We start from the raw sequence: 71,664 nt of genomic DNA, 5'->3' as shown, positions 1-71,664 counted from the left end.
CAAACCAGCCAAACCAGCCAGCAGTAAATAATCCACGATCTAGCCCAGCCAGCCGAACAGGCAAGGCCGCGCAGCGCGCAAGCGAGCGAGCGATGTGGGCAGGGGCGGCGCTGGGTAGGGTGGGGTCCGTCCCTCGCGCGGGGGCGTGCAGCGCGCAAAGTGAGCGAACGACGCGGGTGGGGTCCGTCGATGGACGTCCCGTAAGGAGCATTACTGTATTAGTAAATTTTGCTAATGAAACATTAAATTGGCCTCTCTAAACCGTGTATATTCTAGTGCCACCCCCCTTTTTCGATAAACAGCTGAATTATTCAAACATAAGTGATTTTACATGGGTGAAAGTCACCCTAGGGAAATGTTTGCAATGGTACAAGTACAGGGCATTGTACATTTATGGAATATGTTTTTACAACTTATAGATGGAGTAATTATATCAGCCTATTTCCAAGCATTCCTAACAAGAGCCGAATGAGCTATCGTGTTTGTCTCCCGTTTGATTTTTCGCACTTCAAATGGAATTCCATAATTGATCTTGAAGAAGTCTGCTAGGATGAGCCGAAGGTTCCAATGGCCTGGACTGGAGTGGTGACATGAACCGATTCGTTTCAAACTCTTATAAATTTGAAAACTCTATTTACTTAATACAACGATACACACACTCATGCGTATTCGAGAAAAAAAAAGACATGAACCGATTCGTTTCAAACGGCGTGGCCGCGTGGAGTCTCGAGTTGACTGTCAGGCACGGGTACACATGGATCTCGAGCCTGAGTCGCTGACACGAGAGCCCCACACGTGGTTGACCACTTGACTGACCCTGCTGATATGGACGTGTCACGTGTGCATGCGTAGGATCCGCGCTGCTGGTGGAAGACCGCCATGTCGGTGGCTGGTCAGCCGGTGAGATCGGTCTGCTTATGCTTGGTACGCAAGGTATTCCGTCCTAAATCCCTGGAACTAAATTAAAGTTGCATGCAGACAGGCGCACAGACTGGTCATTATGACCGAAGCGAAGAAGCTTCTTTAATAACTCAGAGAACTTGTGAAGAAGAACGATGCGTTTTAGACTTGTTTACACCGGGTTTGCAAAAGAAATGACTTGAAAAAGGGTGGAAAAACTACAGCGTTGCTGATGTGTGACAGTGTGTGAGTGGACATAGTATATTCGCCGCAAAAAAGTCAACTGGGACCGTGACGGCAAACACGGTAGTAATTTTGTTTGTATTTGTGAATTATTGTTCAAACATTGATTAATTAGGTTCAAAAGATTCGTCTCGCAAAATTGAACCAAACTGTACAATTAGTTTTTGATTTTATCTACATTTAGTACTCCATATATGTACCGTAAGTTTGATGTGACGAAGAATTTTCTTTTTGTATAGTGTCAAAGTTAAGAGTTTGGAGGACCTAAACAAGGGCCTAGCCGCGTCGATCGATCGGCCGCCCTGCGGGCGCCAGGTGCTTCGCAGCTTCGTTCTCTCGCCTCGGTACATGGATCGGAATTGAAAGGTATAGGAAGTAAGGCTGGCCCCGTACCAGGCCGTCGTTGTTCGTTCAGTTCTTTCAGGAACATGGTGGTCCGGAATTGCAATTTGCCAACGTCGGGTCGTCGGAGGTTATACTACGGCTTGAGAATCAGATTAACATGCATAGTTTTTTAAAAAAAACTTCATTTGTAATAAAGTTGTTAATGTACGTCCATCGATGGACGATGGGTGACGGTTAGCACAAGGTCGTGCGTCGCATTTTCTACTTTTCTAGCGGACTACGGATTCAGTACGCCATACGTGAATAAAAGGTTATGGTTCAAACTTTGAGCCCATGTACGCCGTCCATATGGAAAAATATGTGTAGAGGAAGCCAACCCCAAAGTAAGAGTAACCTAGCATAATCACCAATAATTTTACCGAATAAAAACTGACTTAGGTCCTCTTTAGATTCACTCGGCTTGTGTTGTAATCCAGATTTTACAACCTCTAGGTCATCCAACTTTACCAACTTAGGCCCCGTTTGTTTCCGCTTATAAGCGGCTTGTCGGCGGAAATAAGCGAGAATCCCGCCAAACGTTTTGTTTATTTTCACCGATTCTCGTTTATGTGGTAAGCCGCTTCAGAGATTTAAACTACGAGAAGCGAAAAGCGAGAAGCGAGAAAATCTTCGCTTAGATTATAATCCAAGCGTGGCTAGGAGAAGTGAAAACAAACGGGCCCTTATAGATTGGCAAAAAAGCCAAAATGCTCACCCCGCTTCACATGTTATTAAAGGTATTATACTTAGACAACTAGGGCTCAGCGTAAGCCAGCTTCGACTCCACCGACAAAAAAAAACTACAACATGATCTAAATGAACTAGGAATGGAGTCAGGTTTCAATGGCTTTAGCTCCTAGAGGTTGCATTGGAGCCAGAGCCTTTGGGAGCTCCACTAAAAAAGAAAATTATGACATCAAAAACAATAGTCAATGCAAGCCACTGTACCCAAACACAAACACACATTGACATTCTCAATAAGAACAAACCACTACTGTCCGCTCGTCTCCCACACCTAGTTTCCATAACAACGTGTAGTGTAGGATGGATCCAAAAATTTGGTACTCAGATTAACTTTCTTTACCAATACAAACATAAACCAACCTATGGCGGAGGCCGTGTTTTCTTTTAGAATTCTGGAGGGGCTTGCGCCCCCCACCCCCAATCACCCCCACCCCAGCAGTGAAATTTATGAGTTGAAGGAAACAAAACAAAAGTACAGGCTAGCAGCACAAATTCATGCATATGCAAATATCTAGAAGAAAAGAATCAAATGATCATGTCAAATTCATGCATATGCAAATATGGCGTATATGACATCACACCACTTGCCACCACCCTGTTTGTTTCATCTATCGTGTCCGTGTGCGCGCGCGCGCGCAAACTCGTCACATGCTCCTCAACAGAATATCAACAAACTCTTAAGATGTTAAGCATGCATGCATCACAATTCACAACCGCATGGCCATCATCGTCCTGGCTGGTTCGCCGACCCGACCATACGTAGCATCTTTCTTCCAAGCAACGCGCACCGGCCAAAGCAGGGAATTGCAGCAGCACGCTTTTGAAAGCCGTTGTCATATATCCGCTCTCCCAGTCCTAGGCTCTCAGCTAACCTGACTTGCTCGAGACAGACACTACTGCGTGCCACTGCCACCAAAGTACTAGTCAGCATGTTTGTTTGGTTGTGTTTGGCTTATAAACCATGGCTTATTAGCTAATAAATAGTATTTTTTTCTCACACCAAACCAGCCAACGGTACTTTCAGCCATGACTTATAAGTCAAACCAGCCCAAACAGGACGAGTGTTCCTGGCGCCACGCGCGCGACGACGTGCCGATCGATCCTGAGCTCCCGACGTTACGGAACGGTGCCGGCCCAAACCGCGGGCAGGTTCGATGAACCGGCAGGCATGGCAATGCGGACGGATTAAGCGTCTCGGTTCATCACTTTGATGGCTGATAGACCCCCGTGGCCACGCACTACACCGCTATCCATGGAGCTGGGCGCTTAGCTTGCAGTGACGATCGAGCCAGCGCTCGAAAGCTAGTTTGGCAGCCAACGACGCAGCTGTTAGTGTTATATAGACCGAGACGCAAACGGAAGCAGCAGGGTTGTTAGTGCCTGTGAGCTGGAACGCATGCGTGCGTGGATTGACGGAAATTAACAAAGCGGCCGCTTAGCTGAATTAGACGGCCGGGTCGATTTCGGCGCGTTGCAGGATGACGGTGATGAGATTGGTTGCTCTATAGCAAGCAAAGTTGATGCGTGTGTACATGTATATGCATGTAGCCCATCGATCCGCCAGGGGTCTGTCTGTCGTCGATGGTGGCTGATGAGTCAGCGGCACGGCACGCCGACCTGATGCGTGCGTGTGTGTCACCCTGGGGTTCCTTTATATACACCGGCTGGAATTTTTTCAGCTCTGTGCCACGAGACTGTGGTAGAATCGTCTAAAATAACTCATTTATAAAGGGGTTTATTTTTCATTAGACACTAAACATTCTAAGACTGAGCTAATTTAAATAGTTCTGTCGAGCACATCCTATGGAAGAACAAAAAATTCATATTTTTCAATAGGATCATAAATGTGAGAATAAAACTTACAATATTTTAGTCATTTCTTACATCACTTTCCATTCAACATGAGAGTATAATATTTATTGTTTATAACAGTGGAATATAATCATATTATCAGAGTTTCAGCGGAAATAAAATCATTTAATGACAAGTTAAATATTAACATGATGATCCGTTATATACATCATAACATGTTATAAGTTGTTCCATTGTAAAACATTTTAGGTGGAAGTTTAAAATAAACTCTATGTCTGCAACATTAAGGAAATCCTCGCTGAGCCCACCAGGAGGTTTCCACACATAAGTGTCAGCTCTAGCATCCACCTGTCACCTGCAACAGGGTAAAACAAACTCTGAGTACTTAATTATACTGCGCAAGACTTACCCATTAGAAGGAAAGATAAGACTCCAAGGATATGCACTGCTATTTGGCTTGTGGATTTATTGCATCTGCATGAGCATTACTAAACGTGCGTCCTTATGGTTAATTTTATTAGCAGTCATCATTGGTTCATTAGCTAATCATTCTATGTAAGCACCTATGCTACTTTAAAGCAGGTGGTAAGCAATCAGAACAATTTTACTATCTTTCATATTTCAGTTCTTACTACGGTGCTACATCATAGCCAAGCCTACTGTATCACACGGCGATTTGCGAACCAATGTATCCCAGCTGGATACCGCGAAACACACGTCCCGCTTGTATCCCAGGCACAAGCAGGACCAACCCACCACTCTCCTGGCAAGAGGTACAGGTCCTCGTCCAAACTTGAACTCCAAGCTCCCACACCTGAGTCCCAGACTCAGTGTGGTGCTTAGACCTCCACCATTCCCGCCTCCAATCAGTCGGTCCGAAAAGAGCCGGAACCCACGACAAGAGAGCAACGAGCCTTCCCGCTCCCATAAGCAAGTATGTGCTCAAGATACTAAGTCTGTGACCTGACTAGAATCTAATGTAACGGACAGTCCTCAATCGGTACAGGCGGAACAAGTGCAATCCAAGCCTCGCTCGAATGCCAAACCAAGTCCAGATCTAAAGTACCATTCTGCCTGGTCTCCAATTATCATTCATATATATATATATTCTAGGTGATAGTAATATAATAACAACAATAATATCTTTCATATCTCTCGCGAGTGACAGGCAATCACTCGACTTCTACCGGACTCCTGTAGCATAGCAATCTACACGATCCTGTCATACTAGTAAAACTCATAGGATAATGATATATATGCAAGTGGGTTTCATTCAACTCCTTAAACTTAATGCACAGGCATAAAATAAAGTACAGAATAATATGGATTATGCACCGGGGCTTGCCTGGGTAAGATATAACCAAAAGTTAGTATTCTATCATAATGACACGATCATCAAGGCACCATTTTTTCTGCTACTTCGGTCATCTCCACGATCCATCGTTGTTCCTATTATGATATACGTGGATGAAATGCAGAGACACAATTAATCAATGGTAACTGCAACTCTGTAATACAATTACTCTCTACGAGCTAACGAACTAGCTTAATGACTAATGTACTAGTCTATGTATCCACGTCTCCAAGTAAGGCTTGTTTTCGAAAAATGTTTTCGTTCTACAAACCCCTAATTATTTTTGACATTTGATTGATTAAATATATATTTTCGTACTAGGGCTCGTTTAGTTACCTTAACAAACTAATTTCTATGGAGCTACAAAATTACAGTGAGCACCTAATAATGTGAGAAATTTACTGTGAAAGTTTCAGAGCCAACACTATCACCAATTTATCACAACAATTCCTACAAGTTTATATTTTGATAATATTAAGTATCTCAATTTAATTATATAACTCCTAAGAATATTATAAAACTATATAAACAAAATATATTAGTAGATAGGTCATGATTTTTTGGACATCTACACAAATTTATCTTGACTTTACAAATTTACCTTTAGAAACTAAATTAGAAAATGCTTTAGAAAAAGAAAAGGGCCGGTGGCCAATGATTCGGCCCAGCAGCCTAAGCGGCTCACACAGGAGCGGCCACGCGCGTAGCAGGCCAGCCCACCAAGCGGCCCACGGCGAGGAGCCCACGCGCGCTTGCCCATTTTGCAAAAGAGGACTCGCACTCTTAGAAAATCAAACGATACAGTGCGACACTGTTTGACCAGACTAGAGCTTTGCACAAAACACCCCGCAAAATGTTGTCTTTGCAATGGGGCGGTCCCCGGCGCGCCCACTCGTGACTGCGTAGCTCACCGGAATTCATGCTGTGGTGGCGGTTGAAGCGGAGGAGTATCAAGGTGGCCTGGCCACGTGCGACCGCTCCGCGAGGCGGTGTCCCAAGCGCGTCACCAGCGCATCACCGCACCGCTGGTGAGCACCCTAGACAAAACAGCGCGAGCACCGAATGGAGGGGGTCAAGGCGAGTTCATGGTTACAAACAATCGAATTACTACCGCCCCAATCATACATTTCCCCAAAGTTCAAGTTTACGGCGGTGTCTCGACCGACGACGATCAAGACGCCAAATTGGCCGACCATAATGCCCAGTTGCGCCTTGGTGTGGGCCGGGCTACTAGATAACCTCCTAGGCTACTTGCCGGTGCGAGGAATCGAACTGCGGAGCCTTGCGCAAGGTGAATTGGGAGAGCGGTAATTGTGGTGCCCCTGCTGCTGCCATGTCCCGGAGAGACACACGGGCGAGCCAAGCGGGTTAAAACGAAGCGGTACAAGCACGTGCTCCTAGCTGACGAGGCAGGGAAGAGCTTGGCATGGTATGCATGGCTTGAAGTGGCGAGACCTGAGTGGGCTTGTAGGCGGCGTTGAGTGGGACAAGCAAGGCAGAGGAGCGTCACCTCGGCACTGTGACCGCAACCGGATGGCCATGATGCGGCGGCAATGGCACTGGCTCATGGTAGATGAACCGGAGGGCAGGTAGGTGAAATGTGCCGCTGAGACACACGCCACGTTAGTAGACGGCGGCCGCCGTGGCATTGGCCCGGACCTACGCGCAGCCTAGCGGCACGGCGTGGGTTGCCTAGCAAGAGGCAAGGAGAGGCGAGAGACACGCTGCGGTGTTAGTTGGCACGCGGCAGCTACACACGCGCTGGCCCACAGGGAGAAAGCCACGGCCGGCAACAGCCGAGCCCGGCACCCGCCACGTGTGTGCACACAGTGACCGCGAACTCCGGCCGAGCGGCTGCTATCAGTGACACGCACGAATTTTAAAGTGAACCAAAGGCTATCGATTAACTCAACTAAAGCCCATCTAACTATGCTAACCTGAGACCGGTACTACCCACTAGCTAGCGAAGCAAACCTCATGTGCCGAGAGCAACTGGAGAGGGAGATAGAAGCACGCCAAAACAAGCTCGTCGTGCCAGCGCCAGTTCACGAACAGAGCCCCGAAACATGATCCGTCATTCGTTTTAAGGGGTTTTGGGCAATTTTTACGAGTTCCACGTGACAACCAACACAACTTCGACCTACACCATGCTCATGTACTCACTTTGACGCAATCGACAATACCAAAACATGCAGCTAGTGTTTAAACATTTTTGTTAGAAATTAAATGTCAAAATAACATTGTCTTATTACTTTTCCATACTTAGAAAAGTTAAGGATTTCAATTGAGGTTAAGTAACCATTAACTCTTTTATCGCAATTTTTAATAGATCTAAACCTTGTTAACTTCAACCAACAATTACTTCATGCAATAGTTCAAACCTTATACTAATCCGTAGGAGCAAAATATTTAAGCACTATTTAACTATTTTGCTTAATATAATTCGCTAAAAATGGTACTTTAAACATAAATTCAAGTGTTTTACGACTTAACGAAAAAGGCTTATCTTAATTCATATTTGATCTTTGAGCTCCCAATAACACTAGTTAACCACATTTGTTTTCACAAATTATAGCTGCATCTTTAACTACACCACTTGCTCGTCATCTTTACTTAAGTATTTGTTGGTGTTTCGGACTGGGGGGTCCTCAACCGACTAGTGAATTTGAACTGTGTGCTCCTAATCCCGGATGGTGATGCAAAGAGACACAAGGTTTATACTGGTTCAGGCAATCGATGCCCTATGTCTAGTCTGAGAGATCGATCTTGTATTCCTTGCACCGAAGTGCTAGTAGTAGGGGGTTACAAGCACGGTGAGAGAGGGAGCTAGTCCCAGGTCTCAGCGAGGTGTCATGTGGGCTGCTTGAGACGTTGCTCTCAGGCGGCTAGGGTGTGTATGTGTGTGTGTGTGTGTGTGTGTTACCAGGTGTTCTTCTCTGGCAGTCCTCCCTCTCTAAGTGGCCCAAGTCCTCTCCTTTTATAGTTGAAGGGAGGACAAGGACAGTACATGTGGTAACTACACGGCGTCGTGCCAACAGGGGTGGCATGTCCGAGGCCAGTGGCCTGTTCCTGTGGCGGCATGGTCGTCGGAGTGGTCCGTCCTTGGAGCACTGGGGCGGCGTGCTGGTCCCATCTGATCCTATGCGTTGTGGGAGCCTTGGGACTGCCTCGGAGTGGGTGCGGCGGTGAACGTGCGAGCCACTATGGACTGACTGTGCACGAGACCAAGGCTCGGTCGGTGCCGAGGCTGCACTGCAGTGGGGGTCTCGGTGGACACGAACCCCGAGATAGCCGAGACCTTGGTGCACAGTGCCGAGGCCCCGAGAGGGCGGCTGATCTGGTGCCCTGGCTTGGAGGCGGTGATGACCCGGGCCAGTTTGTCCGTGCAATGTTGTTTTCGAGGCGGGGATCACGGGGCACAGTGTAGTGTGGGCGCTGATCGTGGGCATAGCATCAGAACATAGTGGCCGGTAATCCCCGCCGTGCCCTGTCCCAGCCGGTATGGCGCTGATGCGACCTCAGGTCCCGTCGACTATTCTGCGGTGTCGAGCCATCGTCCGGCTGAGATTATGGGAGTGGTTGACGTATTAATGGGACATGACGTGTTGTCAGGAGGGTCGGTCGAGGCAGGGGGCGTCGGGCTATGGACGAACCGGCCTCGAGCGATACGGAGAATGAGGCCTCGCGCGAGACAGAGATCGGACTACTTGCCGAGGCCTTTCGCAAGAGGCCTCGCGCGAGGCAGAGATTGCCCTCCCTGCCGAGGCCTTTCGTGAAAGGCCTCGCGTGAGGTGGACATTGTGTCAGGACGCCGAGACCTCCTGTGCGAGGCTCGAGGTGGGGCGGAGAGCCTGGTAGGCTCGGACGTGGCCGGTGAGGAGCCTATGGCTTAGCTTCTAGCTTTGCTTTCTGATGGGATTTAAGTGACCCTTTTGATGTTTGCTCAGGGTACCCGGTTCTATGGTACCCGACAGTAGCCCCCGGAGGAGTGTGTGCACTCTCCTGGGGGTTTGCCGAGGCTTGGTTTATAGCCGCTCCCGTAGGAATTGGGTTTTGTTTCTTGAGGTTTCGGTGGGTGCGCGTGAGCGCACCCGCCGGGTGTAGCCCCCGAGGCCCTGGAGGAGTGGAGTTACTCCTCCAGGGGCTTTTTTCGTTTCACGTTTGAGTGAGGAGTTTTTATCGTATTTGCCGAGCCCACAAGTGCAAATTTGGGTCGCGGGGGTCTCGGCGAGGTTGCAGGAAAAGCCCTCTAGCCTCCGCATGGAGCGAGAGGTCCGTCAGGGGTCTCCCTAGCTTTTGGTACGACCCTCACGCTTCCTTTTTGCTCGAAAGGAGGGGTGGAATGTGCCAGGCTACCCTCGATGGGCACGAGCGTGGGCACTTCCGGTGAGCTGTTATCGGGTGAGTCCGAGTGGAGGCCCGTGCCCCGTTTGCTAGGGGATGGCTAGCGGTCCAGAGACACGCTCCAAGAGTACCGGAGGGTTTCTCTAGTGGGTGTCGAGGCTGTTCGCTGGGCCTCGGTGGCTCGGTGCCTCCCTATGGTGGGATCCCATTCGGAGACTTCCCTACCGGTCTCGGACACGACTTAGGACGCCCCGAGTGATTGTTCGCTCGGGCCTCGGCCATTCGTAGGCTCGCCCCAAAGTCGTCCCTGACTCTGTTGCTCTGGGGCGGCTATCGAAACCTCTGAGGGCCCAGCCTTCGAACCCCTAGACCGTAACGGGCTCGGTGCCCTTTATCGTATCTGTAACAAAACTTCTAGCGCGAACTTAGATCGTTTGTCTTTGTCTTGGGCGTAGGAAGAGCCCTCGAGCCTCCGCCCGGAGCACGAGGGCGATCAGGGGTCCCCTGGTTTTTTATTCGACTCTCTCATGTCCTTTTCGTTTGGACGGAGGGTTTGTTTGCTGAGCCCATTCGGGTGCGAACCGGGGCCACTGGGTCTCGGCATGGTTGCAGAAAGAGCCCCTAGCCTCTACACGGAGCGAGAGGGCTGTCGGGAGCTTCCCTGGCTTTTTATACGCCCCTCGTGCTTGAGGGTTTGTTTGTCGAGGCCCCTTTGGGCGCGAGCCCAGGTCGCGGGGTCTCGGCATATCTGCAGGTAGAGCCCCCTAGCCTCTGCACAGGGCGAGAGGGCCGTCAAGAGCTTCCCTGACTTTTTGTATGACCCTCACGCTTCCTTTTCGCTCAGAAGGAGGGTTTGTTTTGCCAAGCCCCTTCGAGTGCGAGCCGGGGTCGCTGGGTCTCGGCAAGGTTGCAGGAAGAGCCCCTTAGCCTCTGCATAGGGCGAGAAGGCCATCGGGGGTTCCCCTGACTTTTTGTACGACCCTCATGCTTCCTTTTCGCTCAGAAGGAGGGGTGGAATGTGCCTCGCTACCCTCGGTGGGTACGAGCGGTGGCACTTCCGATGAGCTGTTATCGGGTAAGTCCGAGTGGAGGCCCGTGCCCCGTTCGCTAGAGGACGGCTAGCGGTCCAGAGACACACTCCAAGAGTACCAGAGGGTTTCTCCAGTGGGTGCTGAGGCCGTTCGCTGGGCCTCGGTGGCTCGGTGCCTCCCTATGGTGGGATCCCATTCAGAGACTTCCCTGCCGGTCTCGGACACGACTTTGGGCGTCCCAAGCATTTCGCTTGCTTGGGCCTCGGCCCCGTATAGGCTCGCTCGCGGTTGTCCCTAACTCTATTATCCTGGGGCGGCTGTTGAAACCTCTTGGGGCCCAGCCTTCGAACCCCTGGACCGTAATAGGCTCAGAGCCTGGTTCCTTCATATGAAAGGAATAGGCCGGGGGGAATATCTCCCCCATTGGCTCGGCAACGGGTGGCGTGCCTTTTGAGGCGGTTTCCTGGGGAGGCAAAATGACGCCTGCTGCCATAGTGGCCGAGCGTGACGTGGTGGATGGGACGTAACTGTTCTCACATTTAATGAGAAAGACGTGGGCGCGTGGACCGGCGAAATCGGCTCATGGTTAACTGCGCCGGATCGGGGGGAAACTTCCCCGATTTCGTCGCCCATTCGTTTCGCCTTCCCCCTGCATAAATACTCGAAGAGTCTCGCCCCTCCTCACCTTACCTTGCCTGCATTAGCTTTGCCTCCGTCGAGCCATCGCTAGAGCAGCGGGTGCCGGGAAGACGAGGGGAGAAGAGCGAGCCTAGGGAGAAAGCGAGAAAAAAGCGAGAGCGTGGGAGAGAGAGAAAAACTCACCGCCGCATCCGATTCCTCCATCGCACTCATGGCCGGCGACATCGTCGTTGTCGAGGCGGACCCCTGGGATCTGTCGAACGTTACCGAGGAGATGCTTCAGTCGCTTGTCAATGGTGGACTCCTTCGCTCGGTGACGGACCCCACCAGGCCAGAGTGGATTGCTCTGTATGGCGAGCCAGAGCCGAGGCCTCGCGACGGCTATGTCGTGAGCTTCATCTCCTTTCACGAGCGTGGCCTCGGCGTCGCGGCGGATCGGTTCATGCGGGTGCTCCCACACTGCTACGCCGTGGAGCTCTACAACTTTAATCCCAACTCCATCGCTCAGGCGGCTATCTTCGTTGCCATCTACGAGGGGTATTTGGGGATTGCTCCCCATTGGGAGTTGTGGCTCCACCTATTCTGGGCGGGGCACACCACCAAGCCGACGGGCACGTCGGGTACGAGGAAGGCGACAAGGGCCAGCGGCTGCACTCTCCAAGTGCGCCAGGACCGCCAGCACCTCTACATCCTGGCCCAGCTCGCGTCCTCCAACTGCCGGTGGTACACGAGCTGGTTCTACCTTCGTAACGATGACAGAGGACTTCCCCCTTACACTAGGCGAATTGTGGGGAGCTGCTCGAAGAGATGGAAGTACGGCGTCCCGAAGGACGACCAGCCCAAGCTGCAGCCGCTTCTGGAGGGGTTGGCGAGGCTGCGGGGCCATGGTCTTACCGTGGCTGTGGTCGTGGCCGCCTTCCACCACCGGAGGGTGCTGCCGCTGATGGCTCGGCGGCGGCGGCTGTTCGAGATGAAGCCGGGTGAGCCCATTAAGGGCATCCGGATGTCCTCCTCCACCCTTTCCGATGAGGAAATTCTTTGTCGGGTGGGGGAGACGGTAGAGGCGAAGCTGAGGGGCAGCAACTTGACCCCTATCGCGATGCGGCCGTCGTGGGGGTTCCTCTCGCTGGTAAGTCGTGTGCCGCTGTAGCCTCCGAGCCTCCTCAGTCTCCCCTTACCCCTTGTTCCCTTATGCGTGTCCGTCGTTCTCGTAGGGGATGAGGGACGTGCGTTCCTCTCTGCCGCCCATTCCCGAGGACGCATGGCGGCGGGCGATCAACCACGCACATGCCGACGCACAGAAAAAACGGAAAGACGCCAAGGCGGTAAAGCGCACAAAGCAAATCCTCGTGCGCGAGGAGCTGGATAAGCACCGCCATCAACAAAGGAAGGATGGTCTCCCATTGGAGGAGTCCTCGTCGCCGTCGCTGTCGATGGAGGCCTCGGATAGGGATGATGAGGGCGAGGTGGGGCGAGGTCATCTGGACCATCTCCCTGACGTAGTGGAGGTGGTGCCCGGGGCATTGGCGAGCAGGCTGGCACTCCTGGGAGGAGGAGGAGAAGCGGACCCGGGGTCGGTGATTGCCCGCTCCGGGGCTGAGGCTGACACGCCCGGGGCGCGGGCGTTGGGCAAACACACCGTTAGCCCGGTGGGCTCGACGGTGATGGTGGAACAAGTGGCGGCGGAGGCGACGCTACCGCCCCCGCAGAGGACCGACGGGGCGCCAGGGTCCTTTGAGGACCGACCGACGCCGATGGACACGGAGGCGATGCCTCTGCCGCCGCCTCCACCTTTGCGGACGAGGTTTGCCGTGGCGAAGCGGTTGCCGTCCCGTTCAAGGTAGGTGTATTTTTGGCAGGGTCATAGTGCCTTCCATTCGCCTTTTGGTCTTGCGCTGACCCTGTAGGTTATTTTTCCTTAGTCAGAAGCGGCTTGCGGACGAGCTTCCCTTGTCACCCCTTAAGGCGCTCAAGGCGAGCCCCGGCTCCTCCGCCCACTGGGTGGCGGAGGCACAAGCCGCTATTCAACGTGGCACAACGTCGGTGAGGGCTGACCCGAAGGAGCCGGCCGCCCAAGGAGGGGCCGCCGAGGCGACCCCTACACAGATGAGGGAGGGAGTGCTTCTGCCCCACGAGGGCGAGGCTCACGAGTCGGATGGGGCCGGCGTGCCCTTGGTTGCCGAGGCCCCTAGGGTCTCCGAGGCTAAGGCGACGGAGGCCAAGGCGCCCAAGACCGCCGAGACCGTAGTGGCCGCGGTCGGTGTTTCTACGTCCACCGAGGCCACGATGGCGGAGGTTGGAGCCCCCGAGACTGTTGAGGCCATAATTGTGGAGGCCGGAGCCCCCGAGGTCACCAAGGCCGTCGTGATGGCGGCGATGCCGTCTGTCCAGGAGGCGGAGGTCTATCCGATCTCCTCCGACGATACTTCCCAGGCACGGGAGGTGGTCGACACCGAGGAGACCGGTGCCGTGGAACAGCCGGCGCCGATCTTGGATGAGGGAAGCTCGGCCCTCATGCGGGCGTGACCCGAGCCTCGCGGGTGGGATCACCTGCGGGTATTGTGGCGGAGATGGGACGACCCTGAGGGGGAGCCTCTGTTCGCCCTCGAGGACGCAGCCGAGGGCGGGCGCTGGGGCACCTTCGAGCAATATCGCCAGCTGGCGGAGCGGTCGCTACGGACGGCGCTGTCCGTGGTGGCCGACGAACTGCCTAGAGTCACCCAGGTTCATGTTTTCCTTTCTCGCGTGACGTTGTCTTTTTCTGGGTTTTGTTGCAATCAATGACCCCTGTTCTGCTTCCCCAGGAGCTCGAGACCCGGTCCCTTGGGAAGTCGGTCTTTCTCCGGCGGGAGAGGGGCGTCTAGGACCAGCTTCGGCGGTAGAAGGGCCTTCTTGCCGGAGCCAACGAGCTCCTGTCGACGCGCAGCGCGGAGGTAGAGGACCTCCACCTTCGTTGTGCCGACACGAAGGTCGAGGCGGCCATGGCCCAGACGCAGCTCGCCCCTCTGGCGGCGTGGGTCAAGGAGTTGGAGGAGGAGCTCACCCGTGCGGTCAGCGATCAGGATGCCTTCAGGGGCCGAGCCGTTGAAGCTATGGCCTCGGCCACGGCTCTTGCGGGGCAGCTGGGGGCAGAACAGAATGCGCACCAGCTGACGAAAGGTGCCTTGGATGAGGCCCTTGCTGTAGCTGAGGCCTCGCGAACCGAGGCTGTGGTTTGGAGGGGGACGGTCGAGGGTGAGTTTTAGTCCCCTCATTTTGTTTTCTTTTCCTTATGTTCGCTCCCTAACTCCCTTGTGTGACATAGAGCTGGGGAGTGAAGCTTCCAGGGCGGCCGAGGCTTCTCGGGTCGAGGCCCAGTGCTTGAAGGAGGAGGCCAAGGCTTCTCGGGCCGAGGCCCTGCACTGGAAGGAGAAAGCCGAGGCCTGTTAGGTTGAGACCCGACGCTGGGAGCTGAAGGCCAAGGGTGAGTTCCATGGGCTTCCGCTCCTAATTTAGGTTGTTTTTTCCCTCGCTCAACCTTATTCTGTTCTCCGTGGTGCAGAGTCAGAGGCAGAAGTTACTCGGGCAGCCGAGGCTTCTAGCGTGGTGCAGTCAGTGCTTGAGACCGAGATCGGGGAGCACGAGGCGCTGAAATGTGCCGCCCTTTCCGCCTGCGAGGCCTTGGAGGTTGAAGGGGTTCAGTTAGGCAGCTCCCCAGGGAGTCGTTTGATCGTGCTGAGCAGCCAGATGCGCAAGCGGCTCTGAGGAGCGCTGCACACGGGTGTCAAGCGCGCGCTGGCCGTCATCTCTTCTCACTACATCGGCGTCGACCTCCCAGCCATCAGTGATGGGTATGTCCTGCCTGATGATGAGGAGGAGGCCGACGCGGCGATCACAAAGCTGATGGAGGCGGCGGAAGGCCCTGGCACGGCGCTGGCGATGTTCTTCGAAGAGGAGGTGGTTCCTCCCCTACCATCTGCCGGTGCTAAAGGCCCTGAGCCTTGACCTAGGCCCCAGGGGCCATGTAAAAATAGAGTAAGAATTATTTTTGTATCGTAACGCTTGTGGCCATCGAGGCCTTTATTTTTGAAGTATTTGTGTTTCTTAGTTGTTTTTCTCATGTTTCCGAGCCTCTGCCCTCTGTTGCTCCTGATCAGATTTCATTTGCAAAACACCTCCTTGGGGCCTAAGCCATCCCTTGGGCGAGAGGTAGTGAGGGAGTGCCATAGCTCGGAGGCGTAGGCCGTCTCGCGACTCTACCGGCCTCTTGCTTAGGAAACAGACTTTGGCCCGAGGGGTTTTTACAACTGATTCGTCAGAGCATGCTAGAGTCTTGGCGTAGGAATTTTTGCGAAAAATGGCTGAAGAATGGTGCGTGGGACTTAGGGGGAGTCCCCCATCTAGCCCTCGAGGGAGGCTTGGTTCTGCCGAGGCAGAGCCGAGTCTCCCTTGCCATGTTGTTGTATTGCCGAGACCCACGATGGGCTCGGGGGGTTTCTCGAAAAATTAGACCAACTAAAGAATGCCTTTTAATTGTATTCCGAGAAACAACATATACAATGCTTGGAAATTTAGGGATAAAAGCGACGTAGCTGTTCTATGTTCCAAGTGTTGGTGAAGATTTCGCCCTTCTCATTGGCCAACTTGTAGGTCCCGGGCTTCAGTACTTGGGCGATGATGTACGGCCCTTCCCATGGCGGGGTCAGCTTGTGGCGGCCCTTATTGCTCTGTGCTAGCCTCAATACCAGGTCGCTTACCTTCAAGTTTCGCCTTCGGACGCGTCGGGCCTGATAGCGCCGTAGGCTCTACTGGTATTTGGCCGAGTGTAGTAGCGCGACGTCTCGGGCTTCCTTCAGTTGATCGAGGGCGTCCTCTCGGGTGGTGCGGTTACTTTGTTCATTATAGGCTTGTAGCCTCGGGGAACCATATTCCAAGTCAGTGGGGAGGATGGCCTCGGCCCCATAGACCAGGAAGAAAGGCGTGAACCCTGTGGCTTGGCTTGGAGTGTTCCTCAGGCTCCAGATGACCGATGGGAGTTCGATGAGCCATTTCTTGCCAAACTTTTTCAACCGGCTGTGAATCCTTGGCTTGAGGCCTTGTAGGATCATGTCATTGGCACGCTCTACTTGGCCGTTGGTCCTTGGGTGTCCTATGGCTGACCAGGCCACACGGATGTGGTGGTCGTCACAAAACGTCAGGAACTTTTTGCCGGTGAACTGTGTCCTGTTGTCGGTGATGATGGTGTTGGGGACCCCAAATCTGTGGATAATGTCAGTGAAGAACAGCACTGCCTGCTCAGATTTGATTCGATTGATTGGACGAGCCTCGATCCATTTGGAGAACTTGTCGATTGATACCAGTAGATGGGTGTAGCCTCCGAGGGCCTTTTGCAGAGGCCCGACCATGTCAAGCCCCCATACGGCAAACGGCCACGTGATAGGGATGGTTTGGAGGGCTAGGGTTGGGAGATGTGTTTGTCGAGCATAGTACTGACATCCTTCGCATGAGCGTACTAGCTTGGTGGCGTCGACGATCGCCGTCGGCCAGTAAAACCCTTGGCGGAAAGCATTTCCTACGAGCGTCCGAGGCGCCGCATGGTGCCCGCAGGCGCCTGCGTGCAAGTCCCAAAGCAGGGCTCGGCCCGCCTCGGCAGTGATACATCGTTGGAGGACACCTGAGGGACTTTGCCTGTACAATTCGTCATTGTAGAGGACGTAGGTCTTGGCTCGATGCGCAAGCCATCGTGCTTCAGTCCTGTCGGCAGGAAGCTCCCCCCGATCAAGCCAATCGAGGAACGGGATTCGCCAATCCGCGTCCTGATCAGTCTACGGAGGCTCGGTGTTGACTTCCATGACCTCGGGCTCGGTCGAGGGGGTCTCGGCAGCAGAGGGGGCCTCGAGCTTCGCCGTGGTTTCCACAGGTGGGCCCTCCTCTGTTATCAAGGTGTAGTCAATGGAAGGTTTGTGGAGGTCTCTGGCAAAGACGTTCGGGGGGACCAGGGCCCATGCTGAGGCCATCTTTGCCAGCTCGTCGGCGGCCTCGTTGTACTTCCGTGTGATGTGGTTTAGTTCGAGGCCGTCGAACTTGTCTTCTAGGCGACGTACCAACTTACAGTAAGCCTCCATTTTGGGGTCGAGGCAATTTGACTCCTTCATCACTTGATCTACGACGAGCTGTGAGTCGCCTCGGACGTTGAGACGCCGTGCCCCAAGTTCGATGGCGACTTGTAAGCCGTTGATGAGGGCCTCGTACTCGGCCACGTTGTTGGAGGCAGCGAAGTGGAGCCGCACCATGTAGCGCATGTGTACTCCGAGGGGCGAGATGAAGAGCAGTCCCACGCCTGCCCCGGTCTTCATCAGGGATCCGTCGAAGTACATGGTCCAGCACTCCATCTAAATTTGAGCAGGTGGTAGTTAGGTGTCTGTCCACTCAGCCACGAAATTGGCCAAGACCTGAGACTTGATCGCTTTTCGAGGCGCAAAAGTCAAGGTTTCCCCCATAAGCTCGACGGCCCACATGGCTATCCTGCCTGAGGCCTCCCAGTTATGAACTATCTCCCCCAGGGGGAAAGATGATACCACAGTCACTGGGTGAGACTCAAAGTAGTGACGCAGTTTGCACCGGGCCAGGACCACGGCGTAGACCAGCTTCTGGATGTGGGGGTAGTGTGCTTTGGTCTCGGATAGCACCTCACTGATGAAATAAACATGTCGTTGGGTGGGCAGAGCATGCCCCTCTTCCTACCTCTCTACTACTATGGTAGCGCTGACCACTTGGGTCGTTGCGGTGACGTAGAGTAAGAGGGCCTTGTCCCTGGCCGGGGGTACCAGGACGGGAGGATTCGTGAGCAGCGCTTTGAGTCTGTCGAGGGCTTCTTCGGCCTCGAGGGTCCAAGAAAAACGCTCAGATTTTCTCAAGAGTCGGTACAGAGGCAGACCCTTTTCACCGAGGCGCGAGATGAAGCGGCTCAGGGCCACAAGACATCCCATAACCCTCTGTACACCCTTGAGGTCTCTGATTGGTCCCATGCTAGTTATGGCCAAGACCTTCTCCGGGTTGGCTTCGATGCCGCGTTCCAAGACTATGAATCCCAAGAGCATGCCTTGGGAGACCCCAAATACACATTTCTCGGGATTGAGCTTGATGCCCTTCTCTCTAAGGCATCTGAAGGCTATCCTCAAGTCATCGACGAGGTTCCCGGCCTTTCTGGTTTTTACCACGATGTCGTCCACATAGGCCTCGACGGTCCGTCCAATGTGGTCGCCAAAGACCTAGGTCATGCACTGCTGGTACGTGGCCCCTACATTTCTAAGGCTGAAAGGCATAGTCACATAGCAGTACATGCCGAATGGTGTGATAAAAGAAGTTGCAAGCTGGTCGGACTCCTTCATCTTGATTTGATGGTAACCAGAATACGCATCAAGGAAAGACAGGGTCTCGCACCCTACGGTGGAATCAATGATTTGATCGATTTGGGATAATGAAAAGGGGACTTTTGGACAGGCTTTGTTCAAATCGGTGTAGTCTACACACATCCTCCATTTCCCACTTTTCTTCTTGACTAACATGGGGTTAGCCAACCACTCTGGGTGGGACACTTCTCTGATGAACCCGACTGCCAAGAGTTTCTACACCTCCTCATCGATGGCCCTATGTTTTTCCTCATCGAAGCGGCGCAGGCGTTGCTTCACCGGTCTAGAGCCGGCCCGGATGTCCAAGGCGTGCTCGGTGACCTCCCTCGGTATGCCCGGCATGTCCGAGGGACTCCATGCGAATATGTCGGTATTTGCACGGAGGAAGTCGACGAGCACGGCTTCCTTTTTAATATCGAGGGTGGCGCTGATCCTCAGCGCCCGGTCGTCGGGGCAGGCGGGGTTGACCGGGACAAGCTTGATGGCCTCCACGGGCTCGAACATCCCTACGCGACGCTTGGAGTCAGGTGCCTCGCCACTGAATTGGTCGAGGTTGGCGATGAGGGTCTCGGCCTCGGCGAGGGCCATGGCGTACTCGATGCACTCGATGTCACAGTCGTATGCATGTTCATACGTGGACTCAATCATGATAATACCGCTGGGGACTGGCATCTTGAGCTTGAGGTAGGTATAATTGGGAACTGCCATGAATTTGGCGTAGCACGGCCACCCCAAGATGGCGTGGTAGGTTCCTCTGAATCCAACCACCTCGAAGGTAAGGACTTCCTTGCGGTAGTTGGAGGGGGTGCCGAAGCAGACGAGAAGGTCAATGCGCCCGAGGGGTCGCGTGCGTTTCCCTGGCACGATGCCGTGGAAGGGTGTGACGTTGCCTCGGAGCATTGACCGGTCGATCTCTAAGAGCTCTAGGGTGTTGGCATATAGGATATTAAGGCCGCTGCCTCCATCCATCAACACCTTGGAGAGTCGGGTGTTGCCGATGATGGGGTTGACAACAAGTGGGTACTGCCCGAGATTCGGAACATGGTCGGGGTGGTCGTCTCGATCAAAGGTGATTGCCTCTTGAGACCAGTTGAGGTACCGGGGAGTGGCCACCTTGACCGAGAAGACCTCTCGACGTTCCCTCTTTCGCTGCCGCGCCATAAGGCACGCCGAGGGTCCGCCGAAGATCATGAAGACGTTGTGTACCTCGGGGAACCCATCGTCCTTGTCATCGTCCCGGCCGCCGGCGCCCTTCTGCTTGGCGTCGTCGTCGGGGGGGGGCGAGCCTGGCGTAGTAACGCCACAGCATGGAGCAATCCTCGAGGGCCTGCTTGACCGGGCCTTGGTGGTAAGGGTAGGGTTTCTTAAGCATGTCATCGAAAGGCCTAGGGCCTTTGAGGCCTCAGGGATTCTTGCGTTCTGCGGCCGCGACCAGATTGGCCCCTAGGACCTCCTGCTTCCCCAGGCGCCCCTTCTTCTTTCTCTTGGGGAGGCGGGAGGCCGAGGCCTCGGGGGCCTCACCCCTCTACTTACCTTTGGCATCGCTGTCGGGGAAGGTGGCTCCAATAGCCTCCTCACCCGAGGCGAAGTTGGTGGTGATGTCGAGGAGCGCGGCAGCTGAGCACAGCACGTTTCGACCTAACTCTCGAACCAAGTCTCGGCAGGTGGTGCCAGAGAGGAAAGCCTGGACGATCTCCGAATCGCCGACGCTGGGCAACTCGGTGCACTATTTGGAGAAGCGCTGGATGAAGTCTCGGAGAGACTCATCCGATTTCTGGTGACAGTTTTTAAGATCCCAGGAGTTCCTAGGGCGCACGTATGTGCCTTGGAAGTTCCCGACAAAGATCCTAACCAAGTCGCGCCAGTCGTGGATTTGTGAGGGAGGAAGGTGCTCGAGCCAGGCTCACGCCGAGTCCAACAAGAGCAAGGGGAGGTTGCAGATGATGAGCAAGTCATCGTCCGCGCCACCTGGCTAGTAGGCCAGGCGGTAATCGGCAAGCCAGAGTTCGGGGTTGGTCTTGCCGCTATACTTTGCGAGATTGGCTGGTTGCCGAAACCGGGCCGGGAAAAGAGCAACGTGGATGGCCCTACTGAAGACCCGAGGGCCTGGCGGTTCAGGAGAAGGACTGCGGTCCTCCTCGCTGTCATAGCGGCCGCCTCGGTGCGGGTGGTAACCCTGAGCGGGCCCCTCGTTGTCGTGGCATCGTCGTCTGCTGACCACCTCATGGTCTCCCTGCACCTCGTGTCGATTACCGAGGTGGTTAAGAAGCATGGGGGCCCTATGGGCTATCGGTGCTCGAGCGGGCTTAGGACAAACCGAGGCTTCCCTATCCTGCCGAGGCGGTGCTGCGGGCAAGTTCGAGGTGCCCCCATGCTGTCGGGAGGCGGAACTTTCGGCCTGCTGTACCGCGGTGGTCTCTAGGAGATCTCGGAGCTCGCCGCGGACCCGCCGCCCCTCCATGGTAGAAGGCTCGGGCATTGCGTGGACCAGCATTGCCGTAGCCGCGATGTTCTGGCTAGCGCGATTGAAGACTGGGGATTGCTCACTCCCTTCGTCGTCGTGGATGCGGTGATGCACATCGCGGGCCCTCCGTCGGGCTCCTCCGCCTTCGCCGCAACCTCGCTGCTCCTGTTCGAGAGAGTCTCAAAGCTACTGTAGGAGAAGTCGGTCTTGTTCGACCTTGGCATGGAGCTCACGGAGTTGTTCTAGGTCTGGGCGTTGAGGTCGTGCAAGAGTGGGGTTCTCATTTCGTGCAGCCGGCAGGACAATGCGCGGAGGTGTGGCAGCGCCTATACCCGGGCGAAGCGGGGAATAGCTGCCCGCCCCCTTGTCCTCCTCACCCGCCCTCGGCATCCCGAGCCCGACGTGAAAACACTCACGGGTGGGGTCGTAGGTGCCCTCGTCGTCGGAGTCGGAGTAGCCGAAGCAGAAGTCGCTTGCGGCCAGGAAACGGCGCATAGCTCTAGGGTCGTGGAGTCTAGAGAAATCCATTCCATGCCACACCTCATCCTCCTCCGAGGAGTCGGCGTGGGCGTCCAGGTTGAGAGCGAAGCGCTGGCGGCGTCCCAAGGCACCCTCGTGAGCGGCAGCGTAAGCGTAAGCATAAGAGGCAGCGGCATTTCTTAACCCAAAGGGGTATGGGGATGGTGCCGCCGCCGAGCTTTGCTCCGCTGGAGTCGGGTTCTCAGGGGGTGGCGGAGCGGAGCTTGATGACTGGGCGTTGCCGCGTTCCACCGGCATTTTTCTCTTGTCCAAGCTCAGGCTAGATAGGTCCCTGACCAGGGACCTTGCACCAACAGCTGGTCGTAGGATATCGGCGGGGAGCGGCGTGTCGCCCTGGATTCGCGTAGCGTCGGGGTGATCTTGCTCGCGTTGTGCCTAGCGAGCGCGGCGAGAGCGGCCGCCCATGCGCTGCCTGCGCCTGGGCTGCCGGTGCGTGACTTCGTCGTTGGTTGGTGGGGCTCGAGGAGTGAGAAGTACCATGTCATACTCATGCCCTAGAGACTGAACTCTAGGCTCCCAAACCAAACCACCGTGCCGAGACGCAACGGTCGTACGGGGTCTGCCATCCGAAACTTGCTAGGATGACGAAACTGACATGCAGAGGTCCCCTACCTGGCGCGCCAACTGTCGGTGTTTCAGACCGGGGGGTCCTCAACCGACTAGTGAATTTGAACTCCGTGCTCCTAATCCCAGATGGTGATGCAAAGAGACACAAGGTTTATACTGGTTCAGGCAATCGATGCCCTATGTCCAGTCTGAGAGATCGATCTTGTATTCCTTGCACCGAAGTGCTAGTAGTAGGGGGTTACAAGCACGGTGAGAGAGGGAGCTAGTCCCAGGTCTCGGCGAGGTGTCGTGTGGGCTGCTTGAGACGTTGCTCTTAGGCGGCTGGGATGTGTATGTGTGTGTGTGTTACCAGGTGTTCTTCTCCATCAGTCCTCCCTCTCTAAGTGGCCTAAGTCCTCTCCTTTTATAGTTGAAGGGAGGACAAGGACAGTACATGTGGTAACTACATGGCATCGTGCCAACAGGGGCGGCATGTCCGAGCCCTGTGGCCTGTTCCTGTGGCGGCGTGGTCGTTGGAGTGGTCCGTCCTTGGAGCACTGGGGCGGCGTGCTGGTCCCATCCGATCCTGTGCGTCGTGGGAGCCCCGGGACTGCCTTGGAGTGGGTGCGGCGATGAACGTGCGAGCCGCTGTGGACTGACTGTGCGCGAGATCGAGGCTCGGTCGGTGCCGAGGCTGCACCGCAGTGGGGGTCTCGACGGACACAAACCCCGAGATAGCCGAGACCTTGGTGCACAGTGCTGAGGCCCTGAGAGGGCGGCTGATCTGGTGCGCTGGCTTGGAGGCGGTGATGACCCGGGCTAGTTTGTCCGTGCAATGTTGTTTTTGAGGCGGGGATCACGGATGTGTATGTGTGTGTGTGTTACCAGGTGTTCTTCTCCGTCAGTCCTCCCTCTCTAAGTGGCCCAAGTCCTCTCCTTTTATAGTTGAAGGGAGGACAAGGACAGTACATGTGGTAACTACACGGCGTCGTGCCAACAGGGGTGGCATGTCCGAGCCCTATGGCCTGTTCCTATGGCGGCGTGGTCGTCAGAGTGGTCCATCCTTGGAGCACTGGGGAGGCGTGCTGGTCCCATCCGATCCTGTGCGTTGTGGGAGCCCCGGGACTGCCTCGGAGTGGGTGCGGCGGTGAACGTGCGAGCCGCTGTGGACTAACTATGCGCGAGACCGAGGCTCGGTCGGTGCCGAGGCTGCACCGCAGTGGGGGGTCTCGATGGACACGAACCCCGAGATAGCCGAGACCTTGGTGCACAGTGCTGAGGCCCCGAGAGGGCGGCTGATCTGGTGCGCTGGCTTGGAGGCGGTGATGACCCGGGCTAGTTTGTCCGTGCAATGTTGTTTTCGAGGCGGGGATCATGGGGCACAGTGTAGTGTGGGCGCTGATCGTGGGCACAGCGTCAGAACACAGTGGTCGGTAATCCCCGCCGTGCCCTGTCCCAGCCGGTATGGCGCTGATGCGACCTCAGGTCCCGTCGGCTATTCTGCGGTGTCGAGCCATCGTCCGGCTGAGATTGCGGGAGTGGTTGACGTATTAATGGGACATGATGTGCTGTCGGGAGGGTCGGTCGAGGCGGGGGGCGTCGGGCTATGGACGAACCAGCCTCGAGCGATACGGAGAATGAGGCCTCGCGCGAGACGGAGATCGGACTACTTGCCGAGGCCTTCCACGAGAGGCCTCGCGCGAGGCGGAGATTGCCCTCCCTGCCGAGGCCTTCCGTGAAAGGCCTCGCGCGAGGCGGAGATTGTGTCAGGACGCCGAGACCTCCTGTGCGAGGCTCGAGGAGGGGCGGAGAGCCTAGTAGGCTCGGACGTGGCCGGTGAGGAGCCTATGGCTTACCTTCTAGCTTTGCTTTCTAATGGGATTTAAGTGACCCTTTTGATGTTTGCTCGGGGTACCCGGTTCTATGGTACCCGACAGTATTACACACAAGTTATATTTTACTTTTGTTTATATAAATTGTTTTTCGTGCCAAACAATTAAAACGACTTATCATTTCACGTGCGTCATAAATTTCTAAAATCCGAAAACTTGTTTGGCTAATCCCTCTTGTTCCTAAATCTCGGTGCTAAGCAAGCCCATAACACCAGAGGTGTTACAGAGACCACGACGCCTGTGGCCCCACCTTTCAGGGGGTAAATGATCTAGTGTACTCTCTCCCCTGTAATATATTGTATTCTAAGAATTTTAAAATAAATTAAGAGAGAACATAAAAGACACATGTACCCTCATTTTATTTCCTAAACAGACGCTATCATCAACGTGATTAATGATGATTGGTTGATAAATGAAAGTATTTAATGCAAAATTAATTTTTGTCCTCTAGAATACATTATATTTGAGGACAATTTTTAAATGTTAAAATGCACGGAGGGAGTAGCTGTACACTACTATAGAATGGACTTGTTGTCCCGGGCGGTAACGGCCTTTAGTCCCGGTTACCGTGCCGGGACAACGATCCCGGGACTAAAGGTGGAACCTTCAGTCCCGGGTCATCGAGCCGGGACTAAAGAGGGACCTTTAGTCCCGGTTGGTGTTACCAACTAGGACTAAAGGTCCTCCAGCCGAGCAAACCTAGCCGCACCCTTTAGTCCCGGTTGGTAACCCCAACCGGGACTAAAGGTTCCTTTTCTTTTTCTTTTTTTTGTTTAATTTGTTTTCAGTTCAGTTACACATATTTGTTTAATATATAATATGTTTTTATGTACGTATTCTACGCTGCTAATATAAATACACGCACGCATATAATTACATCTAATTCTCATCTCGAGCATTATTATATTTGAATAAAGTATGAAACTATATATATTATAGATATATATGTATATATACAACACTTTCATAATCTTGTTCTCGAAAATAACGATATCAATAAACATTTAATTTACATCATTAGTTCCTTAGATCAAAGTAGAACTCGCCGTTGGGATTTAGCACTTTTTCTAGAAGATATCCTGCTATTGACTCTTGAACTGCTTTCAGATGGCCTTTTTGCATGACCCTTCGTTTCAACCATTCAGTCTTGCATTTGAAATAAAAGGAAAAGTATTAATACATATATATATATATTCATTTAAAAATAAATAAAAATTTGATATATACGTACTCTAAGGACATCTTCAGGAGTTCTTCTTATGTATGCAGTGATAAATTCACAAACGTAGTATCCACACAAGTTATTACCTGGTTCCTGCCGCAAACACCACTGTACGAGAAGAAGATTATTCTCATCATCTCACACGTAAATTGAAGTACGATATAGTAATTAAACACGTGGGGAAGTATATATAGTACTACTTACTGGTATTTCAACTACATTAAGTGGCGCCTTGCAATCCTTGCGGTGTTTCCAAATAAACTCTTTCCAAACCCTGTGCGACCAATAATGTACGATCGTTAATAAATTATGGCAAAGTCTATTCAATAATAGTTGTGCGCGAGAGATCAAAATTACCCCTAGATAATGTCTATCATATCTTGGTATTGTGCTCGCTCTTTTCTCGATGAGTCCAAGATTACTAACTGACTTGAGTTTAACTCAATGACAATGAGTATCCAGTGAAACTTGCATTGGTTTATACACACACGTACATGCATATAAGTTGTATTGATATTACATAAAATATGTAGACTACATTATTATTAACACTTACTCAAAGTTGTACGGGAAAAGTATTGTTGTCTTGTCATGCTGCTTCACGAAGAACTTCATGATATTCGTTTGTGCTTCAGATACCCAGTGGTCCTTGACAATAATATCGGTTTTGAATACGATATAAGGATCAATGAAGCCAACACTGGTGTCTTGTATTCTTTGGAGCTCTGACATCTGGAATCTGTATATAAATATAAGTTATATGTGAGGATAATTATATACACGTACGCATAGAAGTGAGTTTATTAAATAAAAGTAAGAATCACTTACAAACAAAAGGAGCTAATGATTGATTTGTCCAGAGCGTCCAAGTGGAATAGTTGATGCAATTCTTCAAAACTAATATGTAAGATGTCATCTCCATGGAAGTAATGATGGTCTCTAAATCTGACAAAGATCCACTGCTCACCCCTGCCACACGCCTGCATGTACCACTTGTTGAGCAAGTACATTTGCATACCCAATTCATTCAGAGCCGCAGGGTTGTACAGACTTTTGCCAAATTTATAAGTCTTCCAGGTATCAACTTCCAGGTTCTGGATTGGAGCTTTGCCCGTCACTTGATCCAAGGTTAAACTAGTTTGTTCAAAAAATCATTAAGGTCTTGAACCGATACTTCTCTAGAGTTGTCTGGTCGATAGACTTCTATGTTGGAACCATATTGAATAGCAACAACAAGATTTTGCATTGGTTGCTTCTGTTGTCCGAGCTGTGGGACATCCTTCCCTGATGCTCTTTTCCTTTTCTTATGTGCATCATGTGACTTCACGAGGGAGCGGTCATAGTCTGATAGTGGTGGTGGCTTACGAACTTGAAGCATCTTTTTCTTGTGAGCTTCGACCTTCTGCCTCAGCTGATCTCGTGGTATGTAAAAGTATGACTTCTCCTTAAGCTTCGCTTGTCTCTGCTTTTGGATATCTATAAAAAAATCTTTCACTTTTTTGCCTTCTTCAGCTGCTATTTGCTCATCAGTCTTTTCATGAAGTATTTCTTGAGAAATAACTCTTTTTTTGGGTCTCCTTTGCCACCGGGACCTTAGACGTCTTTGTAGTGCGTCGCTGTGGAGGTGGTGGGGGCGGTGTTGGAGACCGGCGTGGAGGCGATGAGGCCGGTGTTGGAGTCCGACGTGGAGGCGTTGGAGATCGTTGTGGAGGCGGTGGGGCCGGTGTAGGAGTTGGAGATCGTTGTGGAGGTGATGGGGCCAGTGTAGGAGTTGGAGATCGCCGTGGGGATGAAGTCGTCTCGCCCCCCGCGATGCTGTGATGAGATGGGGAATGAATGATTGCGCTAGGCTGGGGGGAGACCCTGCTACAAAAACAAGTTGTGGTCAATTATTTTTGAAGCCAATATAATATTAATGGAAAAATAATATTTCATTCACTATCATTCGTACCTAGGGTGAGGTAGGGGAAGCGGTGGCACCCCAGGAATGATGATGAAGCGTTCACGCCATTGAATAAATGTCTTCTCTGCTTCTCCTAGTGTCTTCTCCCCATCACCGCCTTCAATGTCAAGAGGAACATTGCTGTAACCTTTGAGCACTCTATCGACCGAGACAGTAGCATATCTAGGTTGAATAACTGACCCATGGATTCTTTGTGTCTTCGTTCGGTCTATTGGAGATACAACCCCGATAGCCACCATGATTGATGCATTATTACCATCTGGAATGTGCAGCTCACATGTTGTTAGAGGCTCGGTAATGTCATCAATAGGGAAGCGCAACCCAGCATCACCTTGAATAACTGGCAGCTCCGTGGAAGCACAACTGCTTTTCATCTGACCAACGGGGCTAATGGTGACTCCCGGCGTCGACTGCATTTGACTCATTGCTAGCTGCACTTGTCTCTTGATCTCCTCCTGCATTCTTGCCTCAAGAAATTTTTCTCGTTCACGTGATTCAAGCAATGCTTGTCGTGACTCATTAACAAATTGCTCCAATACACGGATTCGGTCTGCCTCCTCATCCTTCTTTCTCTGGCGACTTCTGTAGGTATCCCTGTCTGCTGGGAATGCTTGTAGCCATGGAACCACCCCATAGCCTCTTGTTCGACCACCGTGTTCGGGATTCTCTAGGGCATATGTCAATTCATCCTTTTCTCTGTTGGGCTTGAAAACACCACTATCAGCTTCTTCCCTAGCATGAGCTAGTCTCTGTGTTGCTCTCTCAATTTTTTGGCCGAAAATTAGCTTGCTAGTGTCTGGGTCTAGGCTTCCCCCATGAGCGTAGAACCAATTCTTCGCGCGTTGAGGCCAGTTCTTCTCTATTGTTTTAGGTATGATTCCCTTGGCAGTAATCTCTGCTTCTAGGTTCTGCCACTTGGGAATAGCACTCCTATAACCACCTGATCCCATGCGATGATGGTATTGCTTCTGTCGGGCATTCTGCTGATTCCTCATCACACGTTCCTCACTCTCTTGAGATGTCTTGTAATGTACAAAGTCATCCCAATGGGACTCCAACTTGACAAACGCCTTAGCATTGAAATTCGTCGTTTCATTCTTCAAGATAAACTTTTTATACAATGTCTTCTTCCAACTCTGGAACAATGTTGCCATCTTCTTCATTGTCCAGTCCCTCACTAGCTCCTTCAAAGCATCATCTGCTTGTAATGTGAAATGCTGAGTGATATCTCTCCAAGCTAGGTTCTTGTCACGATCAGATACAAAACTAACATTAGGAGCGGATATCTTCTGCTTCCATTCATGAGCACTAATTGGGATCCTATCCCTTACAATGAACCCACATTGATTGACATATGTCTGAGCATGTGGTCCCAATGGTTTACCGGTGTCGGTGTCGAATTCTGATATTATGAAACGGCCCTCTAATGGCTTTTTTGGCCCTCGGACTTTCCTACTCTTGTCGGTGGTTGATGTAGATCCAGAGACAGGCTACATGAGTAGAAACACAATGATTAACAACAAATATACGTACGCATGCATCTATAAGAGATGATAGATAATCGAATATACCTCGCCAGTATTTTCTTACGCGACAATTTGTTGATCTTCAACCACCGACATATTCAGGATATCATCATAATCAGCAAAGTACTGACTCGTGTCATCCACATTGGTGCCGGCATTGATAATATTCGCCATTATGTCATCATTCAAGTTATCATCCGGAGCAGCCATTTGTATCTTCAAGATAACACATAGATATATAGAATTACTATGGCACATAATATAAGTACATGTGATAACACATATAGAATTACTAAATCCAATTAAATATAATAACACATAATATTTCATAAGGATAAACAATAATAAGGTATAGGCTTTGGAATCGAATAAAAAACACTTTTGATCCAAAAAACATGGAAATAAGTACATGTATATATACATATAGAATGATACAATTTTCTCTCTCTCTCAACACATAGAATAAGTGCATATGTATATATCTCTACATATGCATGTGATAACACATAGAATGTCTCTCTAGATACAATTTTCTCTCTCTCTCAACACATGGAAATAATTAAGTACATGTATATATACACATAGAAATAATTAAGTACATATATATATGTATACATATAGAATCTCTAGATAGAATTAATTACTAAATCTAATTAAACCTAACATATATACATAGATAGAATTTTACTAAATCAAAATTAAATCTAACACATATAGAGAGAGAGATAGAATAATAATTACTAAATATATCAAAAACTATAATAAAAACTATCTAAAAAACTATCTAAATAAAGTAATAATTAAATTTTAATACATTTAAATCTAATTAACATATATCAAAAACTATCTAAAAACTATGAATAAACTACTAATTAAATTTTAATACATTTAAATCTAACATATATATCAAACACTACCTAAAAAACTATCTAAAAAACTATCTAAAAAGTATCTAAAAAACTATCTAAATAAAACATGCTATGGATGCATGGCCATGCACGGCTGGGCGTGCTGGCCGGCCACGGGGCCGAGCAGAGCCACGCGAGGACGACGTACGGCGAAGAATCGACGATCGCCGGGCCGGGCTCGACGACGACGGCGGCGCGGGCGCGGCAGAGACGACGATCGAGGCCGGGCGGGGGTAGACAACAACGGCGGCGTGCGCGGGTGCTGCAGAGACAACGAGATCGATTCTAGATCGAAAAGTAGAACATCAACCGGTCGATATATATAGGCCAAGACCCTTTAGTCCCGGCTGGTAACACCAACCGGGACTAAAGATCCTTTAGTCCCGGCTGGTAAGCCAAACCGGGACTAAAGGTCCAACCCTTTAGTCCCGGCTCGGCTTACCAGCCGGGACTAAAGGATCTTTAGTCCCGGTTGGTGTTACCAGCTGGGACTAAAGGTATTTTTGGGCGGGCAATTCCGTCCACCCTTTAGTCCCGGTTCCTGGCCTGAGCCGGGACTGAAGGCCTGAAATTTTTGCAGCCCGCCAAAGTGTTGTTTTTTCATTAAGGATTGTAGATCTTGATGAGCTACTCAAATGAGACACTAAATGACCTCAGATGAAAAATCTCTGAATACCAAGTTTGATCATCTCAGCAAGATCTACAATTGTTACATAGCTCATTTTTCCATTTGAGAAAGTTTTATCAAACACTAGTCATAAATCCTTAATTCTCATATAGACTTTCTAAAACTATGTCACATACTTGTGAAATTTGAACTACATTTTGTTCAAACTTTCTCAAATGAAAAATGGCCTATATAAGGATTGTATATCTTGATGAGCTGAACAAACTTGGTATTCAAAACTTTTCAATTGGAGACAATCTAGGGTTCCGAAAACTAGTTTGTAGGCGTCGAAATTTAAAACTCACAAATTTGAACCATAAAAACTATCTCAAATGGAAAGTTGACCAAAACAATAATTGTAGATCTTGATGATTTTAACAAACTTGGTACTCAAAACTTTTCAATTTGAAGTCATTTAGAGTTCAGAATACTAGAGTCAAAGTGTTGTTTTTTCATTTGACCAAATTTGACTTGGTCAAACTTGCTCAAATGAGACACTAAATGACCTCAGATGAAAAATCTCTGAATACCAAGTTTGATCATCTCAGCAAGATCTACAATTGTTACATAGCTCATTTTTTCATTTGAGAAAGTTTTATCAAACACTAGTCACAAATCCTTGATTCTCATATAGACTTATGTCACACACTTGTGAAATTTGAACTACATTTTGTTTAAACTTTCTCAAATGAAAAAATGGCCTATATAAGGATTGTATATCTTCATGAGCTGAACAAACTTGGTATTCAAAACTTTTCAATTGGAGACAATCTAGGATTTGCATCGTTGTATCATGCGGGCACAACAGTGAATTTTTTCTTGACGTATGACCCTTGGTTATGATCTTGTCGTAACCATAGAGTATCTTCATCATTTAACATGATGCTTGGATCTTTCTTCACTATGAAGGGTGGAATTCGGACATTTCTTTCATAATTTTCTGACATGTCTGACTTGTCTTCAATTCCCACTATATTTATTTTCCCAAAAAGAATTATGTGGCGCTTTGGCTCATTGATCATTGAGTTGATGTCTTCGTTTTTTCCTCTCTTTGATTTTGTAGACATGTCTTTCACATAGAACATCTGACTCACATCGGCAGCAAGGACGAATGGTTCGTCTTTGTACCCAATATTATTGAGGTCCACTATTGTCATTCCATACTCTTTGTCGACTGTTACCCCTCCTCCGGTCAGCTTCACCCATTGGCACCGGAACAAAGGGACTTTAAAATTAGGTGCGTAGTCTAGTTCCCATATATCTTCTATGCAGTCATAATATGTTTATATATTCCCATTTGGATCTATGCCATCTATGCGAACACCACTATTTTGATTGGTGCTCCTTTTATCTTGGGCAACTGTGTAAAATGTATTCCCATTTATCTCATACCCTTGGTACGTATGGAGAGAGTGCATCTCCTTTTATAGATGAAGGAGATGGCTTTACAAGTGAGAGGGAGAGAGTACGTATGCTTCTAATCCTTGTTGCCCACGTCGGTGGGTACATGATGATGGTAGGCGCCCACAATACTGTTGAATGTCGGATGCACGTGGGAGGCTACGTCGTTTTGTTCGGGTATGGCAGATGTCGGTACCTGCTATACTGTTGTGTCCAAAGGCATGTGAGGAGTTTCACCATGTTCACTCGGTACGGTAAATGCCGACGCCCACAACACTGTCGATGCCCAGAGGCATGTGGGGGGCCTTACCGTATGGGAGTTAATGGCGCCCACAATACTGTAGGGGAAATGTCGGCGCCTACAACACTGTTTGTGTCAGGGAGGTTGTAGAGTACTGTTTCTACAGGTGTACAGGGTACGGTCTCTGGTATCATGGTTTGACTTTTGCGCCTTGCCTTGCTTTCCCCGTTCGTTCCCTGGTCCTTTCCGAGCGGGCGTCCCCAGTCGGTTGGTCCCAGTCGGCTCTGGTTGCGCCAGTCGGAGAAGAGCAGTGAGCAGGGGTTTTTGCGTACCCTGGTCGGAGACGTGGGGTCGGAGTGGGAGGTAGTGCTTTGGCCAGGTCTTCCGGTCGGAGAGGCCGTCCGAAGGCGGGCTGGAAACCGAAGTGAGCCCTCCGGTCGGAAAGATGGGCCGGAGTCGGAAAACGGGCATCGCTCCTCTCGGCTAGACCTTTCAGTCGATGATTGGATCGCCCTTCTAGCCTGTTGTTCAGATACTTGGGCCAGCCTATGAGTTGCGCGTTGTCTGCTTGGGCCGAACCTTTGTTAGGAAGCCGGTCCGCGAGGGCCCCCGAGTTTATGAACCCGACATGGCCCATCAAGAAAAGACGGTCCAAGAAGAAGGCACCCAAATTACCCTTAACAGGATGTAATGTAACCATCAAGGAACAGAATTGTAAAGTGTAGCCTTAGCAAGCAATGCCCTATAAAAGGGGAACACAAACTCTGTACAAGGGGAAAGTTGAATGCATTCATGAAACCCTAAGTTGGTCTAGACCCACTTTCCACCTGACACGTTTTAGCCCGAGGTACCTGTCCGGCCGAAGGCTTCGACAATCTTCTTTTAGTCCCATCTGCTGGAAACCACCGTTTTTCAATGTGGCTAAATGTGCATATTTAGCAGTTGATCCGAATATTCTGAGCCGGCTGATTTAATTATATCAGGTTTAGTTTGATTACCGCACATATATTTAGTGTTAGCTTTGAATGTATGGCAGTGAAAGACAAAATTAGCAGTGCCTGATTCTTGAATCTTGAACATGTATGCACGCGACAGAAAAAAAAGGAACGAGAGAGAGAGATGTGGGAAATGAGTGATTTTGCCTTCAGCTTCGTCTTGAAATTCTGGTCAAACACAAGCTTTGAACTCGTCTATACAAACGTTGAAGGAAGAAAAAAAAACATACAGCATTTTGCGGCGGTACGGACAGTATTTTTTTTTGTAAACGTTTCTGAATTTTTTTAATAAAATACGCGGGGACTGACAAATAAAGGATTTAGTTCCGCCGATTCGGCGCCGACAGACGCACTGTAGCTACAGTGTAGCTACAGTGTTGTTTGTTTTTATTTGGTAATAATGGTTCAATTGTTGACTAATTAGGCTCAAAACGTTCGTCTCGCAAAGTACAACTAAACTGTGCAATTAGTTTTTGATTTTGTCAACATTTAGTACTCCATACATGTACCGCAAATTTGATGTGATGGGGAATCTTCTTTTAGCTACAGTGTCATTTGTTTTTATTTGGTAATAATTATTCAATCGTTGACTAATTAGGCTCAAAACGTTCGTCTCGCAAAGTACAACTAAACTGTGCAATTAGTTTTTGATTTCGTCAATATTTAGTACTCCATATATATACCACAAATTTGATATGACGAAGAATCTTCTTTTTATACAGTATCAAAGTTTGGATTTTGGAGTGAACTAAACATGGCCTCTCATGCAAGCGGCCCAGCGCATGTGGTCCTCGCCTCGGTATTCCCTCGCGCGGTGTTTGCATGTGCGTGTCGCTGCACGGTCGCACGTGTACGTACGTGCCCAGCCTTGGTAACAAAATACTACTGCTACGTATATCCGTTCACTTGTTGGTTTCAGCCAGGACTTATCAGTTATGATATAATATTTTTCTCTCACAATAAATCAGCATCAACCGAACTTACCAGTCCAGAAACCAACCAACGAACAGGCTGATACTCTAGGAACATTTGAAAATTAAAAAAAATCCAATTAATTTTACATCCCTAACGTACGTGTAAGAATACCATTTCCTATAGTTTCGGGTTCAATAACATATAAAAAACAAGTGTTAGTATTGCTGTACTGTACAAATGACGTCAGATACTATATGTTATCTCCTTTTTTTTTGCAAAATTGTAGGGGAAAGGAACCTCCCCCACTCGCTTACTCTGAGCACAGAAATGGACTCTCGTGTCAATCAATTTGGTATACGCTTTTGCTCTTGTTATGTCAGTCAAATATATATACTACTATATTTGACAATGGCTAGTGTGATACGGTTCCATTTATGTAAAATTTAATTTGGAGAAACCCTCAAAGTGAAGGCAGTATTTCCAAACGCAATATATATTGAATTATGCACTTGGAGCTTTTGTGTTTCCTGTTTCAATCTTATTAGGCAGGTAGATATTTGACAAGATCGTCTAGTAGAAAAAAAAAAAACTTTTGTTTCCAAAGATGAGATTAGTGGGGCCCACATTTGTTGTCTTTTTTGTTATCCATATATCGCATGCATGAGCGAGTGACTAATAATAAAATCTAAGATTTCAAACGAGTGACTGATATATAGATAATCCTCCTATATACTTTATATATCCTATACTCGATCGAGTACGGTTTTTTTTATCGGGATCGAGTACGATTTTGAATATATTGTATTTTTTTTAGCATCGAATATATTGTATTTGAGCTCAGTACAAAAGAACGCCCAGGATATATAGACGATGATGAGGCGATATATATGTAGACAATAACAACAAGCTAAACTTGTGCATGGATGACACAGTCAGAACAAACAGATCCCTTTCATTTTACCATAACGAGAAATGCATGACACTTTTGCCTTGCCGCAAAAACATTTGTCGAACCATCATCAATTTTCACGATCACAACAAGTCAAGATTCGGCCAAATTTTCGTCAATGCGAAATTGGGCGAACGCCGAAAGCGAGGGCGGTACTACGGCCCTGTTCGCTGGTTTGAAACTTGGCTGAAATTGGCTGAAAAATACTATTTTAGCTAAATTATTGTGAGAGAAAAACATTGTTCTGGCTAACAAAATAAAGCCGAACGGGTAGGCCGAAAACTACGTCAGTGAGGTTTCTTGCTCCACCTTCAACCAACGTACGTGGTGGTTCATTGAAGCTGGACGCCTTGTTTTCCTCCCCAAAACCGTGTCCAGGTCCATTCCAAAAGGCCGGTAAAATGCCTTTGCACGGCCGTGGCGTGAGGTTTTTCCGGCCCCCAAGGTAACCTTGCCAACCAATAGTTGGGCGCTTCGGACAACCTCGGATCTCGTGTGGATGCCGCGTGGTTTTCCTATTGGCTCACCGTCCACTGGCCAGCAGAGGACAGGAGTGAAAGTGGGAGTCGCCGCAGCTGGTTCCGTGAGCATGTTAGTTTGGGCGTGGATGGTCGTAAATGATCGTAAATTTTCAGTTATAATAGTACTTTTTTTTCACATAAATCTGTCAGCAACGATACGAATCAACTAATCAAATATGCTGCCGTGACAACCAAGACTGCAGTGGATTCGATGATGCAATTTGCATGACTTGTACAGAGGCGTATTTTGCGAGCCATGGCAATGTTGATCTGGTCTGGTCACACTCAACACACATTTTTCCATGCCTATTTCTGAAAGCAAGACTACAACGAAGACCTCTGTTTTCTCCGATGTAACTGCTGACGATTCACACAAAGTTGTAACGGAGATTTCAAACCGTTGCCGGTCGCTGGCCCTGTTGGTCAGTTAGGGGTGTGTGTGTTTTTTTACGAAGGAAGAATTATATTATCGATCAGTTAGGGCATTAGGCTAACGCATTTGCACAGGCACAAATCATCAATGTGTTACAACAAAATCCTAAGAGGGCATTTGGATCTTTTTATTGGGAGGAATTGAAATCTACTTAATAAATAGACTATTTGACTTAAAATTTGACATTCCACCACTTTTCAAAGTTCACATATAAGTCTATCTCAAATTCATAAGGTGAGAGGTGGAAATTAATTCTATAGATCACCATGCTATATTTCTACTTTGTAATTTATAACACGCTCTTCAACTTGCTCCCCTACGGTAGAAATGCAATCCACAAGTATTTCTCTCGTATAGCCAATAATAATATACAAATATAATCGATATACAATCGTATTGACTTAATTAATATGTGTCTAAATTATGATTATTAAATTAAATTAAATTCAAAGGATCTAAATGGGGTCTAAAAGATAATCCTACATACCATACGAATAATATTTGCACCACAAATTTGGTGGAAAGAAATTTGTAGCCAAAGATAGGAAACACAAGTGGAAAGGGATCGGAGTCGGAGGAAAGCGGCGGCACCCTGAGAAAGAGCCGGGAAGTGAAGGTGACGCGCGCAGTCCAAAACAAGTAAACAACCCGCGCACTCACCGCTCGCCGGTAGCCCCGCCCCCGTGCTCGTTGGCCAGCCTTGCCATACCATGGCCACGTTTAGTTCCCGGATTTGGGAGTGACCAAATAATTAATGCGTTATTATAGTGTTTTGTTTATATTTGTAAATTATTGTTCAAACATTGACTAATTAGACTTAAAAGATTCGACTCGTAAAGTACAACCAAACTGTGCAATTAGTTTTTGATTTCGTCTACATTTAGTACTCTATGTATGTACTGCAAGTTTGATGTGACTGAAAATCTTCTTTTTGCATAGTGTATTTTTCAGGAGTTGGGTGGGAACTAAGCCTGGCCCATATGCTAAGCGGCTAGCCCCAGTAATAAAAAAAAATAGAAATACTCCTAGTAATAGCAAAAGGAAAAAATCAGGGGCGAAAAAACAATTAATTTTCCGAGGGAGAACCGCTCGGGCTTGCTTTAAATATCGCCCTGGCCTCGACAGATCTCCCCCATTCCTCTCCGCCCCCTCTCCCACCCTCAAGCGAGGGCCACCCTCGATCCCCGCCTGCCCGCTCCGCCGCCAGCCATGGGAATGGGGCCGCTCAATGACGCCGCGTCAGCCGTGGAGTCCGCGGCCGCGCTGGAGGCCGCCGCCGGAGCCGGCGCCGTCGTCTCGGCTGCCGCCGTGGCCGTGGTACCCTCGGCGGGGGGCTCGTACGCGGTGCTGCAGTGCGGCGAGGACTCGGAGTACGTGCGCCAGAAGTACAGCGGCTACTTCACCGTCTTCCGCGCGCTGCTGGAGGAGGACGGCGAGAGCTGGCGGGTGTACCGCGCCGTCCGCGGGGAGCTCCCCACCGACGCCGAGGCGGCGGGCTTCGACGGGTTCGTCATCTCCGGGAGCTGCGCCGACGCGCACGGCGACGAGCCCTGGATCCTCGATCTCGTCGACCTCACCCGCCGCCTCCACGCCGCCGGCAAGCGCTTCCTCGGCGTCTGCTTCGGACACCAGGTGCCAATCATCCCATCATCCGTCCATGCGCGCGTCTCCCATTCCTGCGGACTCGCTGTTTGGTTGCGGTTGGTTCTCTTCTCGCGGTTTGGTTTTGCCTTGTTTGGGCCGGTCGTCTAGTTCCTTCCGCCCGCGCGTAGCTGGGGTCTCCGTGGTTGGTGTTCACGGGACAGCAGGACGCAGCGGCACCAGCTGGTGGAGCTGCCGCTCTTCTGGGTCTAGCGCCTTCCCCTCCACCCGGCGCTCGGTTAAAAATTGGACCTTTTTTTCTTTTTTTACGGTGGGTCATGAAATTTATACGGAGTTCGTACGAAAAAGTGAAATGTGGTCATTCTTGATGCGTTTTGACAAGTAAACTGTACTGGTTGCTTAATTGGGGAGCAGCAGCAATGGGACCGAAAGATGCCTGATTTTTTCAGCAAAAATATGAACCCTTTTTTTTTTCCAAACAGCAAACATCAAGCTATGTTAACAGAATCCTTTTTAAATATTTGTTTTGAGCAACGTCCAATGCTGGTCATTGCCTTAGCGTTCATACAATGCGCCATCATTCTTTTTAAAAAGATCTTTTCTTAAAAAAAAGTTTAGGCTTGTAGTACCGCCACCCATTGGGACGGATGCCTGCTGTGATTGTGGCTAGAAACCTCCTGCGGGGTGGCCCCTCCCTGTCTGTGACGTAGATGTAGACACCAGCCCCGTCCCACTCCCACCGCTCTCGCTTCTGCCACCACGTTGTTTTCTACTCGTATTCCAGTTCATAGATGCAGAGGCCCCTGTTTGATTCTGGTCGAAGCAAACAGACGGACACGGGACTGATTAGAGTTAGAGTGGCTGTAAACTCCACGCTAATTCTAGTTTAAGACGGCAGCATCTCTTCTCCAACAAAACAAAAGGGGTTAAGACGCCAGGCTGGCCTCGCTGATTCACGTGGTGTGACGTGGCCGTGGTGGCTAGCTCGGTTGTAGTTGGAGGTACACAAACAAAACAAGTGCTTGTGTGTCTTTGTTCTGCAGGATCTCCTACGACCCCGCTACTGCTGTGGCCGGGCGCGTGGTTCCCAGTAGCCCAGAGGAGCGTTAGGCGTTACAGCACTTAGCAGTTTCCACCGAGTCCGATAGAGATTTGGCGCGTAAACCGCGCCCGCAATTTAAAATCATCAACTTGTTCCTTTCGTCGTAAACGATCGTAGATTATTTACTGCTGGCTGGTTTAGTGTGAGAGAAAAGTACTATTCCAGCTTATAATCCACGATATACGAGCAAACGAACATGCTGCAAATCCCGGGGGAGGAAGACCGCAAATGGCGTGACGCGTCTCTCCTAGCGGTTGCTTTTGAGATGAGATGACGATGCTACTACTACTAGCGTACCAGCTCGGGAGATCATCCAAAGGGCGTGCGTGTGCCGTCGTCCGAGTCCAACCGCACGCAATCTCGCCACTTTTGTCTGAAATCAGAGCATGCCTCGACCGCGTGATGACTCTCCTCCTGACTAGGTAGTATATTATCTAGCAATAATATAATTACTTCAATTCAAAGACCTCTTACGTGGAAGAAGGAAAGGTAAACTTTGATGTCGAGATCTAGGTAAAACTAAAATATATATTCACGTCTTAGACGACGGTCTCGCTTAGCCTACGGTCAGGCAGGACGAGGTCTTACGGAAGTCGCAACTTCGAAGGTCATGTGTGGCCACAAGCTACAACACTGTCGTTGTCCCTAGTTTGATCGAAGAGCCGGGAGCTTTTTCTTGCGCTGGAAAACATGAATTTGGATTGCTCTTGTAGCCGGTCTCTGAACTCTGTCGTCGTCCTACACAGGAGACCAATTGTTTACCAATGGAAATGGAATCCTAGGCCAACTGATTATCATAGTAGAGATTAGGCCGCAGTCGTGCCATGCAGAAAGCCAGACGCCTCCACGACTGTACAAGCACCGCTGTTTAACAACGACAGTGCAGTGTAAGGGCGTGAATGACTTTGATCAAATAATCAGGAAAGGGCTGGGGGTTGAAGACTAAGGGCAAACAAGACATTTCCTTAACCTTCCTTCTCCTGAAATCTAAGAAATAAATAAAATAATCGACGCGGTGTGTCTTAGCAAAGAACCTCGAATTTGTAATGGTACCTAGCAAATTCCGCCGTTTGTGGTGTGAACTGGCCAATTATACTTTTTTCCAGTGTGCGATGGCAAAATTTGCCATGAACGAACGATTCGCGTGTTCCTGAAGAAAACGGTGTGCGTTCGAGTTTAGATCCCGCGCCCGGCGGCACTGTCTGTCTGTCTGAAAGGTGGCGCCGATGCCAGACTTGCCCGCGTCCTCTGCCCCGTCCGGCCGTCCCACATGGTGATGGCGCTGCCGTGTTCGTTCCGGTTGACGCACGGATCCGAGGAAGGAGGTGGTGGACGCCATTAGCCGCCGCGGCCCGCCGGCACCGGCGTTCTTAATGCCCCCCAGCGTCAGCGGACTCCCACCGCCCCGCCCCCCCCCCCCCCCCCCCCCCCCCCCCCCCCCCCCCGATCAAAACGCGTTTAGAGCTTTGCCAGGGCCAGCTTATTACCGCCTAATTATTATCAGTACTCCCATCGGGGCGACCGGGTCCAAGGTTTGTTGGATGCCTCTGACCCCATGACAGCTTCCATGTTGTTAGGCACGCACATCTCTGACGATCTAAATTCATATTGGGTGTTTTCTTTAACACAGATTTTATTCCATGCTTGTGCGTACTGTTATTTGTTTGTTGCTTGCAGATTAATTAGACTTGGCATCGATCTTACGAAGCTGTTTGCTGCATGCAGATCCTGTGCCGTGCGCTGGGCGGCCGCACGGGGCGCTCGACCAAGGGCTGGGACATCGGGGTGAGCTGCATCCACCCGACGGCGGCGGCGGCGCGGCTGTTCGCGCCGCTGAAGCTCCCCGTGCACATGCCGGTGATCGAGTTCCACCAGGACGAGGTGTGGGAGCTTCCCCCGACCGCCGAGGTGCTGGCGCGCTCCGACAAGACCAGCGTCGAGATGTTCCGCCTGGGCGACCGCGTCATGGGCGTCCAGGGCCACCCGGAGTACAGCAAGGACATCCTCATGAGCATCGCCGACCGCCTCCTCCGCCATAACCACATCCTGGTAAGTGATCGCTCATCAGATGGCTAGCATGCACTCATGCACCTCGATTTGCAGTGAACTGCATATGTATGTGTATTTGGTCTTAAACAAAATATATGTCTTGTTGGGTGTTGGCAGGACTGCCAGGTGGACGTGGCGAAGGCGAGTTTCGACGTGCGGCAGCCGGACAAGGAGCTGTGGAAGAAGGTGTGCAGGGGCTTCCTCAAGGGGAGGCTCCCGTCGCAGCAGCAGCAGCAGCAGCAAGCTGTGGCGCTATAGCATGCGTTCCACTAATTAAGCCACTGCAGGCAGCCTAAAGCTGACGAGGGAGGAGCAAGTTATTTACAGGAGGAAATTGGGAGGAGCATTGGATGCCCTAGGTTAATTCATCCTTTGTTTTGTGCTAGAGAGCTCAAGAGTTGTACAGAAAACTACTATTGAACGAAGCATTAATAAAAAGGAGAAGGAAAAAAAATGGTTCGTTGGTTTTATCATTCCATGGCTCCCAGAGTCCCAGTTCGTTCTCGTAGTGCTAGTGCTAGTTCTAGCTCTCTTGTGTGATGTAGTGGTGCCTGGTGTCTCTCTCTTTGCATCCACTTTTTTTAATCAATCACACGTTGCATAGGCTGCTTTTATCTTATTTGTGGACTCAAATTAAACGATTACGGCACTGGACTTGCTCTTTTTTTTGGTTTAAAAAAAAGGCCTTTATGCCCCATCGACAGCGCTGTCCGCTTGTCATTGGTGTATCTGAAGAACCGAAAGCAGATGTCGTTGTCGTTGGAACTGATTTTCACATAATGGCCCTGTTCTGCTTACCTTATAATTCATACTATTTAGTTTGTTTTTCAGCTAAAACAGTGTTTTTTCTCATAATAATTTTGCTAAAACTATGTTTAACACTATAGGACTAGGAGTACTACTAGTCTAGTACTACTACTTGCACTCCACCGACCAAGCAGTCCCGGACAGCGTGCACCAACCAAACAAGTGAAGTGACAATGTTGGCGTCAAGTCGGTGGGTTGGGGAGGTTGGTGAACGGGTGATTGAGACGAGTAAGGCTCCGTTCGGTTACGATAATTACTGGCCAGATCCATTTCTATCCTTTTCGTTTCTTCAATATTTTCTATAGCACGAGAACTATTCCTGCTCAGCAAAGACCGAGAACGGCATAACCGAAGGCCCTAAAGTGACCTGACCGGACAGCGGACTCGCCGGACTGGATGTACCAACTGGCCGGTCGCTGGAAACCGATGTCGTCTTGGGATTTCGGGTGCCCGTCAAGATCTGATCTGATCTTTTCGTGACAAAAAAAAAAAGAGTGGCTCCAAGTCCCAGTATCAGCATACTAGTAGGCCGGAACTACTTTCCAAAGGAGAGAAGAAAAAACTTCTATTGGGCCTCCAGCTGCTGAAGTGATTGTCACGACTCCTGCGGTACTGCCGCGACCAAGGATCGCCCACATTTTGCATGAGCGTACGAATGAGCCCTTGTTTATTGGATCATAAAATTCAAAAAGTTGCTACAGTACCTGTCACATCGAATATTTGCGGCCTGTGCATGGAGCATTAAATGTAGACGAAAAGAAAAACTAATTGCACAGTTTGGTGAGAAATTACGAGACGAACGTTTTAAGCCTAATTAGTCAATATTTTAATACTATTTACCAAATAAAAACGAAGGTGCTACAGTAGCCCCAAATTTCAAATTTCGTGAACTAAACAAGGGCTGAATTATGAAAGCAGCTTTGGCTGCCAAACTGTTCTGCGCGACTGCGACGATCGCCAACCACGCACAGCAGGTCAGCAGCGATCCGAGATAAGGCGGGTGTCTCGGTGCATTGAACCTCGTCGAGACAGACTGCTCCGAACGTGGATAGATGAACTTATCCATCACTCCGTCCCAATGGCCGTGGAGCTCGTACTCACAGCGACAATTCTTTTTTTTTTATAATACATATCTGTATTTCTAATTTAAAAAAAAAACATACATGGGTGCATACAAATACATAGGATACAGAGACAACTATCCTAGCCAATCTTCACGAAAAACCCTAAACAAGAAAAAAAATTACATCGATGCACCGCCGTTGAAGAAGAAGCCGAACACCACCATGAGCGGGAAAAGTCCCATCGCACGCTGGCTTTGAAAGGAGTCGAAGTAGACACCCGTCATAGGAAACGGGATCAAGCCGTCGGCTATCACTTATCGACCGGGGCCGTGCCCCAACTTCTCCAGCTCCAGGATCTGAGCATGTCACCGGCGACCACCACCGCCGAGCGAGGATTGAGCTAAATCCGGCTGGCCAGCAACCACGACATCCACAGATAGCTCCGCATCCTTGCAAAAGAAGGCTAACAACAACATCACCTGGCAAAGACGATGAAGCACCAGCCCCGGACTCCGGTGCAGAACTCCCCGACCTCGCCATAAGCGCTGGAGAAGAACACCGCCAGAACAAAGGAGATGTGGGGAGAAATTATTCTCCAGCGTCGTCGACTCCTCCGTCTCGCCAACGCCGCCCAGAAAAGCACGCCGCAGAAGAACACCCTCCCGGCGAACCCTAGCTCCGCCATCAGTAGATGGCGAGCAAACCCTAGACCTAGGTAGACTCCCACCTACTCTATATACAGCCGCACGGTGATTCCCCGGCCCATTCCCCTCTCCGAAGCCTCTCCGGCCACCGAAGAGAAAAGGGGGCGGCGAAATCGCTGCCGAAAACGCGCGTCGCCTCCTTTTCGCTCTGGACAATTCGGCACGACGAACTTGACCTTCAAGATGCGACACCAAAAGTCCAAGAGGTTACCCATATGGCCGTACAAGCTTAATACTCCATTCATCCCTGAATAAATTAATTTCTAGAATCCTTGTAAGTCAGCTATTTTAAGTTTGACTAACTTTGTAGGAAAGATTGACAACATTTACGACATAAAATGGGCACATTATAAAAATATATTCTATGGTATATCTAATGATACTAATTTGATGTCATAAATGGGTTTTCTAAAAATTTGGTCAAAGTTTAAAAAGTTTAACTTAAATAACTCTAGAAATCTATTTATTCAGGGACAGATGGAGTAATAATTTCGGTCAATGGAATTGCTCTACAAAGCCTGTTATTGGTAGCTTCTTTCTTAAAACCAACGTCTCAAAATAAGCCTGTTATTTGCTCTACGAAGCCTGGTGAAGTCAATGGAATTGCTCTACATAGCCTGTTATTGCTCTACAACGCCTGTTATTGCAATTGGTCTGGTGAAGTTTTAGGCCGGTTTCCAGCCCATTAGCAGGTTTACCGGCATCCCATCAAGAATCAACGAGTTTTAAAATGCATATAAGCCTTTTTTTTTCTTCAACCACATAGCGCGGGATGCTAACACATGTAAATGCCACATGTGAGCACCTACGTCTTCCACGAGGACAAACGGTATGCCAAAAGCTGTTGGAGCTCCTGTCAATTTACGAGGGAAACCAAAGTCATTGGCTCATCGCAGCTTGCGTACACCCGCTACATTGGCCAGACAACAGATGCGCAATGCTGTATCAACATCACAATCACATGAACCATGCGGTGCGGCACAGATGAACCCACAATGCGGGAATGACCCTGACATTGGTGCTGGCTGTTTCACAGATGCTGTGGCAAACGTAAACGGGGGCAAAAAAAAAAGAAAAACACTTCCCTGTTCTTTTTCAGCAAATTGGGCAGGTGCTCTGCCAATTCATTATATAGAAGAAAGCAGTAAAGCAGACCAACAGACAGTCTCTCTCTAGCTGATTAGAAGACAGTGGACTGCTCAGCTGCTTCATCTGCCAACGTTTGGGACACCGTAGAGACATCCTACATAACCGCATCCATAATCTGTTGCGATGGTTTTGCCTTGTTATAAAAAAAAATCCTGCAATATCGTTCTCTCCCAATATTCCAGGTTGAAGTGATGGTTCGGTCTCCCTGAGAAGTTTTTTTTTTTTTTTTGAACGTAATCTCCCTGTGCTCTGCCAATATTCCAGTAGGTCTGTTTGCCCTGAACGATTTTGAACTAGATGCCCAAACTTGTTTCCTCTAAGATCAATTGGCCATTAGGTGCAAGTGAGATTCTGGCCTAGCGAAACACAATTTGCATATGGGGTCTGCTTGTCCGCCTCGCCTGATGATCCTATCTGAAGATGGTAGTCTTCATTGTAGGAGTAGCCACAGAACGAATTTGCATTTTGGTTCAACCTTGCCCTTGTAGACTCTGTTCCACCTTATAAGTTCGGGTGTGTCCCGTTTTCTTGCAACTCATATACTGATTTTGTTGTGTAAGATCTTGATGTTGTAAACCTTCAAGCAATATCACCCGCGCCCCCCCCCCCCCCCCCCCCCCCCCCCCCCCCCCGGCTTCGGCTCAAACCGCCTTGGTTACTATAGATGGACAAATGGGAGGCGGTGGGACAGCTTCGTCATCATCGAATGGAAGAAGCTGATGACAGCGGTATGACTGCAAGGGTATGTTTCGTCTCCAATGTCCCCCGGAACGGGATGGGCTGATGACAACGGTATGACTGCTAGGGTATGTCAAAGGCCTTGTTTGGAACGCGATAAAAATGAACTGGTTCATCCTACATTGCAAACTAATGTTTTTTTTTGTGGTGAAGCGGGAAGGCGGGCGAGGCAGTTAGTGACAAGAAAGGTCCGAGGAAGAAAGAAATTCCATTGGAAATGCAGCGTGTGCGTCGGTTAAAAGAAATTCCAGGAGTTGCGGAAATGCAGCGTGTGCGTCGGTTAAATGAAATTCCAGGAGTTGCCATTGGAAATGCAGCGTGTGCGTCGGTTAAAGACCCCCGTCGAATTGCAGAGCAGCGGCGCAGCCTAGGTATCAGGTGCAAAAAAAAAAATCCCACATCCCACCCCATCTCATCAGCATTTAGTTATCCTAATTGGTAGTTTCAAATTTGCACAGGTTGATTAGTTTGCACCTGATATGTTGCCATTAAGGTATGAAATTTGAGATCTTTTATAGTATAGAATTATAGATAGATATATAGATAAAAAACATATGCCAACATAACTGGTTCATTTAAATATTTATGATCACCGGAGATCCAGAGACAAGTCTGTTCCAACAATATGAGATAACATAATGTACTACTCCCACGAAAGACAAGATAACCATAGCTTCAACAAGATGGACCAGTGATGTCACGGTACATACGTTTCAAGCTATGGAGATGGTTCAAAGTTTCACGGTGTCTTATTAATGAGATACCATGAGTGAAAAGAGAAGAGATTCCATGAATAATCCCAATAGAAGAGGTAGCTTAGGCAGACACACCACCACGGCGGCACTCGTTCAGCATGTCAAGGTAGAACTGGCACTTGCTGATCTCGCTGCCATAGTTGTTGAGACACTGCATCAACCAAAAGAAACATTGAGGACACATCATCAAATTCGTATACAAAATGCAGGCCGACAATTCTTCATGATTTCAACAGAGCCAACAGTGTAAAACGATGATACCATTGCTATTTAATCTTGATTGAGAGCCTAGCTTTGATGACAAGTAATTAGCAGGCAGTAAAAGAAAAAAAAAATAGGCACCACTCGCTACTGAAAGCTTGTCTCGGGGAAATTGACAGTCACTAAGCAATGTCACACTCACATTAGACCAAACATCAGCTAAAAATAAAGACACCTAACAGTAACAAAAATATTTAACTGAATAACTGAACTTGTTTCAGACAAGGGCCATATATCAGTCACTTCACACTTAAACCAATTTAGACCCTTTATTTAAAATGGAGGTTTTCACGATGGTAGAAGGAATATCAAACAAAATGTGAATGACAATATGCAGCTCTTCAACAACTAAACAAGTCACCATAACCTTCACTACCACATCACAGAAGTGATAACCAGATGTTTGATGCACCAAACTGAGGAAAAACTAAGCGGCATAAGGTGGCAAGTGAACATACATCTTGGAAGGCCTTAGAATGGATGCCGCAAGCGTCAGTGTTCATAGCTGGAGCAGCAGGGGCAGCAGCGGCCGCCTCTGAGACAACAGTCTCATGCTGAATGGTCCGGGGACCCATTACAGCATCAACAGCCCTGTGTGCCATGGCACTACCAGTACCAAATGCCATACCTAAAACAAAGTGTTCGTTCAAATTAATTCGAGGATTACAATAATGTTTATAGCTGAAGCTATTCTGAAATGAACAAGCTTTGAATCCTACCTTGAGCAATGGTAGACCCGATTCCTCCAAGAATGGAGCCACCACCATCCCGAACAGGAGCTGGAGGAGGAGCCTGGCGTGCTGCCAAAAAGAAAGAAGTACGATGACACATTAGGAACAGATATAAAACAAAGTATAATTCCAATATGAACACAATGAACAGTAATCCTAATATAAACTGAAACAATTAATTCTAATTCCAAAGCAAGCAACAATTATGCTTTTACCACAAAAATTGATGTGTCAGCATTAAGAACAGAAATGAAACAAATTCTAGTTCCAATAAAAACACAATGAACTGTAATTCCTATATAAACTGAAACACAATTAACTCTGATTCCACTGCAATCAACAATTTTTAATATAAACTTATGGTAGATTTATGTCATGACCATTGTTATAGTAATAAACTGAACTTTAAACAATTGAACAAAAACAGTTATACAAAAACATAACTAAGGTTACATACTTGTACCACATTCACAACATAATACTGCAGAGTTAAACGACACATGTGGACCATGGGAATGTCAGTTCCATAGATATTTATCGTCTACGTGAATCACTTAAGTACCTGGCTGTGGTGGGTTCCTCACTGGAGCAGCACGTGGAGCCGGGCGTGGGGCGGACCTTCCTGCCAATACAATGGGAAAAAATAAGCATAAAGAATACAAAAACAAAGCTGCATGGTTTATCGTAAACAAAGCTAGCACAACCACAACCTCTACCTCCACTAGCAAAATAATAATGATGATGAAAATAGCAGTAACTGTAGGAATCAATCTAAGAAGGGATGAACAAAGAGAAGATCCCTTCCCTCAAATGATCCCATTTGTTATGTGTCCCTGTCTGAACCAAATGCAAACATACTAATCAAAGCAACTGGTTATTCGAGAGGCACATCATATGCTACTTAGTCCAGTTTGAAAATGAGATCGCAGTCCTACAACAAATACATTCAGAAAGCCTTTGCTCCCTAAAACCTTGATACTAATCAACTACACAAGCAATCTTACGAGTGATTTGCATTACATGTCTACCATTCAATAACCTCATAAGCAGAGAATGGCCAAAAAGAAAGGAAAGATGTTGACACTACAATGTAAGTTTTTTCAAAGAACACATCCAACAAATGCTTGATGTGTTGCTCTGATCAGCCAAGGTGACTTTGCCACGAATTTCTATGTGCCTCCTAACTAAACCAAGATAGTATATACAACTATGATGGCTACTCAAAAAGGCATATAGTAGTTAGTCCCAAAAAACAACTGAACAACATTGCATTGGGAAGAATGGATCAAACAGTGATTATGTAGATAAATGTCTAGGGCTGCTTGGGGGACACTTCTTGGTAAGACAGATGAGGTGCCCCCTCAAAAGGCCTGAGTGGACATCAGATGGCCATTGCTATGCGCCACCTAACTAAACCAAGACAGTACTCACGGACTGTAATGGCTACTCAAAGAGGCACTTATCAACTGACAATACAGCTACATACATACAACATTCATAAGATTCAATCCACTACCGAGGTGAATAATTTTCAAAAAAAATACCAAAAGTACTCACGGATTGTATATGTAAATCTATTCGAAATCCGAACGAGAAACGATCAATGGAAATAACCCTTCGCTCGTGGGGATTCAGATTTGATCTATGCCCCTGTCTGAACCGCCTGCGAAGAGATAGTATCTGCAATCGGTTATTCAAGAAGCAATCACCCGCCCATTTCTTACAATTATCTAAACAAGCGGAGACCCAGCCCACTGAACGCAAGAAACAGATCCGGCTATTTCTGCAACTAAACATAGCAATCATGCGCAAATCGCAATCCTACCTCCACAGGCCCAATATAATTTGCACATACAACACAAGCAAGCAACAACATCATAGCGACTGAATCAAATCTACAAACGCCCAAACCTTGGCGCCCGAACCACAGATCCGGGAGGAGACAGCCGTCCCGTCAACGCAAGGAACAACCGAATGTCGAGATAAAACCCTAGGAGGCGCCAGAGGGGATGGTTACCTGAGCTGCGGCGAGGCATGGCGGCGGCGGTGGCGAAACCCTAGCGAGACGGCTCGGGGCGAGGTGGGGAACGAATGAACAGAGACAGAACACAAACGGGCAAGGAGATTGAACACGGAAGGGCCTGTGCACTGGGTGCTAGGGTTCGGTTTTATAGGCGGAGAGTCTTCACTTATTACGCGCTGGGGCTGTCTTGCGAGACAAGAAGATCTGACGTGTGGGCTCGCGCGATTGTGCACGTGGGGCACAATAATATGGGTCCATATGTCAGTTGCCGGTGGCGATAGGGTGCCATTCAACCTGGATGATTTTATGCTTGGAACAATCGGGATCCCGCCAGACCAGAGCATTGAGATTGACCGAGGCCTGGTTTTGTAAGTTTTTTCACTCTCTCTCCATTACATCAATTTTTAGACGCATGCATGAAGCATTAAATGTAGGTAAAAAATAACTAATTGCACAGTTTGGTTGTAAATCACAAGACGAATCTTTTGAGCCTAGTTAGTCCATGATCGGATAAAGTTTGTCAAATACAAATGAAACGTGCTACAATGTCCAGATTGCAAAAATTTGCAATCTAAACGAGGCCCTATATCAAAATACGCCTCATTGCCTAGGCCCTGGGCCAAGCAAGTTTTCCGTCTTTGAACAAGCCCTATAAGCGTTATCGAGTCGTGTCATACTGGCTTAGGGTCGGGCGCTCTCAGGGTGTGTTTGGTTGTCGGGATGGCGTGGGATGGGTGGGATGATCTCACATTCGCTGTTGTTTGGTTCGGGGACGAATTGGAGATAAGACCATCCCACCAACGAATATTCTCGCTAGATGCTGTGACTCTCGCCCCTCATTTTTCGGCGGATGGAGTCCGTCCCACCTAGGACGGCCTTCGTGGGCGGGCGCACGCAATACGAGCGCGAGATGGCGAGCGGTGGCGTAGGTCGGGCGGGCGAGCTCTGTAACACCCCGGTGTTATGCCAGCATTTAGGCACTGCAATCATGCATATTGTGCATCATCAAGTATCATAATCATACATACCTAATCATGTAAATAATAACTGAAACCATGCTTCGAAACGTATGAAACATGCTCATGAAACATGAATGGTGCATACACTCGTTTAGAGTTGTTTTTGCCCAAATTATGCTTGCTAGGTTAGTAAAACATGTTTGGCTATGATTGTAAATCATCTAGAATTATTTAGCATAATTTTTGGAGCAAAGTTTGTATCTAAATTATTGTCAAATTTTGCTTTAAAAATAATTCTCCAAAATTAGGGTTTTGAGTTAAAATTGACTTTAATTTTATAATTCAAAATCTAGCAAGAATTGGACTTTGGTCATAAAAGTAAAGTTGTAGAGGATTAAATTCTAAGCAACTTTTATTTTTGGGCCATTTTCAAAAGAAGTCATTTTCTTGCTCAAAAGGGTATTTGAAAACTGCTATTTGAAATTTTCTTGAAAATAGAAAATTGAAAAGTGTTTCTATCCTTTCACGGGCCGCCGCCTCGCTTCTCGGCCCACGGCCGAAGCCGGCTCGGCCTGCCACCGCGCCTGCCGCTCGCCTGCCCCGCGTCCGGCCCAGCCCACCTCGCACGCACAGCCTGCCTCCGCGCTGCGCCGCGCTATTCCCGCGCGCCGTGTCCCGACCAGCGCCAGAGCGCGACCGCCGCGTGGCGACCATGCGCCGGCGACGCCCGCCGCGCGGCAGCCACGGCCTGCCTCCGTTTCCACGCGCCCGCCTTCATCTACTGCCCCCACTGCGCCCCCCATTTCGCACTCCCGCTCTCTCAGACGCAGCAACAGCAGCAGCGCGCGCTGCTCTCGCCACCGAACGCCGCCGCTGCCTCGCCGGCGACATACCCCTCCTCTCACGCCTCCATTCTTCGATTCCCGCCGCCAGAAGCTCCGCCTAGCCTCCTTGCCTCGCCTGCGCTCGCTCGCGGCCACCGTCGTCGAGGTAAGGGCCAAGCTTGGCGCCTCCTTCCTCTCCGGCGAGCGCGCTGCCGTGGCCGCGTGGTCCGTCTCGCCGCCGGGCCAACGTCACCCTCCTAGCCGGTGCGGCTCGACGTGGTGTGCATGCTGGCACCGCCCGCGCCATCGGAAGGGCTCGCCGCCGGTGAGCACCGGTCGGCGGAGCTCCTCCCCTGCTCTCGGGTCGCTGACCCGTGGGGCCGCAGGGCCTAGCCGTAGTGGCGTGGCTCCTTCGCCCGGCCGAGCTGGGCCAGAATGGCTTGGGCCGAAGCCCCGAGCCAGGCCGCTGCCCTCCCCTTCGCTCGGTCTGCGCAGGCCGAATGTGGCCGTGGGCCAGTTGTTTTCCACGGGCCGGCCCAGTAGTAATAGGAAAATTTCGTTTTCAGTTTTCTTTTATTATTTAGAAAGAGAAATGCTTTGGAAAATGTTTGTATACTCAAATTTGCTTCAAATTTGTTGAAACAAATTTTGCTAGGTTCCTTGTCACCAGATCTACATGATAAAAATATTGTATGTCATTTTTGAGATACTTTTCTGTAGAGCTTTAATTAATTCTTGATATTGCTGATATCTTGTAAAATGGTTAGTAAATCCTATATGTATCAGAAAAATATGATTCCAAGTTTGTTACTCTTCTTGTGTAATGTACTTCCTAGGAAAAATATGTGTCATGCATGTACTATAGAAAAATTATGAGGTGTAGTTCAAGTGCCTTTAATGGCTGATTTTTGTTATTTTTGCTAGAGAGCAAAATTTGAATAAAATATGCATGTGATAATTTTTGCAACAGTTATTATTTGTTGTGTAGAACATTGGAAAAATATTTCATCTATTGTTTGACACTTTTCACAGTACAAAGTATTTTCATGTTCATAATCATGCCATAGCTTGTTATTTTTGTGTAGGCTAATCCACTCATTCAAATACCATAAAAATCTGAGGGTAGACTACTTAGGGTAGTACTGTGCTATGGTAATTTTTTAAGATTTTTCTAAGCAATAAAAATAGATGTTGCTATTCAAACCTATTATTAATTAGGGTTTAATCAAGTGTTGCATTATGTGTGATTAAGAAATTAATGAAGCTTTGGTGTATCTTTGAAGCATTTAATGAGATGTGTTGACTTAGCATATTAGTAGTAGAAGAGAATGCAGTAGATGACATGTGCTTGTAGTATATGTTCTTGGATGATGTTGACTACCTTGCATTCAAGCATATCCATTGTATTCATCTCATCCGATGCACCGATTGCATAAGCACTTACGCACATTGCATCATACAGGATCGCAAATCGAGAACCCATTCGTCATACCCGAGGAACTCGAGGAGCAGCTCGAGGTGCAGCCGCAGGAAGTGCCTGAAGCCGACGAGGAGGACGTTGAGGAACTTCTGGAGTGCCCCGATCACCGCCCGAGCTCCTTCAAGAGAGGCAAGCCCCGGAGCATTTTTTTCTCGGTTTGCAATTGTTAATTAACTGCTTTACTTTAATTGATGCATTACGTTCAGGAGTTGTTTGCAACCGTTGCTGCATTATACCTTGTCTACCTTTGTTATACTATATCCTTGTTACCCTAGTATCCGCCGTCGAGTCAATGCTTAGCTGGCTTAGACCGGTAGAGGTCGGGTGATTTCCTGTCACCTGCGAGCTATAGGTGGTTACCTGGATCTGCTTGGATGACTATGAAGTCATGGTATAACTAAGTGTTAAATGAAGTTGAGACCGGACGAAGACTTACAGAGTTTTGGACTGTAGTGCTTTCCGTCTGTGTCAATTAAGGACCGACCGTTGTTGGGCCTCGAGTCATGTTGAACGCATGCCTTACATTTAGCTGGCCGAATAAAGTACCTGTCGACCGCGAAGCTGGAAGATTATTCGGGCCGAGTAGATTGCCCGCAGCGCACTGTGCCGGAGCAGGTGTGGTAGGACACGGGGGCGAGACGATAAGACCAAAGTGCAGTCGGTCGGCCCCCGGGTACATGTGGTTCCTGGCAAACTCGAGATTCCTGGATAGTTGACTCGGTGACCGATACCTCACTTTAGCGGGTGAATGAGGTTTGTGTAAGGAATAAATCACCAGCTGGTTAGGAATCGATTCGAATCGCCATCGCTCCTAGATAGTGAGCACTTGACTTGAGTTACTTCATCATAGTAATGTTAATGGAACACTTGGACAGTTATAATGAATATGACAAGATAGAAGTTGCTAATGATCATGGGTTATCATTATTGGCTTAATCACATGTTTGCTCTAGTATAGGTGCAAATCTAGTCGACAGGTTAATAATAATTAACTTGACAATAATGCTTTTGGAAAGGTTCTTGAAATGCTAAAAATGCTTCCTTTGCAAATGAGTCAGCTACCCTACTATAAAGCCCTTCATAATCCTTGGTGTCACTTATTTTCGGTTATGTCGGGTAAGTCTAGCTGAGTATCTTCTCGTACTCAGGGTTTTATTCCCACTTGTTACAGATGGACAGATGTATTACGGCTATTGTATCAACTGCCTGTATCATACGATGGGTGATGCTTAGGACCATGGGTATAGTCATTCCTTACGTCTCGTCTGATGCTTTTGTTGGAGATGATCATTAGCTGGCACTGTATTTGAACTCTGTGTGAGTGTGTGTGGTTTTGAACAAATGGCTTCCGCTACTTCTATTTGAACTCATTTTGTAATAACTATGTTTAAACTCTGATGTATCTGAGATGCAAACTTTTATGTAATATGTGATGGTGATCGCTAAACTTATTACGATCTTGGCTGTGATATGAGTTGGTTTGAAATCCTTCGTGATTTCACGGACTACCGGCTTATACGGGCTTAAGTTTGCTAAATCGTCTGCTCTGGCGGATGATTTTCTTACTTAATTTCGTATAATTGGTCGGTTCTGTTACAAGCTCCGCCATCAGCTCCGGAACGCGGTCGGGCGGGTGAGCTCCGGCCCCAGCTCAAGTGCGCGACTGGGCGGAAGAGCGTGGCTGGGCGGAGAGCAGACGCGCCCGAGCAAGCAGCGCCCCTAGCTCTGCCCCTAACTCCGGCGGGCGCCGGCGAGCGAGCAGCGCTCCCAACTGCGCACCCTGCGCTGCCGAGCGAGTAGCGCCCCTAGCTTCGGGGGGCGAGCAACGCCCCTAGCCCTGGCAGGCGAGCAACGCCCCCAACTCCGCACGACGCAGGGGAGAAGGGAGAGGAGAGAGGATGGCCGGCGCGGGTTCCACCACTAGCCCCGTGTGAGCTATGCCCAGCCTCGTCGCGCACCGGGGCAACTCCGGCAGGCGACTCGTGGCTACAGGGCTGGCGGACAGGGGCGTGCAAGGTCGAGCGGGCCGACTCTGGTGAACAAAAGAACGAAGAAGAAAGGATAAGGAAGAAGAAAAAAGAAAAAAAAAGGAAAAAATCTGATGGACGTGGGCCCTATATGTCAGTGGCTCATCCTACTTTTGATGTCTCTGAACCAAACAGAAAACGAATTGGGCCTATCCTTTTCCAACCAAACATAAAATAAACCCATCCCATCCCACAAACCAGAGACAGAACTATGTCAACCAAAAGCTACCTTAAGTCGGAGCGGCCGGACAGAAACCAGCTGCCGAACGAATTATTTTCTGTTTCCCCCGTGTGGTTCACCTAATCTGAATGCCGGTTAATTAATCTGCTTTCGCGGAGTTGCGTCTGAGGCTTGAAACGCGCGCGCTCAGACTGCCCCTGGGCGGACTCTTTTTTTAATGAGCTGAACCACGGTATAGCGACGTGACATGCGTTAAATCCAAAATAGTGACGTCAGCATAGGTCCAATGCATTTTCAAGTTAAAAAAGTTATAACTACTAAACAAGTATCGAAATCAAAATCCGATTGCACCATTGTATTCCTTGCATTAAACTCTTCACAACAATATCTCTCATAGATACATTTTGATAAAAATTTATTGACGAACATTTATCTCATGAAGATAGAACAATTCTTTTTATTGAGTACAATGATGTTCTAGGTCAACGATAGAATGTTCTGTCATTATAAAACAATTATTCTAAGTTAAGGAGAATACATATTTATGATTAACACAATATATGTTTCATCCAAATGGTATTATAATACATGTGAAAATAGAGAGAAAATTAATGAGAAAATCTATGAAATATATAGAAATAGACAAATAACATAACATATTAAAAATAGGACAAAATAATAAAAGATAGAACAAGGCAAAAGGGAAAACAAAAATAATAGAAAGAAAAAGTCCACATAAAAAGAGAAAAAAATAAAGAGAACAGCATACCAATACTACTTGAACTACCTAAAATATACCATAAAACATCGCACGAGTACTATGTGAAAGTGCATTTACCCCCTATGTGAGTTTTGGTATATTGATGACATCCAAATTAGGGACTAATGTGATTTTAATGAGACATGTCGCAGCTATTAGTCACATGAAAGAATCAAAGAGTTGATAAAGATGAAATGGTATCCCTCAATTCTTGAAGTTGAAAAGGCGGATGAACTCAAAACGCTTTCCAAAGGTTTTAATTTTGTTTTTGAGTTTAGGATCCACCGCACTATAAAGAGGGATGCAAATTTAGTTGGTCTGAGGAAGATAGAGTGCTCAAGCATAATAATAAAATCAAAAGAGAGACATTCTAGCACTCCACGAGCACGTAGATTATTTTTCTATTACTGTTGATGTCGGAGGTCCCGACATAAGCCGGAACTCTCGACAGTCGGAAGTCATGACTCTTGCCGAAAGTTCTGACTCCCAGTCACTTAGCCTACGCAGTGACTGTGGACGTCAGAAGTCCCGACCCAAGCCGGGAGTCCCAGCACCTATGGTTCTGACTGACTGGCTGTCTGCGCTCGTCGGAAGTCCCAGACCTTATCGAGAGTCCCAACACCTGGAGCTTTACTGGTTTGCTTAACTGCGCACGTCGGAAGTCCCAACGTTTGCCGGGAGTTCCGACATTGACTTACTCGCGCGGACTTCTGACCCTGTGTGAATAGTGTTTTCTGTTAACGTCGGAAGTCCCGAGATCTACGTTGGAACTTCCAACGTAGATCTGAACGGTTAGATTTTCACTTGGAGTATAAATACCACTCTCTTCACTTCTGACCGTGAGGGACTCATTTACAGCTGACCCACTTCGTGCTTAACAGCTCCTAAGCAACTAAAGCACCCCTCTCCTTCCTCCTTTGCTCTAATCTTCGATTCCCTTACGGTTTTGAGTGAAAGACGGGTGGATTAAGTGAGAGCATCACTTTGGCAAGCTTGAGCACTTGATTTTTTCGTCAAGTCGGTTGATTTTGCGTCTATTACTCTTAGGGCTTTGCTCCTAGCCGGCTAGGCATTGCCTAAGAGCTTCCATCTTGTGGAAGAGCCTTGGAAAGTTTGTATCACCCTTCGATTTTTTAGTGGAAAGCTTAAGTGGCCTTTGTGGTCGCTTTGAGAGAGGTAAGGAGGTGGAAGAGACTCTGACCTTGGTGGTCACCTCAACAACGAGGACGTAGGAGCTCCTTTGTGGGGTTGTCAATCCTCGGGATAAATCCTTGTGTCCCGCATGCTTATTGTTGTTGTTGTGATTGCTAGAGATTACTTGTATTTATTTGTCTCTTTCTCTCCCAAACTTCCATTTTAGGGTTTGGACTCGATCTACGGTTTGGAGGCATTACGGCATCAAGGGAGTGACTCAACATCTTCACCAAACCACTAGGAATTGTAAGATTATTTATCCGCAAAATTAAATTTGGCACTGCTTTTGTAGTTCACGTAGGCGTCGGAACTGCTGACGTTTGCGTCGGAACTTCTAACAATGTCGGGACTTCCGACATTGACTGACAGATTTGAACTTAGTATTTGCAGTAATTTTTTAGATACGCCTATTCACCCCTCTCTAGGCATTGTTAGATCCTTTCAATTGGTATCGGAGCTCGGTCTTCTCTTTACGCTTCACCACGTGAGAAGAAACAATGTCGGAGTCCGACAAGATGCAAGTCATTGCTGTCGAAATGGCCAAGAAAATAGCTAAAGAGTTGATGAGTGCTCAAGCCAAGCTCTTTCAAGATGAAATGAAAAAGATGCAAGATGAGATGAGCAAGAGGAAGGAAGAATTGAGCAAGAAGGTTGATGATGCAATAAGTGGCAAGAATGATACGAGTGACAAGAATGAAACAAACAAAGATGTCGCTAGTGATATTGGAGCTGGTGAGCATACTCATGGAAAGAGAATATATTCAAACATGAGCTTTGACTATGGACAACTCATGAAAGGTTCAACACTACATACTCCGTCCATCAACATTGGCAAGCCACCTCACTTTGATGGAACAAGATACACCGATTGGTCTTACAAGATGAAGATGCTCTCATTGCCGCAAGACTTTAGGAAGTTGTGGATTTTGGTGTGATGATTCCTACCGATGAAGATAGAGAAATAATTCCGGAAGAAGTGCACAACCTCTATCAAAATGCACAAGCCATAGCATTGCTTGTGTCAAGCCTAGCTCCGGATGAGTTTAGAAAAGTGAATAGAATGGAAAGTGCAAAACAAATTTGGGATATTTTGAAAGTGTCATTTGAAGGAGATAAAAGTGTGAGAAAAGGCAACATTGAGTTTCTTCATGGTGAATTGGAAAGATTTGTATTCTTGTAAAATGAAACAACATAATCCATGTTTGATAGGCTCATGGCATTGGTCAACCGTATAAGAGCTCTTGGAAGCACCGAATTGGATGACAACAAGGTTGCTAGAAAGATATTGAGAACCTATAGAGCCAAGAACAACATGCTAGCGTCTGTGGTCATGGAAAGGTCCGGTTATGATGAGATGATCCCTCAAGAAGTTCTTTCAAAACTCAAGCATCATGAGTGTCTAGATGAAGATGCAATCAATGCTCACAATTAAAATCCTAATGCAATGGGATTCAACAAGAGTGCAACCCTTAAAGCAACTCAATAACATGAAGGTCAAGGTTTAAGTCAAGAAAAGAAGAAGAAAGTGAAGGAGGATTCCTCAAGTGGAGAAGAAGATTCCGATACGGAGGTTGTATTTGTGATTAGAAATCTTAGAAAGTTTATGAAGAAGAAAAGCAACCGCAAGACCTATGGTGATGGATAGAGAAGGTTCAAAAAGAGATTTTGCTATGGATGTGATCAAACCGGTCACTTCATAGCCGATTGTCCTAATGAGAAAAAGAAGCACAAGCACGATAAGGATGAAGACAAGAAGAACAAAGGCAAGAAGAGAGGTGAAGCTCATCTTGGGAAAGAATGGGAGTCAAGTGATAGTGACTCAAGTGATGATGAGAAGAAGAAGAAGGGAGCTGCAAACATCACCATCCACCACTCTTCTTCACCGACCATGATCTTTCTCGACTCAACTTTACCACCAAAATTCTTCCCCAACCTATCTTCACCATCGAAGCTCTTCTACAACCTCATCGACAACAACTACTACACTCCAACTTGCCTCATGGCAAAAGGAGAGAAGGTACATACTACACCCGTTTCCTCTAGTGATGAGAATGATAGTTGTGATGAGAATATAGCAGAAATTGAAGCAACTATGATAAAGAAATTTGGTAAAAAGGCCTTCACTAAAATAAAAATGCTAATGAAGAAATTAGATAAGAGGGATAGATGCTTAGAGATGCAAGGAGATATAATTACTCAAGAGAGAGAGAAAAACCTTGCACTTAAAGCATCTATCACCGAGGAAAAGATGAAGGTTGAGAAGTTAACCGTAGAATTGTCTTTAACCAATAACTCAATTGGAAAATTGACTAAGGAATATTCCTCGGTTAATGATCAAGTAGCTAGCCTTAACAATGAGAACAGTATAGCTCAAGAAAGCCTCACAAGCTTGGAAGAAAAATACCAAAATCTTGAGCTAAACTATAGTACTCTTTGGGCTAGCACTTCAACTTCTCCTAAGGCAACCGAAGACTCTAATGTCTCCACTAGTGTTGGTTGTAAAAGATGCTATAAAATTGATGTGAATGCATATACAACTAACCTTGTTGAGTTAGAGAAGAAAGACAAGGAGATTCATCGATTGAAGATGATATTGAAGAATGGGTGCAAGTGTTAAGAGCAATCTAACAAGACTATATACAAGTCATCAAGGCACTCATCAATCAAGGAAGGCATTGGCTACAATAGGTATGATGGAAAGGCCAATGGAAGGAACATGATCAATGGTGTGCCTTGTGTGAAGTTCAACAAGGGCATTGCTCTTGATGAGCTTATATGCAAGGCCAACAACAAGGTCTACATTCCAAAGATCCAACCTACAAGTATCAAGACAATCAAGACAAAGCAATCTGATGTCCCCAAGCCACAAGCACTACTTCCATGGTGCTATGCTAGTGACTATATGTGTTGTTGGGGCAAGGATGGCAAGATTGTGGTTAAGTATGTTGGTGCCCAAAAGAGAAAAAAAATTATGAGGAGTGTTTGGGTGCCCAAGTTTTATGTGACTAACCCCCTAGGACCCAAATCTTTTTGGGTACCTAAAACAAAAGCTTGATTTATCTTTGTAGGAATATTCCTCTGGTGGAACAAGTTGGGTGTTGAATAGTGGATGCACCAATCATATGATCGAAGAGAAGGACATGTTGACATCATTTCAACCAAGTCATGATCAAAGTGGAAATATTGTGTTTGGTGACAATAGAAAAGGAGAAGTCCTCGGTTTGGGTAAAATTGCTATATCAAATGATAATTCCATTTCTAATGTTTTACTTGTGAATTCGTTGAGATACAATTTGTTGTCCGTTTCACAACTTTATGAGATGGGTTACAATTGTCTCTTTACGGATAAGGGTGTGGAAGTCTATAGAAGGGAGAATTTCTCTATTGCATTTATGGGTCATTTAAAAGGAAAACTCTATCTAGTTGATTTCACATCAAATAGAGTAAATCCTGAGACTTGTTTAATGGCAAAATCTAGCATGGGTTGGTTATGGCATCACCGACTTGCCCATGTTGGGATGAGGAACTTGGCCAAACTTTCAAAAGGGCGAACACATCCTTGGACTAACAAATGTTTCTTTTAAGAAAGATAGGATTTGTAGCGCATGCCAAGCGGGAAAACAAGTTGGAGCTAAACATCCCGTCAAGAATGTTGTGACAACCGAAAGGCCATTGGAGTTGCTTCACATGGACATATTTGGACCCGTCGCTTATATAAGCATTGGTGGTAAGAAATATGGTTTTATAATTGTTAATGATTATTCTTGTTTCACTTGGGTATTCTTTTTACGTGAAAAGAGTGAAGTTCAAGGTATCTTCAAGAAGTTTGTAAGAAGAGCCCAAAATGCATTTGATGTCAAAATCAAGAGAGTTAGAAGTGACAACAGGACAGAGTTCGAGAACACCAACATTAAAGTGTTTCTTGATGAAGATGGAATCAAGCATGAGTTTTTGGTTCCATACACTCTACAACAAAATGGTGTTGTGGAAAGGAAGAACCGAACGCTCATAGAAGCCGCAAGAGCAATGTTGGATGAATACAAGACTCCAACCAACTATTGGGCGGAAGCGGTCAACATGGCATGCCATGCTATCAACCACTTTTATCTTCACAAGAAAAGAGAAAAGACTGCCTACGAACTTTTAATCGGTAAAAAGGCTAAGGTGCACTACTTTAGAGTTTTTGGATCCAAGTGTTTCATACTTAACAAGAAATCCAAAAGCTCTAAGTTTGCACCAAAGGTTGATGAAGGTTTCATGCTTGGTTATGGTACTAACGAACATGGATATCGTGTTTTCAATAAAACAACCGGTTTGATTGAAATCGCTGTAGACGTGACTTTTGATGAAATCGACGGCTCTCAAAAAGAGCAAGTCAATGTTGAGAATGTAGGTAATGAAGAAGCTCCACACGAAGCAATCAAGAAGCTTGCTATTGGTGAAGTAAAGCCCATTGAAGACAAAGATGAAGATCATGTTGTGCATGATGATCTTGATCCAACCATTCATAATGTTTCATCCAATGAACATGGTGAAGCTTCCGCAACAAGAAATAATCAAGATGGTAGATCAAATGAAGCACAGGGTCATTCTCATGAAGATGGCGTCAACAATGAGCGAGCTCAACCACAACTCAACAATGAAGAAAGAAGTGAAGTCAACCCTCCACAAGCTCATGATTGTGATCTTCCAATCGATCATGACCGTGATGATGATGGCCCTATCCAAAGATCAACTCAAGTGCCACATCTTAGAGTGCATCAATCCATTCAACGGGATCATCCTATGGATAACATATTGGAGAGCATTCGACGAGGGGTAACTACATGTTCCCGTTTAATAAGTTTTTGTGAATATTACTCGTTTGTTTCTCCTTTGGAACCTCATAGGGTGGAAGAGGCACTTGATGATCCAGATTGAATAATAGCCATGCAAGAGGAGTTGAATAACTTCACTCGGAATGAAGTCTGGTCTTTGGTGGAAAGGCCTAAGCAAAATGTGATTGGAACCAAGTGGGTCTTCCGCAACAAGCAAGATGAGCATGGCGTGGTAACAAGGAACAAGGCAAGGTTGGTGGCTCAAGGATTCACTCAAATTGAAGGCTTAGATTTTGGGGAGACCTATGCACTGGTGGCTAGGCTAGAATCAATTCATATTCTACTTGCCTATGCCGCTCATCATGACTTCAAGTTATATCAAATGGACATAAAGAGTGCATTTCTCAACGGCCCCCTATCCGAGTTGGTGTATGTAGAGCAACCACCAGGCTTTGAAGACCCCAAGTATCCAAACCACGTCTACAAGCTCGACAAGACGCTCTATGGGCTCAAACAAACCCCTAGAGCTTGGTATGATTGTTTGAAGGATTTCCTACTCAAACAAGGTTTTGAGATAGGAAAGGCCGATGCTACTTTGTTTACTCGCAAAGTCAATAATGATATCTTTGTTTGCCAAATATATGTCGATGACATAATATTTGGTAGTACTAATGTGGCTTTTTATGAGGAATTTAGTAGGATTATGACAAATAGGTTCGAGATGTCCATGATGGGAGAGTTGAAGTTTTTCCTTGGATTTCAAATCAAGCAACTCAAAGATGGCACGTTCATAAGTCAAACCAAGTACACCAACGACTTGTTGGACAAGTTTAACTTGGACAAGGCTAAGCCCATCAAGACACCTATGCCAACCAATGGACATCTTGATCTTGATCAAGGAGGAAAGGACATCGATCAAAAGGTATATCACTCCATGATTGGATCACTTCTTTACCTTTGTGCATCTAGGCCCGATATTATGCTTAGTATGTACATGTGTGCAAGATTTTAAGCTAATCTGAAAGAATGTCATTTGATGGCCGTTAAGAGATTTTTTCGGTATTTAGTGCACACTCCTAATCTTGGCTTGTGGTATCCTAAGGGCTCCTCTTTTGAGTTACTTGGCTATTCTGATTCGGATTATGCCGGTTGTAAAGTAACCCAAAAGAGTACTATAGGGACTTGCTAATTTATTGGTCGATCCTTGGTGTCGTGGAGCTCAAAGAAGCAAAATTTTGTTGCTTTGTCCACCGCCGAGGTCGAGTATGTGGCGGCCGGCGCTTGCTGTGCCCAACTACTTTGGATGAAGCAAACACTAAAGGACTTTGGATGTGAGTTAACCAAGATTCCACTTTTGTGTGACAACAAGAGTGCCATTAAGTTGGCAAACAACCCTGTAAACCACTCTCGAACAAAGCACATAGATATCCAGCATTATTTTTTGAGAGACCACGAAGCCAAAGGAGATATTGACATTCATCATGTGAGCACCGAAAAGCAGTTAGTCGATATCTTCACAAAGCCCCTAGATGAGTCAAGATTTTGTGCTTTGAGGAGTGAACTAAATATCATTGATTCTCATAACATGGCTTGATCCATTGCACACACATTTTGTTTGATCTAGTTAGGAGAAATGAATTAAAAAAATATTGTGTGACACTTTCAAAATCTATTTTGTAATTTTCATGAGTGACTATTGCTTTGTGTTGGTTGACTGAAATCTAGTCACTTATGAAAATGTTAGTGTCCATCATTTTTTCCCCACATTGTAGAGTGAGTGCAGGTTAAGGTGTTTTTCTATTTCCCTGCGTCGGAAGTCTCGACGTACGTCGGAAGTCCCAACATAAGCTGGGAGTTCCGACGCAGATCTATGTTTTTGACCGCTGTGTCCTCTGTTTTGACAGTGCCGCACCATTTCACCGTCTCATTTACTTGGCTCAGTCCCTTCTTCTATGGTTATTCTCTTCCTGCCCTCCCTCTCGCGCCGCCGCTTTCCTCTCCACGCCGTACTTGCGCCTCCTTGCGCTGCCCTCGGTCCTCGCTTGCCCATGGCTCGGCGTGCTCTGGGCCACCGGGAGTTCCGATGCCATCTCCTTTTCGGTTGTGCCATCGGAGTTTCTGCTTTCTTTGCCCCCGTTCCACCGCCCATGCCTTAGTGTTCTTCCTCAGATCGGTGGTGGAGATTCCGTTGGTGGTGGTGCTCGCGCTCGTGAATTCGATTTTGTCTTTCTCCATTTCCTCCTTCCTTGATTCAAGGTACTACCGTGGACCCCTAACCCTATTGTCAATGTACCTTGCGCATTGCCTCCATTCTTTCTCCCTATCTACTCCTCTATCTTCCTTGTATGAATGTGTGTCGTGATTTGAAGCCCCATGAATGGGATGGTCACTGTATGCATTGGAGGTCCTGGTGACCGTCGGAGGTTCTGCCCATCGGAACTCCCGACGACAGGCCGGAACTCCCGGTTGTTGGAAGTACCAACTCAGCTCGGGACTTCCGACCCTAGGGTGACCGCTCCATTCATGTGTCTTCAATTCTCGATGTTCGTTCGTGTCTTGTTGCATTGTTTCTTAGTTCCACTTCATGTTCTTCGTAGTCATGGACGGTGGTAGTCCCTTGCGTCACAAGGAGAAGAGGTGGCATCATAGCAGCGTGGTGGTACTGGTGGTTCCCGTGCTACCCATCGCCATGATGATCATGGGTCATCGGCTGCTGCTCCTCCTCCTGCTCCTGCCCCTATTGGGGATGTGCCGATGGTTGATGAAGAAGAGGAAGCGCTTAACCGTGTCAGACGCACCATTGCTGCTCCACCGACTCGCACCCTGACTCATGGTCCGAAGTTTGTCTCTTAGCTTGTTCCATTCACGGGTGTGTCGCCGATCATGCGGGAGCCCACCCTGGCTCCAAATCCTGCTGGTGGATGGACTCCTCCTCTTCCAGTGGATTATCGTCACTGGGTTAAGGACATCATGTCCTAGAGGGGTAGGAACCTTTATGCTGAGGACGGGAAGGATCTACGACTTGAGTATCATTTCTGGCACCCCTTCCATTATGACTTTTATGATTCAATTCTATATCGGAAGTTTTTGAAGAAGAGGGAGCCACCGGTCCTTCAGATGAAGTGCATTGATGCATACTCTCTTGGCAAGTACAAGGAACCTAAGCTGGAGCAGATGGTTCAGGATATACACTCAATGTGGCTGTCCTACCTACTAGGGTTTAGGAAACATTGGAACAACGAGCTAATCTGTCAGTTTTATGCTTCTTATCATCATGAGAGAGACCCTACCAGTGCTGTTGACATTATTCATTGGACCATTGAAGGCAAGCATTATAAGGTGGACTTCATAACTTTCTCTCACCTTTTTGGTTTGAGTCATAGCGACCGCACTGCTACTGAGTTGACTGAGTATGAGGATCTCGCTTTGGAGGAGTACCAACATATGTATCTTGATGGACACACAGCTGATGGATAGATAGTGTTTCTAAAGCCCTACTATTATGTTCTGAACAACATCTTGCGACAGATCTTGTATCTGAAGGTAGGTGACTCCACCTACCTTCGTGATGATTCACAGAAGGTGCTTCAGTGATTTGGCGATGAGTTTCAAAAATTTTCCATCAGCAGATACATTTGGAACAAGATACATGATGCTACTGAGGATCTGGTAAAGCATGTTCCCTATGCATCGTACATTATGCATGTCATTGAGTAAGTATCCAGCATTTGATCTCCCTATGACACTCAGCAAAAGCTCCTCAAGATATCCAACAAGACCTCTATCATTGCTGCTAGAGAACTGAGGGAGCAAGCTGATGCAGCCAAAGCTAAAGGGAAAGGTGCTTTGGGTTCTCGCTCTCGCCATGGTGCTTCAACACCTGCTGCTGCTGCTCGCTCTTCTAGTGCCAAGCCCCTCTCTTCATCCTCCTCTGGAAAGAAGCCCAACAAGTTTAAGTTCCTAATGACATACATGTTTGGACATTGTTGTGCTAGTGCTCAACGTGAGCACGATATGCAAGAGAGGCTATATCGGTTGGAACAACACGCAGGGATTGTCTCTTCTCCTCCGCCGCCGTTTGTGCCTCCCCGTGATCCGTTGACTCTATATGATGAGGCTTGTGCGGCATACGAAGATGATGCGACTTCTTGCCCTCATGGCAAGGGCAAGGCGATAGAAGAAGATGAGGATTACATCGAGGATGATGATGATGAAGACGGCGACGGTGGTGATGACGGTGACCATGATGACGATGATGACTACGAGGATGAGTAGTTGGTTTTTCATGTGGCCTACCCCTTTTGGCACTTGTTGACAAAGGGGGAGTGTTAGGCTTTGATATCTTGTAATAAGTTAGTTGGTTATTTTGTTTGGAGACTTTTTAAACCCTTAGCATGTAAGCACTTTGTCGTGTGGTGGCCACTTTGTGATGGACAAATATCTATATATGTTTGTGATGAATGATTGTAGGACAAGTCATGATTATCTATCTAGCTTATTAACTTGTGCTTGTCTCTACTTGTGATGGTGCATGTATTTTGATGGCCATGTGTTGCTTCAAATTTCTACTTTGAAATATTGGCCATCCTATTCTTTTTATTTGTTGTGTGAAATAACATGTCGTATTGTAATTTCTTTTCACGGATATCTATTTGTTCACACACACTTGTTGCACCCCCACGAATTACAAAATTTAGGGGGAGCTTTTGTCTTGAGGTATGCAAATCATGTATAGATGATTCTAATTGATATTCAATTTCATACATACATCAAGGGGGAGCTCTTCATAAATTTTGGGGTTCAAAAGCTTTAAATTCTTTCATTCTTATAAAAGCCAAAGTTGGTTGTCATTAATTGCCAAAAAGGGGGAGATTGAAAGTGCATTTGCCCCCTATGTGGGTTTTGGTGTATTGATGACATCTAAATTAGGGACTAATGTGATCTTAATGAGACATGTCGCAGGTATTAGTCCCGTGAAAGAATCAAAGAGTTGATAAAGATGAAATGATATCCCTCAATTCTTGAAGTTGAAAAGGCGGACGAACTCAAAACGCTCTCTAAAGGTTTTAATTTTGTTTTTGAGTTTAGGATCTGCCGCACTATAAAGAGGGATGCAAATTTAGTTGGTCTGAGAAAGATAAAGTGCTCAAGCATAATAATAAAATTAAAAGAGAGACACTCTAGCACTTCACGAGCATGTAGATTTTTTCTATAACTGTTGGTGTTGAAAGTCTTGACGTAAGCTGGAACTCCTGACAGTTGGAAGTCATGACTCTTGCCAGAAGTTCTGACTGCCAGTGCCTGTCACTTAGCCTGCGCGGTGACTGTGGACGTCGGAAGTCCCGACACAAGCTGGGAGTCCCGACACCTATGGTTCTGACTGACTGGCTGTCTGCGCTCGTCGAAAGTCTCGACATACGTCGGGACTTCTGATCGTCGGAAGTCCTGGACCTTGTCGGGAGTCTCGACACCTGGAGCTTTACTGGTTTGCTTAACCGCACACGTTGGAAGTCCCGACATACATCGGAACTTTCGACCGTCGAAAGACCCAATGTTTGCCGGGAGTTCCGACATTAACTTACTCGCGTGGACTTCTGACCCTATGTGAATAGTGTTTTCTATTAACGTCGGAAGTCCCAAGATCCATGTCAGAACTTTCAATGTAGATCTAAACGGTTAGATTTTTACTTGGAGTATAAATACCACTCTCTTCACTTCTGACCATGAGGGACTCATTTATAGCTGACCCACTTCGTGCTTAATGCTCACAAGCAACTAAAGCACCCCTCTCCTTCCCCTTTGCTCTAATCTTCGATTCCCTTAGGGTTTTGAGTGAAAGGAGAGTGGATTAAGTGAGAGCGTCACTTTGGCAAGCTTGAGCACTTGATTTCTTCGTCAAGCCGGTTGATTTTGCATCTATTACTCTTAGAGCTTTGCCCCTAGCTAGCTAGGCGTTGTCCAAGAGCTTCCATATTGTGGAAGAGCCTTAGAAAGTTTGTATCACCCTTCGATTTCTTAGTGGAAAGCTCAAGTGACCTTTGTGGTCGCTTTTGAGAGAGGCAAGGAGGTGGAAGAGACTCTGACCTTGGTGGTCACCTCAACAACGAGGACATAGGAGCTCCTTTGTGGGGTTGCCGAACCTCAGGATAAATCCTTATGTCCCACGTGCTTGTTGTTGTTGTTGTGATTGCTAAAGATTACTTGTATTTGTTTGTCTCTTTCTCTCCCAAACTTCCGTTTTAGGGTTTGGACTCGATGTACGGTTTGGAGGCATTACGACGTCAAGGGAGTGACTCAACATCTTCACCAAACCACTAGGAAGTGAGGTTGTAAGATTATTTATCCGCAAAGTTAAATTTGGCACTACTTTTGTAGTTCACATAGGCGTCGGAACTACTGACGTTTGCGCCGGAACTTCTGACAATGTCGGGAGTTCTGACCCAAATGCCGGGACTTCTGATATTGACTGATAGATGTGAACTTAGCATTTACAGTAAATTTTTAGAAATGCCTATTCACCCCCCTCTAGACATTGTTAGATCCTTTCACTATGTGAATATTTCCTTACCACTATAAATATACATGATTTGTCTCAATTATGAAATATTTACACTATTATAAACCATATCAAACCATCATAGAACATAAAAAAAAATACATCATAGAATATCACATGTATACCAGATGAAGATAAAAAACATCATAGAACATCACATATATATAATAAATGAACATCGCAAAAATACATCATAAAACATCACATGTATACTACGTGAACATAGCAAAATATATTATGGAACATCACATGTGTACCACATGAACATCACAAAAAATACATCATAGAACATCATTTGTATACTATATGAACATTACCTATATACTACGTGATCAACACAGAATACATTTGTGGGGGGTATGACCCCGGATACCCACGACAGACCACATGGGCTGCGCCCCCAGGGGTGGCCTAGCCCATAAGACGAAGCCTTACGAGGCACGGCTCTGCTCGATGCCTCTCACAAGACATCTGGAGGGTATCCTGAAGATACTGTGAGATCTGTTAGGATATGTATGATCCCTAGATTCTTGTAATTAGTTTTTTATTTTTCGGTTATCTCCTAGATCTAACCGACTTGTAACCCTGCTCCCTAGACTATATAAGGCAGGCAGAGACCCCTCGAAACTCACGCAATATCATACGATAGCTAATACAAATCAACAGACCACATGAGTAGGGTATTACGTCATACTGACGGCCTGAACCTATCTAACTCATGTGTCTCTGTTGCCTTCTTGTTCTTGATCTCACGCTCCTCTGCCGATCAATCTACCTTCGTGGGATACCCCTCGAAGGACTACCAACGATATTCTATCGACGGTTGGCACGCTAGGTAGGGGTTATGCATGCTGTTTTCCTTGTTGAACAAGATGATTTTTTCTATAGGCTCTTCGTCCCTCCCACAACCCAGCCAGATCCTCATGGTCGGATCGATCTCATGGATCATCAATGCTGATGGAGTCGAAGAGCTCCTCGAGCTGATGCAGATCGATTCTGCGCCGATCGCCCCCGCACTTGTGACTATAGATCCAATCTCAAAACCACTTCTGAGGTCGCCTTCATCAACAACCCACTACCTGCTTCTTTGCTACCAAAGGAGGTAGATCAATAGCAACGATCAGATCGCATCCATCGATCAGGTTGGTCACAAGCTCGCCGATTGCCTCTCCATCACCGAATCGGCTCTGGATACCCTTGTTCAGCACCGACCACCCACCAACCTAGACCTCTCGGAGCCTGCTCAGAAGACTCTAGGAGTTATGGCTCTGCCCTTTGGGCTCGCCAATGCCACCGCCACTTTCCAAGATGCCCTAAGGGGCAAATTCACCGACCAAGTGGGCGACGCTCATCCTTTCGCTGACTAGTTCGTCGACCAGCTTTCGCCGACCGTCAACATGCTCCATGTCAATCGGCACCCTAGGGCGTCCCTCCACACCATCCTAGAGGAGAGTCCAAGCTCTGAGTCCCAAGACTCCACAGAGACCCTCGTCGAAATCTCCGCTGAACAATTTCCTCTCCCTCCTCTTCGGGGGGCGCGATCTTCAACGTCAGCGTCGATAGCCCCACCCGCAATGGTGAGACTGAGGAGGAACGTGCCGCTCACGAGAACCAGAACACCAACCGTGCACAATGTCAAGCAAATCACCACCGCCAGCCAGACCACATCATTGCTACCGTCAACGAACCTCATGCCAAGTGCAACTATGATGAGCAGTACAAGAAGATTCTCGACGACCCATGCCCGCTCCATAAGAACACCAAGCACAAAATGAAGGACTGCCTCGGGTTGGCTAAGGAATTCCAGAACAAAAAGCTGGACGATGACGCCAATGACGGAGCTGGAAGTCGCCGACCACCTAGGGGCAATGGCAATGCCTTCCAAGACCATGACAAGGTGGTCGCCACCATCTTTGGGGGCCTTGCCTCCATCAAAAGCAGAAGGGAACAGAAGCTCACGCACGATGGGTGCTCAACATCACCGCGGAGGACGTTGTCGCCAACCCCAACTATCGCCCATGGTCTGAGGTCCCCATCACCTTCAGTAGGGACAACCAGTGGGCGGGCATTCCCTACATAGGGCGCATCCCCCTTGTCCTCGACGCAACCATCCAAAAGGTGTTGTTTAGAAAAGTGCTCGTCGACGGTGGGAGCGCTCTGAATCTCCTCTTCGCCGGAGCCCTAAAAGAGCTAGGCCTCGGTTTGTCAGATCTCACACCTTCTGACTCCTCCTTTTGGGGTGCGGTACCTGGCAGGGCCTCCAAACCACTTGGAGAGATTACCCTACCAGTACAGTTCGGCACGGCAAGTAATTACCGCGTCGAACACATCAACTTCTACGTCGCCGATTTCGACACCGCCTACCACGCCATACTTGGTTGGCTAGCTCTAGCCAAGTTCATGGCCGTGCCGCACTACGCCTATCTGGTGCTAAAGATGCCTTCGCCTGCTAGAGTCTTGGCCCTGTGGGCCAACCTTACCATCGCCTACGCCTGTGAGACAGAGAGTCTCGCCCTCGTCGAAGCTACCGACCTCTCCATCCAGATGGCTAGCATGGTCACCAAAGCCAAGACGATGCCTTCCAAAAACATGGAGATCCCAGAGCTGGAGCCTCCCCGTGCCTTCGCCAAGTCAAAGGAAGTCAAGGAGGTCGGCCTCGGCCTCGACGACCCCTCTAAGACCATGAAGATTGGGGCTCACCTTGACCCCAAATAGGAAAGCGTGCTCATGTCCTTCCTACGTGCCAATGCCAATGTGTTTGCTTGGAAACCTACAGACATGCCAGGGGAACCATGGGAAAAGATCGAGCACTCCTTGAATATCTCGCCAACAACCAAACCGATCAAGCAGAAACTTCGCCGATTCACGCCAGACAAGAAGGAGGCTATTAGGGTAGAAATAAAATAGCTCTTAGCTGCTAGATTTATAAAAGAAGTGTATCATCCTGATTGGTTAGCAAACCTTGTTCTCGTTCGAAAAAAGAATAAAGAATAGAGAATGTGTGTTGATTATACTAATCTTAACAAACACTGCCCTAAAGACCCCTTCAGTTTTTCTCGGATAGATGAGGTTGTTGACTCCACCGCTGGCTATGAATTACTCTCTTTCCTTGACTGTTACTCCAGCAATCATCAGATCTCTCTTAAGAAAGAAGATCAGATTAAGACATTGTTCATCACGCCTTTTGGCGCGTATTGCGATACCACCATGTCCTTCGGACTCAAGAACACCGGGGCAACCTATCAATGGGCTATCCAGATGTGCCTCGATCAATAGATCGGCCACAACATCGAAGCTTACATCAATGATGTGGTCATCAAGTCCAAGACCGCCAATAATCTTATCACCGACCTCGAAGAAACATTCGCCAACCTAAAAAGATATCGATGGAAGCTGAACCCTTCAAAGTACATCTTTGGAGTTCCATCCGGTATACTCCTTGGCTACATTGTCAGCGCACGAGGCATAGAACCCAATCCTGACAAGGTCTCCGCCATCACCAAGACGAAATGACCAACATGCGTCAAGGATATACAAAAGCTTACTGGCTGCATGGCTACATTAAGTCGCTTCATATCGCGCCTTGATAAAAAAGGTTTACCTTTCTTCAAACCCCTCAAGGCCTCTGAGCGCTTTTCCTAGTCGGAAGAGGCAGATGCAGCTTTCAAGCAGCTTAAGTTGTTCCTTACAAAGCCTCCGATCATGACTGCACCACGGTCTGACAAGACTCTCCTGATCTACATCGCCGCTACCTCTCGCGTCATCAGCACAGCAATTGTGGTCGAACGCGAGGAGGCCGGACATGCCTATAAGGTGCACTATCCGGTATACTTCATTAGTGAGGTTCTTAATGAGC

At 47.8% G+C, this 71,664-nt stretch overlaps 2 protein-coding genes and 2 non-coding genes across 4 annotated transcripts; 1 reads left to right on the top strand and 3 right to left on the bottom strand.

The window, feature by feature from the left end:
* Positions 1–37,152: 37,152 nt before the first annotated feature.
* LOC136538420 (gamma-glutamyl peptidase 5-like) lies at positions 37,153–41,254 on the top strand. The gene is made up of 3 exons (XM_066530389.1): positions 37,153–37,657; positions 40,455–40,778; positions 40,896–41,254. The coding sequence occupies exons 1-3, from the start codon at positions 37,235–37,237 to the stop codon at positions 41,034–41,036; spliced, it is 888 nt and encodes a 295-aa protein (XP_066386486.1). The 5' UTR covers positions 37,153–37,234; the 3' UTR covers positions 41,037–41,254.
* A 4,539-nt stretch (positions 41,255–45,793) lies between these two features.
* LOC136538419 (uncharacterized) lies at positions 45,794–49,159 on the bottom strand. The gene is made up of 5 exons (XM_066530388.1): positions 49,005–49,159; positions 47,550–47,609; positions 46,976–47,056; positions 46,715–46,884; positions 45,794–46,146 (listed from the first exon to the last, which is right to left on the bottom strand). The coding sequence occupies exons 1-5, from the start codon at positions 49,021–49,023 to the stop codon at positions 46,057–46,059; spliced, it is 420 nt and encodes a 139-aa protein (XP_066386485.1). The 5' UTR covers positions 49,024–49,159; the 3' UTR covers positions 45,794–46,056.
* LOC136541130 (small nucleolar RNA snoR138) lies at positions 47,743–47,877 on the bottom strand. The gene has a single exon (XR_010780226.1). It is a non-coding gene; the product is annotated as a small nucleolar RNA snoR138 (small nucleolar RNA).
* LOC136541096 (small nucleolar RNA U19) lies at positions 48,294–48,408 on the bottom strand. The gene has a single exon (XR_010780196.1). It is a non-coding gene; the product is annotated as a small nucleolar RNA U19 (small nucleolar RNA).
* Positions 49,160–71,664: the final 22,505 nt, after the last annotated feature.

This window comes from Miscanthus floridulus, chromosome 2 (assembly GCF_019320115.1).
Source record: "Miscanthus floridulus cultivar M001 chromosome 2, ASM1932011v1, whole genome shotgun sequence".
Classification (NCBI taxonomy): domain Eukaryota; kingdom Viridiplantae; phylum Streptophyta; class Magnoliopsida; order Poales; family Poaceae; genus Miscanthus; species Miscanthus floridulus.
This window is presented reverse-complemented; position numbering and strand designations above follow the sequence as displayed.

Coding starts and splice junctions, on each gene's coding strand:
- LOC136538420 (XM_066530389.1), top strand. CDS start 37,235: ATGGGAATGGGGCCGCTCAATGACGCCGCGTCAGCCGTGGAGTCCGCG. Junction 37,658..40,454: donor GCGTCTGCTTCGGACACCAG/GTGCCAATCATC, acceptor TGCTGCATGCAG/ATCCTGTGCCGTGCGCTGGG. Junction 40,779..40,895: donor TCCGCCATAACCACATCCTG/GTAAGTGATCGC, acceptor GGGTGTTGGCAG/GACTGCCAGGTGGACGTGGC.
- LOC136538419 (XM_066530388.1), bottom strand. Junction 46,885..46,975: donor CGGGTCTACCATTGCTCAAG/GTAGGATTCAAA, acceptor ACTTTGTTTTAG/GTATGGCATTTGGTACTGGT. Junction 46,147..46,714: donor ATTCTAAGGCCTTCCAAGAT/GTATGTTCACTT, acceptor TGGTTGATGCAG/TGTCTCAACAACTATGGCAG.